At 36.9% G+C, this 72,089-nt stretch overlaps 2 protein-coding genes across 4 annotated transcripts; one reads left to right on the top strand and one right to left on the bottom strand.

Annotated features, from left to right (window-relative positions):
• The first annotated feature begins 22,906 nt into the window (after positions 1–22,906).
• Positions 22,907–51,516, top strand: LOC121421582 (soluble guanylate cyclase gcy-31-like). Of its 3 annotated transcripts, none has more exons than XM_041616332.1 (11): positions 22,907–23,001; positions 31,995–32,220; positions 37,853–37,972; positions 43,462–43,561; positions 44,371–44,500; positions 45,130–45,276; positions 46,448–46,594; positions 47,176–47,335; positions 48,027–48,232; positions 48,894–49,036; positions 49,816–51,516. In XM_041616332.1, the coding sequence occupies exons 1-11, from the start codon at positions 22,966–22,968 to the stop codon at positions 50,354–50,356; spliced, it is 1,956 nt and encodes a 651-aa protein (XP_041472266.1). In that variant the 5' UTR covers positions 22,907–22,965; the 3' UTR covers positions 50,357–51,516. The 3 variants fall into 3 exon arrangements, with proteins under 3 accessions (XP_041472266.1, XP_041472265.1, XP_041472267.1); XM_041616331.1 differs by having other exon boundaries at positions 49,813–51,516; XM_041616333.1 differs by lacking the exon at positions 37,853–37,972 and having other exon boundaries at positions 49,813–51,516.
• A 6,193-nt stretch (positions 51,517–57,709) lies between these two features.
• Positions 57,710–60,545, bottom strand: LOC121421535 (beta-1 adrenergic receptor-like). The gene has a single exon (XM_041616276.1). The coding sequence runs from the start codon at positions 58,900–58,902 to the stop codon at positions 57,958–57,960; it is 945 nt and encodes a 314-aa protein (XP_041472210.1). The 5' UTR covers positions 58,903–60,545; the 3' UTR covers positions 57,710–57,957.
• Positions 60,546–72,089: the final 11,544 nt, after the last annotated feature.

The raw sequence follows: 72,089 nt of genomic DNA, 5'->3' as shown, positions 1-72,089 counted from the left end.
TTTACTCGCTGTGCAACGTGCAACAAGAATATGATGGCGTGCAGCAGAAATTTGTTCACCTCATTTTCCCTATTTTGCCATGTTTGCCACATTCATTTATGTAAGTACAAATCGGAACTGGGTGACGCTCTGTTATCCGTTTCCCATACCGCATTTATCAACCTAGCTCGTGGTTGTAGGGGAAATATTGAAGCATGTTCGATAGAGGCACTGAAGGACTGTCCCCAAGCGTCTCGGAAGCCAATCCTACCGAGCCGCGAAGTGCATGAAACTGAAAAACCTCGCGCGTGTACCCTAATCAATGGTTCTGCTATTTCCCAAGGGGTCTGTAGACACGGTGGATGAAATGAGACTGAGGGCTCCTTCAACTTTCAAGATGAACTTTATATTTTTCATGTATTTGCTGATTCGTACGATGTGATGCTCCAAGAATGCGAGAATAAAATGTTTTTTAAAAGAAACTTTAGGATGTATAAATAACCAATGGTTCTTAAATAGTCACTAGCACCTGAGAGGGGCATTTTACATACCTTCCCACACACACATGACAGAATGTTAATAAAACTTTTTTTCTTGTCGGTAAGTTAAAAGTTTGTAATAGACCATTTTTTATCATCCGCTTTTTTGCCATGGTGAGGTGGTAAGGTGAAGTCAATATATGTAAGGGACACGCTCTAACCCCAATGCATACACTGAATAGGCCTTGTATTTGCAGTCAACAAGCCCAATGTAAATTACCCGACATACAAACTTAGTGGAGCAGAAAGGTTATGTATCTAACCGGCATGTAATGAGTTAATATTGCAAGGGTAAACACCCCTACCCAAGCCCCCTCGATGGCCCAGATGCCCCCGGAACTCACGTAGATCCGTCACCTCACAATGTTGCATGCATTTAACACGAGTCCCATGTGTACACCGATACGCCCGATTAGTTATTGCTTGAAATATTGACGTCACTTTGAATCTGTCTACCGCCCCCATGGGCACACTTAAGCCTCTCTGCTTATCAGACTATCCATTTAATATGGCATATACGATGCATGGTACAAGGAAATATAATATTTTACAAGCTGTTCCGAGTTTAATACTCGCTTTCTAATCACAAATGGCCGTATCGTATTCTGGTACGTGTCCAATTCGAGCATGTATTGTGTTGATGTAAGTCAGTGGTGTTCATGTGTTAACGTATGTCAACGTATGACTGCCGTACTATGGCGAAAAAGGATGCAAGTTACAAAAGTATCAATTGTTAATGAGCAATGTGCGTTCATCTTTTACACAGGCGCCAATGCAATTTAACAGCATATTTTCTTCAATATCTGTCCATACAACGATCATTTCTTCCCAAAAATTTGCTTGAACGTACAACATACAAAGAGTGTTTCAGAAACAACAATTACCATGATTACTCAAATTGGACTTGTTTCCTTTTGCCAAAGTTCGGCAGTATACCTGACTAACCTTCTATCATAAAGGTAAAATGCCAATTCGTCAAGTCATCTCATGATCTACCCTCATTTAGTCGAATGTAATTCCGTCTATCAACCCCTTTGTCAAATAACCATTTGGTGCAATAATCACTTTTTTTTCCAGTCACCAGTTCTTCATGACCATTTTGTTTCATATCCAGTGGGTCTAATAGCAATTTTCTTTTCATTCATTTCGCTCAATTAACACTTTGTCCAAGTAGACCAAATGGACTAAATGGATATTGGACCAACTGGTTATTAGATGAAATTTACTGATGTGACGAAAAAGGCGATTAGACCCTGCAGTGGATGGTTGATGAACTGATGGTAGACTAAATGATAGTAGACGAGTTGGTAATTGGACGAATTGGCATTAGACAAATTGAAAATAGAATTGAAACTCAGGGTCATTGAAAGAACATATTTATATTTCGCGCATGAACAAAGAAAACCTCAGCGTGGTCATGGTGGCGATATATTCAGTTATTTAAACATTTGAGCATTCATGGGGAGTTTTTCCGGTGCGTTTCTTTGACAAACTTTCTCTCAGCCAATCAGATATATGGATTTCAAGTAGCTTGCGACACCTGGCAGAACATTGTACTTCATGAAACACTTCCCTTTCCTTAAACTGTGGCAGCGTGTACGCTTTTTGTGAGAGTACTTCTTCAAGGTTTCAAGGCAAAAGAAACCCTTACAAATCATTGAAAAACAACGCTTTGTTCTGTTATTCGTTCACAGTGCTGCGAAACAACAACTGTTATAAGCTAGTGAAATCTTGGTATCTGGTTGGTCGAAAGCAAATTAGCCAGTGAGAATCACCGACAAAACTTACTTATCATGAAATGCTCCAGAGACGGAACATCCTTGCCCTGACAAACGGTGTTTGCCTAAATCATTACTTATTTAGAGGTATCAAGTGCAAAGAACTTCTGGCATTACTCGGATGGTCGTACGTCCATGCTTCCTTTAAATCGCTTCATTGGAGGACGTCAAGGTGACGATTGCGCTCCACCAACCTGTCAAGAAATGAATGAATAAATGGCAAGGATGATCATGTACCCTTTGCAATCAAACACAACCCTTAAAACTAAACAAAACTGAATTTCCAACAAATCAAAACCGTCCATTCGACTCACTGTAGAGTCAATTTAATTGATTTCAGGCGAAAGAAAACGTACTTATATGATTTGAAAAAAAAATACATAGTGTGCAGACCACATGAATTTGGTATATTCAGATGTGGTAATTTGGTCTGTATAGACATGAAAACGTCGAATGTCATTATTTCTAGCATTGTGTATTAAATATCACAAAGGTGGATTTGGGCTCGCCAAGCCAGCTCCCCCGGAGCCTCTTGTCGAGGCCCTGGCGGCTGCTTCTCGAGCGAAGCGAGGGATTTATGTTTTTTATACAAAAACGTATCTGCATCAGACATGCATTAGACCTGGGAAAATGATTTTAAAAAGCACCGCCATGTTTAACATCAGTATGACAGGCCATTAGGTTTGTTGACCAAGGGCTATGATCACTCTTATCCTAACAAGTGTAAATCGAAGTTGAAAAGTCACAGGGTTTTCTAGTACCGTTTGAAGAAAACGTTCTCTCAGAAGAAAGTCCATGATAGACACATTTCGTAACGATTAATCTTGTTACCATGATTGTAACATATATTTTTGACAAATGATTATATGTGGAATGTTGTAGCAAGAAGGGGGCAAATGTGTGTATCCGCCATGCTTGAATTTACTGCCTCTTTCATGTCATAGACCGTGTAGATCTTGCATCGAATTTACCCTATGTAGGACTTTTAAACTTTGCAACTGTAAACGATGCTCAAAATTTGGAATTGCTATAGGTGTTAATGAAAACGCTTAGCCTTTGTTATACATGTTATAAGAATCTATTAATTTCTTTAGCATCATGTTTGCAACTGGTTATGGATAATCATTACACCCAAATCTGGCACGGTTCGAACTTCTTTCCAACGTCATACAGAGAGGCTTTGAAGATGCTTATGTGAACTTACAACTAAGAACGGATTTTCTGTCGAGCCAATCTACTTGGTCTAACTCAACTTTGAGGCATGATAACATTATGTAGAAGGAATGAATTCTTAGCACTAACCCGTTTTAGCAAAATATATCAATTGGGCCGCATAATTCATGTAAATAGGTGTAAAAGCTGTCTTTACACTACACAACGGTTTTTGCTGTCGAAGTAATATGAAGCCCTTGACATTATGGATTTTGAAGGAACAACAAAGGGAGAACCGTCAAACGACCTTAAAGGTCAAGATTATACTACATCAATGTCACTCTATGTGTGTATATCCAATCATGGTTTGATAAGAAAGATGATGTCATGTCAAGTCTGTTCCTCAATGGTCTTTGTATGTTTAGTCTGCGGATACAATCCGCACACACACCCCGCACGTACACTCGCGCGCACATTATCTCATTCATTTTGAACCCCCCCCCCCTCTCTCTCTCTCTCTTTCTCTTTCCTAGGAAAAAAAAACGACCCGTTAGTCTCTGAAAGTACTCCATTTTTTCGTCTGAAAAAGCTCTTGAAACATTGTCACGATAACACAGTCTGTTATCTCGCACAATATGCCCCTGAAAGAAGGAGAAAAAAAATTTGCTCTTAGTGTGTTTGGTTCCATTGGCAACGACATTTTCCCTGCATGTGGTGCTTTCTGCCAGGATTTGATTTGGCCTATACAGGCTTTTTTCCAAAACCGTGTACAAAAAAGAAAAAATGACTATAGGATTGTGATTATTTCCATGGTCAGCCCCCCCCCCCCCCCGCCACTTTGAAAACCGTTCCACGGCCCCTGCTATACCTTCATTTATATGTTTTTTGTTCATTGAATGCAAATGTGCATTACTTGAAGTGTTATAATGATAATAAATAATAATAATAATAACGATGATAATATGGTTCATTTATATAGCGCAGCTTCTATAATTGCATATACTCTACTGCTCTTGATACTTGGTATCATATTATTACCCCGGCTGTAGCTGAGCCTCTAGATAGGCGCTAAAGCATTCAAGTAATAAATCCTACCGGGTACCCATTTACCTCACCTGGGTCGAGTGCAGCACAATGTGGGTAAATTTCTTGCTGAAGAAAAAACTCGTCATTGCTGGTATTCGAACCCATGTCCCGCTAATTGAAAGACGAGAGTCGTAACCGCTAGGCCACGAGCCTCCCGCCCCCATAATATATAACTGAAACAAATGCAAAAGGAAATGCAAATGGAACACACATTTTCCTGGCCAACTCATTGTTATTAGTAGTAGTATTATTATTATTGTTGTTGTTGTTGTTTAGAAAACGGCCATTCAGAAGATATACTTCATTAAAGCCTAACGCAGTTAGATTCAGTGAGCAATAATTTCAACAGAAAGTCTTTAAAAATCTCGATTACCTGTAAGCATATACTCTCACAGATATCGTAGATTTACGTGCATTAAGTAGTGCATTATGCTTGCTCGAGAAAATCAGGATCGTCACATTTGATGAAATAAATAAAGGTAACGCACGTTGTTACCGACCAAATGAATATCTCACATCATTTCAATTTCCATTACACAATTTTCTACCCTAATAATGATGATTATTATCCCATTTCGGTTGCCATGCAACGGGAGTGCCTAGCAACAAAAGCGCAACTGTAGCCATTTGGCGTAAATTCGAAATCCCACTACTTTGATTTAGACTCCTGAAAAAAAATACTCGGCATCATCATATTATCCCGGGTGGAAAATTGAACTTTATTTTCCATCATCTCGCATTTCTTATAAGCTTCACCGCGATGCATCAAAGATTTAAAGTGAACATATACGTTTTTGTGCAAGGAGGACATACATAAAGTTGGAATGCTTTAGTAAAATCTGATATGAACACGAAATAAAGAAAATTACATATTTTTCTTCACAGGCTTGTATTTTAAATGGACAAATCTGGACCTTACTGCGTTGAAATTAAATGTGTTACCTATGACAAAATAGCAATTTCCATCAAAATATTCATTTTGATTAGCGAAAACTTTTAGGCACATTTGGCTATGTTGTGCATAATAATAATATATAATATTCCGCATTTATATAGTACATAATACATCGGAACGATCTCTCTAAGCGCTTTACAGACATTATTACCCCCTGTCATCGGATCCTTGCATGCCCGCATACAATGTATGCACCTTCTCCACTCCCTGGGGAGCATTCCAACAAGAGTTCCAAGACTCAATTGCTAAGCATACTACATATATGCTTTCACATCCTACCGGGTACCCATTTAACACTCCGGTCGAGAGTGGCAAAGTGTGGGTTAACGCCTTGCCAAAGGACGCTATAGGCCTTGGTGGGATTCGAACACACGACCCTCTGATTACAAGGCGAGAGTCAGAACCGCTACACCACGATGCATGTAAATTTCTGATGTTCATGGCGTAAATGAAAACGATACACTCTAATAAAAATATTGGGTAAAAGTGCTCAACATGCTCAATGAGGGTAATTATGTGTGCAACCAACATTTGGCATTTCTTTCGGACATTTTTATTTATCCAGTGTGATTTAAATTTTGTCCATTCTTAAGTAAATTTGCTGCTTATTTTGTAACATTACTGGACAATACGCTCCCCGCATTGGGTAAAATACTGCCCCAAGTTGGTTGGACACATAATTACCCAATATTTGTTTACAGTGTAGGTTTAACCCTGCAATAATGTTAAAGGTCAAGTCCATCTAAGAAAAATCTTGATTTGAATCAATAGAGAAAAATCAGACGAGCACAATACTGAAAATTTCATCAAAATCGGATGTAAAACACTGTAAAATAAGAAAGTTATGACATTTCAAAGTTTCGCTTATTTTTAACAAAATAGTTATATGAATGAGCCAGTTACATCCAAATGAGAAAGTCGATGATGTTAATCACTCATTATTTCTTTTGTTTTTTTTTTATCGTTTGAATTGTACAATATTTCATTTTTTACAAATTGACGATTAGGACCTCCTTGCTTGAAGCACAAAATGTCATAATAATGGAATCCACGTGTTCAGGGAAGAATGAAACTTCATTTTACATGACAATGACGAGAAAATAAAAATATTTCATATAATAAAATACAAAAGAAATAGTGAGTGAGTGATGTCATCAGTTCCTCATTTGCATACCGTCCGAGATGTGCATATAACTGTTTTGTGAGATGAAGCGAAACTCTAAAATGCCATAACTTTCTTATTTTACATCCGATTTTGATGACATTTTCAGTGTTATGCTTGTTGATGTTTTCTCTTTTAATTGAAATCAAGTTTTTGTTGGGGTGGACTTGTCCTTTAATCCCACAGTGTATTTACAGTGTATTTACCGTGTTAACTAATTGACACTTTTAACGTTTAGCGTTAGTCAACTGTGTGGACACGTTGTTACCTCTCGCACTAAAGAGTGAAATTGTTTCCACACTGTCACGACTGTATAGGATGATTGAGCATTTCCACAGTCATGTCAGTGTGGAGACTTATCACATCTTCACGCAGTCAACTACGAGAAAACACTGTCATCACTCACACTGTGAAATTGTTCACAATGTTCAATCGTGTTCACACTGTCAGGTGTGAGCATTTTAAGTGTGTGTGTGTCTATCACAATTTCACATAATTTACTATGTGAACACACACTCTGCAGGCATGGCAGGTATCCACAGTGTGAAATTGACCTCACATCTGATGATTGTAACCGTGTGAATACAACTCCATCTTTATAAAGTCCCCTGTGTGAACAAACGATGAACACACTGTGTTATAATGCGTAATATGATTATGCTTATTATTATAATGTGGATTTATCATTGTAGTTTATATTCTTTCTTTCTTGCGTCACCTCCATCATTTTCTTGCCCATACATGACCTATGTTTATGAATTAAAATTGTTGAATAAATACGATTTGAATATTTTGAATACAACTATTTTAATGTACTAAATATTTAAAGATATTCACTCTGATTTCCGAAATAACATCTTATGACATGCAAAACCAGTTAAATTTTTATTTACCTTTTTTAAAAAAGAAATGTTGGCTGAATTTTTTTTTAAGGACCAAAAATTTGGAATGCTTTGTCAGAAGAAATGAAATTAAGTCCTCCATTAAATTTTTTAAAAAGAATTATAGGAAACTACTGTGACAAAATTACATGTAAATTATCAGGCTCACTTTGTATCTGTATATGTCTTTTGTTATGTCTGTTTAGGGTTTGTAAGGTTTTGTTAATCGCTTGATTTATTTTATATGTATCATCTTGTTATTCATTTGAAATATGCTCTCTTTTCATTTGTTTTTGTATATTACTTGGTTTTAATTGTTTGTACCATTGGTGGCAGCATTTCATAAGACTTCAATGTTCTTCCAGGCTGTCTCCACATTCTATTTTATTGTATTTATATTTTATACTTTTTAATTGTTTTTAATTTTGAATGAAATAAGTTGAAGTTTAATTGAATTGAATTATCCACACATCATTTGCTAGTTTTCACGTGCTTAACAAAGCCCTATTTCCATTTATCACTTCTATGACACAGGTCTTTAACATAAATTATCACTTTAAGTTAGTATATTGGTTAATTATTACTGCAGTTCGGTAGTAAACACGAAACGGACTACTTCCAGTGAGCGGACTTCACCCTTAAAAAATACTCCAAGGTCGTTTAATAGGATTTCCCGTCAAACGACACCAAGTTTTACCAAATTCGATTGACTTTACTGCATTCATGAATACTTCAAGAGTCCTTGGCCTTCCAATTCAAAGAAAGGGAATTTTGATTGGAAAGGTTCTAATCTAATCGAGTCGACCTTTCTAAAGTGACATGTCAACAAAGGCAGTCACTTCACAGTACAAGCAGTAAGGAATATTTATTGTTAAACATGTTAAAGGAGAATGGTGTTAATATCGGTAAAATTTAATGATATGAGAAAAACAGTAAAATACAGAGTAATGGAGGAAGTAAGATGTACAAAGTTACGAGGACGTAAAGATTGGGGCGACCGTCAAATTATGATGAAGAAATGTATTAACGTCTAATTGTTTTGTATGTAAATCTAGACTTGGTATTGACTGTAGTTGTACACCGACATCATTTGTTTGAATCATGTTTTAGATTAAGATTTTGGAAAAAAAATACAATTGAAAAAATTAATCAGTTTAAGAGACTGTGATCATCTTTCTGACTTTCTGGAGTTATTGTACAAAGATACACCGTACTGAAATGTTTCTCTTGAACTGTTGAACGGACCTACATGTTGAGATGATAGAATTCATGTAGGATGTATGCCTTATTGGACAACATCAAGAAATGGATAGTTCTTGGGTCTGGAAGACATCTTGGTTAAGAACGTGCTTATGATGACGAGGATATGAGGAACATTATGCAGTCTTTATGAGGGGTGGGGATCATAGGGTTAACCCCACACCTCTCCCCATGCACACAATATTTTCACCCTGAAGAAGTCATGATAGTGCAAGAGCAACAGGGTTGAACCTGAAAAAAAAATGAAGCCATTTAGCATGCTAGGAATGATGCTAGTGTGATGATTCGGGTTTTATACCTTCCTTTCACGACCGATCCCCGCCGTCTGGGCCAAGATAGCAGTCAGATTACCGGTGACCAGACAAACATATGGTAGACAGCATCGAACTCCAGGGCTGGGGCGGCTGGGTATATTGATATGGGGGGGGGGGCTAGACGACCGAAATGAGACATATTTTTTCCTGATCAATAGAGGGGGATATAAAGTTACGCGACGCAGACCTCTCATTTTTATTCTCCTCTTCGTGCGTTTTTCCCTGTTCTCTTTGTTTTTCTCCCCTCTTTCTTTTCTCTTCTTGAAGAATCACAGAGGCGCCCCCCCCCTTGCACCGCCCGTGTCGCAGACTGGAAATGACTGCTCATAAATAACATATTATGGTGGATCATATCGAGCACGTCTTAAGTTCCCGGTGCTGGTTTTGAGTTCTTTATCATTTCCTTCCCCCGTCATCCAGCCATGAATCTTGGTCTATTAATACGTCACCTGCCACGGCGAGCATGAAACATGCATATTTCAATTTGTGTCGTTAGGTCCCCTCCCCTTTCTCTATCTCCTTCTCTTTCTCCTCCTTCCGCTCCTGTTGCCCCCCCCCCCTCCCCCTTATAGCTTACTTTACACCGATCTTGCCGCATTTATGGTCCTGAATCACCAGAGGCTTATCGCCCCATCCCTTCATAAGAGGGAAGTGGGTCCGAAATTCATTTTTTATTGTAATCATGTAAAGATCGGTACAGTTTTATTCGCATTTGTAATAGGTCAATGGGTAATGAGTCTGTATTTTCAAGAGCTGCTTTCCTTCTTACCAAAAGCCTGTGTATGTCGAAAGAAAATCAAGATGAGGTGAGGAATATGATAAATGATTTGCTTAAGTATTCGTAAGGCGATACGCAACTGAAATATAAATGGAAGACTTACAGGAATATGAATACCTGAAAAGAATACTTATTCTGTTAAGGGGTCAAAATAGATAGTAATACAATTAAATTGGCAAACGTTATTGAAAAAAAAATATATAAATAAACATTGCCAAGTATTCCAGACAGACTAAGTCTGTTTACGAAGAAACACAGACGTATTAATGACTGTCTACTATGGCACGAGGGTGAAATAATATTTGTATACAGATAACTCACCACTGACCACATATCGTTAATTGCAAACATTGACTTGTTTAAAGGTATACCACGTTGCGATTTTATTTTTTGTTTTTTTTCATTTAAAAATATATGCACATTTGTTCATGCTTGTTCGTAGACGTGTAAACCAGGGATAACTTCCCAATCATCCCCTCCTGCTCCCCCTCTCTCTCTCTCTCTCTCTCTCACACACAAACACACACACACACCCGGGCCATCACTCCTCCACCCGCATGCGCGCGCACACAAATTCTTCCTCCCACCCGTTGCCTTCCACATTCACTCTTCTTCAGTATTTCGTTTTCGATTTTTGTTGCAATCACAATCTTTAAGAGGTAATTAGAATTTCCCATTCGACAGCTAAAAAAGAACAGGTTATATCGGAATGATATACCCTCCACAAAGACGATATGCTTTATCCAACAGAAATTTCTCTGCCCATGCTGCAGTAACAGATGAACTTGTTCGCAATGTATACCCCCCCCCCCCCCCTTCTCCCATAATCCTCTACAGCTCGATAAATGTTTCAACTTGTGTTGATCTAAGGGTGACAGGTAACAGCCAATGGTCGCATAAATTGCTCCGGGAGCTAAATTACCAGTGACCAAATGTCATTGTAGCGACACAATAATATTATCGTTTCCATTCCTCAAGCCGCCTATGTATGTTCTAAATGACACAGTTACTAGACTCCAAACATTGTAGTACAAATATATTAAGTGTCAATGATGGGTCACAGACGGGTGTACACAAACAAATTTATTTTCTTACACGTATAAACAAACGAACCTGATCAGAGGGGTATTTCCAAGCATAAAATAAGAGTGTCATTATGATTTGGGATCCTGGCCTGGTGCTCTATTGAACTCATATGATGCAGTCACACCCACGATATTGACCTCAGTCCGATCGATGGTGTGTCATTAGAAAAACGTAATAGCTTTGATCGGTCGGTCTGGGGTCGGTTTCTTGGTGTGACTGTGACCGTGAAGCCAGTCGTTCGCTTACGAAGTCTTACCGGTGAGGGCGGTCGTAATGAAAGACATGACCCTCCTTTGGTCACCTTGGACATAGTCTCAGACAAACGCAATGTGTATTCTGGGTTTCGTGCTTGCCCCACGTAGCAGTATTTGATACAGCTTAGTAAAAGTACGAGTGAAAATGTAAAATGACGCGTAACTTTTTTTCGCACAGTCATATTTTCGGACATTGTTTGTGTTAAGTATCAGTAATTTGAGTTCATTTGTCGCGATTTGTACATCTGTTTGGCAACTTTAAAATGTCCGAGCCGGCACCTCTGGATCCTCAAACAACTTAAGAGGTCAATATTCTCACCTCCCGGGACTGTATGGATGCATTTGTTACCTATCTTGTAACTGTTGAACATCACGATGTCCATTCTTCGTGCTCTGTCTCGTTTGTACATTTTAATCATATTAAGTAGAGTATTTGTTTAATATTATGACTGGATTAAAATTAGATGTTTTATGATTCTGAGTTTCTCGTTCGTATGTCTGTGCTTCAGTTGCCTATGAACATTCTTTTCGGATATTTTCCACCCCATGAGAGAAGGCAGTGTTACATTTAGCTACAGAGCAAATAATTTTACGCGTGTCCCCGCTATTGTTTTAGAGATCCGAGTAAGGTAATTATTGGTGACAAATTGCTAACGTCTCTTCTCCCCGGCAGTATCGCCGTGCCCTTTTGGATGAACACAGACGGAAAACAATTTGATTTGTTTAACATTTTAGCCATAACGCGTGACTTTAGCTGCAAACAATCGCTGTAAGTCGCATAAATCAAGCCCCATACTCAGTTGCCCATACTAGTCGCACCGGTGGGTGAAGGGTATCATGGGCGTGCTTTCATGGTGCAATGTTGAAGGTTTAAAGCTACTTATTGTGTATATCAGAATGGTTTGGCGGCTTTCCTGAGACGATTTCTTTTTTGACTCGTCAAACCGTTTACCGTTTATCAAGTCTTGGGACTATTTAAGTGGTGTGTTAGTTGGTCTAGCATGGATTATACTCGTAATTCCACAGTCGATAATTGTATTATTAACAACCTCAAAGGTTAGAGTACATTTATGTGACCGTATGTAGAGGAGGCCAAGGACGGGCAGTTCTCCTTCCTATAATTTTCAAATTCTCAATTAAATTCAAAATCGTTAAAATATATATTTTTTTATTCATATCGCGTTAAGATCATTCGAATTCATCTTTGACAAGCTCGGGCGCTTTTATTCCTCACTTGCATAATGTTCTAAACAATTTTGCCCATTTTGGGAAAAATATAACAATATCCTACACACGGCCACGTTGGCCGCTTATTTGGAAAATCACAGTTGCGTTTGTTAACCAAGGAATAGTACTCAAATATACTCAAACATCAGCTACAGAAACTTCAGAAAGTCATTTGATTTTCCAAAGCAGAAGCATCCCCCCCCCCCTCCCTCTATCTCCCCATTATGTTTTCATTAGACTTGTAATGGTGCATGATTACAAACCACAGTAACATGCAGAAAAATAGAAAAATCCTTCTGGACAGGTATAAACATGAGCCACAAGAAATACGCAAATCCGTAATTTCATTCCGTATTACCGCTACGAGAGGGACATCAGGGAATTCTTTTCTTGTCGAGTATTACCGTAGCAAGGAGTCCATAATTAAATTCATTTCAATAATGGGGGAAATGATAAGGGATTCATCGCGTGCGTCAGGCCGTAGTTTGTTTTGGAAATTAGTTTCTTTCGACAGAATTTATCGATTCATATTTCGGATAGAATAATAATTTGAATCCCCGCCACATTTTCTTTTATAAAATTAGTGGGCGAACGGACGGTCACTTCCTTAGCAAATTGATTTTTTTTTTACTTTCTTTTGGGGGGAATTTCATGAAAAATATGCGTTCCAGTGATCTAAAAGTTACCGACATCAATTAATTCAATTACCAATTGAATAATTCAATAATTATTGTGGAAGCATGTACATTACGAACTCTTGAAAAAAAAATTTGTTAAACATAATTGCCTCCATTATAATCGTTGTTGTTGTTTTAATTGTTATTGCCGTTGTTATTGTCATTAATGATAATAGAAGCCGCATGGCTATCATACCTCTTCTATCAAGTACATTAACAATACACTCTAGAAAAGGTTTTCCCAATATTTAGTAAAATGGAAACATGTTTGTTAGACACAAAGAGACCACATATTTAGTAAATTTACGCAATATTGCGTTGAAATTCACCCTTAAAACATGCTTTCTTTCTATTATGGGTTTAAAAAATACCCACTCAACTATGCATGTCCCCTACACCACCCACTATTTGGTAAATTTTTACTCAGTGTTCTTAGAGTGAACAAGCTTCCTACTTATTCAATTAAAATAACCACAATGGGGTTAGAAATGCACTACAGCTTCCCAACAAGGTTATTTATCCGTAGAGCTCAGAAAGATTTGTCATTATTAATTCATTTTATTTTGTCATATGTTATCTTACGCCTGCATGTTCTATCAATTTTCTCTTATTTCACATTATTTATTTTCGAAATAGTTGATACATAAATCTACAAATGTAATCGTATCTATGCCCTAATCTAATGGTAATTTACATTGCTGTCAGTATTATTTTTTCGACTTATAAGCTTGATTTTATCTTGATTCTACTTTATTGTAATTTATATTTTTATTGGGAAACAAACCTGCTGGGGCTTTTTCAATCTTTGTTTTGTATCCCTAGACACGATTTAAATTTGCATGTTTGACTTATGTAAATTAATGTAAATACAAAAATATACTTCCAGCACGCATTCTATATTCCGAATACTACGTGAAATTGTTTGTGACGAGTCACCCTTATAATATAATATAACATAATGTACACTGTTAGAAAATTTATCCTTAAAATAAAAGAAGTTCCTGCAGCAAAGTCTCACGAACTCCTGTAATCTTACCAGATTGTGTAATCTCACAGGAAATTGGTATTTGGTGTATGGAACCTTTCCCCCTTTTCAGCAGAACTGTTCTGTTAAATTGCAGAAAAATTCCTGTTTTATGAATTTACAGAATGATTCTGTTATTACTTTTTGCAAAATCTTCTTTCTTTTTCTGTAAAATTGAGTGTTTTTTTTTTAACATAATGTAACACCCCTTGGGGTATCCTAGTCAGCTGATATTGGTTGGAAACAAGAAGAACGAACATGACGAAGAATCGCAGGAGACGAGTCTTTTCATTCGGTCGGGTTCTAACTGACATGTTCACTTTGAAATTTGATTGTAATGTAATCAAGTCCTTCACTCTTGTTCCTAATAGGTTGCATGGGGACTGCGACAAGATAGGCAATGAAATTGGATTCATATAAATGAATGAAGCACACTTGCTCTCGCTAGTTTGTAATATTGTATTATTTGACCCCCCCCCATGAAAAAAATAAATAAATACATCTAGGCGTACGTATGATAACTATGCTCTTCCTTTTTTCATCAAAATCATTAGCATCATCATTATTCGTTTCGTTTTAAATTTACTGCTCTGTTGGTGGTTATATTTTTTAATATAAAATTAGACACATAACATGTAGAAAGAACATGTTTACTGAAATATTTTTTAAAGATTAAACAGTGTGATTTTTTTATTAAAAAGGGCCCACCAATTCGAATATCTTTTATTATCACCATGGTAACCATAGGAATACTTTTGTTATTGTAAAAAAAATAACATTTACTTTGAAACAAAGATTATAATCAATGGGTTCTCTTCAACAGACCGTAAAATGATTTCTTTCTTAATAGTCAATATTTCTTCTTGTAATCCCAGGCGCACCATTCAATTCATTTGGTGCTATGTCGGGTCTTTAAGTAGTAGTGAACTATGTACACACATGCATGCTCATTGCAACCCCAATTCTTATCTCAATTATCCAATTAGGAAAATTGGAGCATGCTAACTGTCTTATATCTCTGCGCGAGAAACCAATTTGTCATACTTATCTGTTATGTGGCATTACCCCCCCCCCCCTCTTCCCCTTTCCCTGAAAATCTCATTCTGTACCCTCATTATTTTGGTTCAAGATTGCCAGTAACTATTAAACCAATACCAGGGATCCCCCCCCCCCGAATTTCGATTTTTGTATAGCGGCCCATAGGAGAGGGTCGTCTGGCACCCCCCCCCCCTCATAAAATGAGGAACAAAAATGTAATAAAAGAATATAATTTTCAAACTGAATTTTAGGCAACTGTAGTAACGTTTTGAATGTATCTACTTAAAAAAAACTAGGTTTATATTTAAAACTGTTTTACTTGTTCTTTGTGTTAATGTGACCCCATTTTCCTATCAAGCAACGATAAATTGATCATGATTTACATCGGTTTATAGTTCAAGGCGGTTACCTTTTGTTGTAATTATCTTTGAACAGAATTAAACAGGTACTCCTAAATGATCACTTTCGATGGGATCTCAGGAAATTACATTTGACGCGCAGCATATTAGTATTGCACTTTCATGTAAACTGCTCCCTTCGAACTGTTAGCTATGCTTTACTTGATTACCTCTTTATGAAAATATTGAGGCATATGTCAACCCAATACCACTCTGAAACCTTTGCTAAGCACTTAATCCACTTACAAGCAAATATCATTTTACGGGTAGGCATCCACCCCTAATTACGGGTGGTAAGACTTTGAGCACTTACATCGAAAGCAATCAAATTTGATTATTTTCCTCCCAAGTTTGCTAAAGCGTCAAAGTTATGATGCTGGGTATGGTACAAACTATTTCACATCACTTGGATTGAAATGTTGCGCGTGCGCAGCTGCTTCGGGGTTTCAAGTTGAACATGCAGTACATGGAATCCGAACTATCCCTTCTGTTGCGATCAATTCGGGGATCCTTTTTGACAAATCATACTCATGTTAATTGTGACCAGAGTTTGCAGAGTTCAATGTACAGTTGTGACGCAAATAGGCCTTATATATATCTTATTGATTTGCATTTCATGAGTATTAAAAACAGGGGAGTTAGGCGTAACTCGATTTTCGCCTGATATCTCATCCGCTGCGTGCACGGCGAGACTGGAATTCGTTCTGGTGGGGCATCAGAGCGGGGCTATATAATTATATGTATTGGCGTGGCCAGAAGAGTTTCAGTGCATTGTAGAAGAGGGCATTGGTATTAACTTGAAACAAATTATGAATAAAAACGCAAGAACAATGGATCGTCTGACCTGAACAATGAAAGTTGCGCTAGGCCCAAAATCGCTGAATTATTGAACCCCTGACATTTCATATGTATATCTTTGAATAATTAAAAGAACGGGAATAGAAATATTGTGTCTCGTACTCTTTCATTAACTTTTTATGAACAAATATTGGCGATCTCTGAAAAAACATCAGGTAATGTTTTGGGATGAATGGTCACAATTTGGTTGAGTTTTTTTTTTCAATTGGCTATTTTTCATGCCTGCAAAGATATTCTAGCTTTTGTCGGGCATTCTTGGTACATCATCACATCCCAATGCCTCAAGTCATGACGTGAACCTCCTTTTGACTAGTTGACTCCTACCCCCAGGCCAGGCGTCGACATGGTTAATTTTCATGAGGGCGATGGCCCCTTCCACCGGTGGACCCATGCTACGTCATAAAACGAAGGCAAATCTATATGGATGATAAATATTACCCCACACCTGGTTGCCCCCATGTGCTCCTAACATAGGCTGTGCAATGTCATCATGTGATTTTGTTGTGTAAGAAGGGTGAAAGAAATAATAAATTGGAGTAAAAATAATAATAGGTATTTTCATAGCGCCATCTATAGAAACAATCTATTCCATGTATTCCGAGGCGCATTGTTATCATTATTGTTATCAGCTCTAGCTGCCGTTCAGCCCTCGTGCATTCAAGGAATTAATCCTGCCGGGTACCCATTCACCTCACCTGGGTCGAGTGCAGCAGATTGTGGATAAATAATATCTTGCTGAAGGAAAACACGCCATGGCTAGGATTCGAACCTACGACCCCCTATTAGAAAGGCGAGAGTCAAAACCGCTAAATTAAGACGCAAGATAGGTGAACGAATAAGCGTTGAAAGAAATCTTTTTTTTTGTTGTTGAAAAATTGCACATGTAACTTCACAATATTTTGTTAAGAATGCATGTCACTGGGTTCTCATCTACCCCCCCCCCCCCCCCCCCCCCCCCCCTCTGAGCAAGAGATCATGATACGCCCTTGGTCGTGTTGCTTTAATAGATATAATGGGATATAATGCTAGATAAACGATATTATTATATGTAAAATGATTTTATTAAAATACAACATAAACATGGGATAAAGGCATAGATATGTGAAAAGTGTGAATGCAAAAAGGCGAAAATAATAGCTGCGAGGCCTGTTTATTGTCTACTATAGTATTTCAATGGCACTCTGGAAACAGACACATTCGATCGGAATTTGATTTTTCGTAATAACGAAATGCTTGCTTGTAGGTTGTCTGCCTGGGCGTAGAAATAACGACGGTGCATGTACGCCAATAACACATTTTGGCAGCAAATGTTTAATATATTTGCCTTCGCATTGGGTTAGGGGTACCCAGGTGACTCGGTTCATGAAAGCCAACATTGTATTTGACAAGCCTTTAGGGTATTGGGTCCCGTAGTTACAGCCAGACAATGATAATCGTAAATGGAAGATAATGACAAAAATGACAGAAAAGGAAAAAGTAAATATATATGTCCTAGAGGAAATAAAGGGGGAAAATGTATATTTGTCAGTGTTGTAGTCAAGGCTCAAACCTCCAAGGCCAAGGCCAAGGCTAAGGCTTTAATACTCAAGGCCAAGGCTTCAATAACCAAGGCTGAGGCCAAGGCATGGAAACCCAAGGCCAAGGCCAAGGCCTGAAAACCTCAAGGCCAAGGCCAAGGCCAAGGCATTTCAATTGTTCAATATATGGAAAAAAAAGTTAGACAACAATGCTTAGGCGGCATACATGACACACAGGACCAAATGTATAAAAGGTGTGAGCGAGCAAAATTTTTGACACTTGTACATTTAAAACGAAGATAATTTCATGATAGATCATGTAGATTTAGACATAAAAACATTTAATTATTGTTCTAGGCGATTCACATTGCAATAATTATTATTACCAAGGTGATCTGATCCTGGCATGCCCATTCTCAACATATGTCTTTCTCCTCTACCTGGTACAGGGGAGGCAGAATGTATTTTTTTTTGGGGGGGGGAGGTCAAAGCCAAAAATGCACTTACAATATAAGTCAAAATGAGAATTTTGGTGCAGTTCAGTAAAGCTTTTTTAAGTGATTTCTAATTGATAAGACAGATATTTTGATTTAGGCTTTAATTTCCCGCTATAGAAAGCATAGCGAGCAAGTGGTTTTGAAAAAAAAAAATCAATTTTGAAGTTGTAAAACTCGATTTTGGGTCAATTATGGTGCTAATCACTGTTAAAAGGGCATCCTTGCGAGATGTTGTAATAAGATGTAATAAGATGTAATAAGAAATGAAATTTGAATATTTCAAGCTGTTTTTGTAATCATGAAAAAGGTGTGCATCTTACTAAACAAATTAACGCGAGCACAAAACACAAGCTGAAATTTTACTGACCAGAAAAGGAAGCTGTTCTGGACTGCATTTAGTGACTCATAAATAGGATACATAACTCACCAATCAAATAATGCGAGCGCAAAGCGCGAGCTAAAAAATTTGTAATATTTCGACCTAAAAACTAGACATTCTAAGCATTTTTTTTTGGGTGTAAATTGAATGCGAACCTTACTTAACAATAATTTATGCAAGCACGATCCAAAATTTGTTGATTTTGAAACCTAAAATTTTGCTCTGTATGCCATGCTTGGCCCCTCAAAATTTTTGGCTCATCATGCCATTGATGCCATAACCCATTTGGAAATGACGAAATTGAAGTTTGTGTTCAAGTTTACCGAATCTTTTCAGAATATCATTAAGACTTAAAACATTCTTGTTGGTCAAAGAAAATAATACAAGGAAAACCTAATGGAATAGAAATCAACCTTGTTATCATTCTTTAGAGTAAGCTATTTTTAAAGTATGAATATTGTCAAATTGCAGTCAGATCTGTCAGAATTATTCCTGTCATAAAATCACTATAATCAGTGGCGTACCGTGGGTCACGGCATTGGGGGGCACCAGCAAAAACTTGGAACTGCCTAGTGAGCTCGCGAAGCGCGCCCAGTTGCCAGGTATACTGACCTAATAGAGATATTTTTATAAGGACAGTGCCAATAAACGGACATGTATCTCACTAGTCAAATAATGCGAGCGCGAAGCGCGAGCTTAAAATTTTTGATATTCAAACCTAAAAAGGGACATTACAATCAATCTTTTGTAATCATGATACGTACCTGTCTCGCTAAATAATGCGAGCGCGAAGCACGAACTGAAATTTTTGTAAATATTGACCCCAAACAGGAAGATTTTAAGGACTATATTTTAGGAATCTTTTATCTATTAAGATTATACACATATCACCATAGTCATTTAATGCGAGTGCCAATAAGCGCTTGCTGATTTTGTTAGAATTACATCTAAACATGCACATAAAGCACTTGTAATCATGATAAACATACCCATCTCACTAATCAAATCTTGCGAGCGCAAAGCGCGAGCTGAAAATTTAGACATGAAGAGGGGCATTTTAAGGCTTGTTTGTAGGAATTCAAGAAGACCTTACGTAGTTCACTAACCAAATGATGCGAGAGCGAACTGAAAATTTTTGATATTCAGATCAGAAAACAGAAAAAGGGACATTTTAAGGACTCATTCTAGGAATTGATGGAGAGCAGACATCTTTCACCAAACCACTACTGCGAACGTAAGCACGGATAGGAAATGTTTTATATTAAGACCTTAAAATGGGACAATCACTTAAAGTATTCATGAAAAAGAAGCATACTATTGTACATGTAAAAGAATAACTCGAAGCGCGAGGAAATATATTTGGTAGTTTGGTGTATATTGACTTGAAAAGGGGAGGTTTTAGTATAACAGGATTATATATCTCGGTAAACAGACAATGGAAGCACCAGGAACAATGAAGACATATATGCCCTGAGCCAATTATGTTTCATTTATATGAAAAAAATGTTTCTTATGTAATGTAACATGACATAATAATAATAACATTATAATGAACATTAATGTCTTCTTTCCCACTACGTTTCTCTTCCTTTCTCCCTGTTTTCCTCCTTTTTTTTAGTCAGCCGATTGCCCCCCCCCCCCTGTAGTTACGCCACTGACTATAATCCTAATCATAATTATCATCATTACTATTGATATTGTCATTATCCTTATTAGTCATGATTACATCATATTACCAATAAATAATATTAATTTTCATCACTGCTCTTTGTTACATACATGTAATTATGTGATGATAATTGCAATTGATGGCACTGCTAAGTACACTTACTGCTTCTGCTGCTGCTGACTGGTAGTATTTAGTGTCATTAGATGTACAGAACAATTGAAACATTTATAATTACTTTTATAAAACAAATGACAGTACAAAATACAAAATGCCTTGAAAAAGCCTTGAAAATGCCTTGAAAATGCCTTGAAATTTCAAGGCTCAAAATCCTCAAGGCCAAGGCCAAGGCCCTCTCAAGGCCAAGGCTTGAATGTTCAAGGCCAAGGCTTTGAAAAATAGGCCTTAAGGCGCCTTAAGGCCAAGGCCGAGCATCAAGGCACTACAACACTGATATTTGTATATCGATTTGCAGGATATTGAGGCCCGAGACCTGCGAATTGAAGGCTCTTTTGAAAAGAAAAATGAAATATGCAAAAAAATAAAACGAAGTCCCTTTTCAGATATTTACAAATGAAAAGTATTTTTTATTGTCTCTGCAGTGAACAATAATTGTATATGTATTGATTACCATCATGAAAATTGGGATGGTATTTTCGGTCACTTGTGCATTGTAACTTTTCTTGAACCCGAAATGATGATTCTCAGGTGCATTTTTTTTCAGTGCTTCACTAACTTTAAGATAGATCATAGACACGGTTCACAGTTTTTAAAGGTCAAGTCCACCTCAGAAAAATGTTGACTTGAATCAATAGAGAAAAATCAGAAAAGCACAATGCTGAAAATTTCATCAAAATCGGATGTAAAATAAGAAAGTTGTGACATTTCAAAGTTTTGCTTATTTTTAACAAAATAGTTATATGAACGAGCCAGTTACAGCCAAATGAGAGAGTCGATTATGTCACTTACTCACTATTTCTTTTGTTTTTTTATTGTTTGAATTACATGTAGGCCTATACAATATTTCCGTTTTTACGAATTTGACGATTAGGACCTAAGCACAAAATGTTAAAATAATGGAATTCCACGTGTTCAGGGAGAAATTAAACTTCATTTCACATGAAAATGACGAGAAAATAGAAATATTTCATATTTCATACAATGAAATACAAAAGAAATAGTGAGTGAGTGATGTCATCAGTTCCTCATTTGCATATCGACAGAGATATGCATATAACTGTTTTGTGAAATGAAGCGAAACTTTAAAATCTCATAACTTTCTTATTTTACATCCGATTTTGATGAAATTTTCAGTGTTATGCTTGCTGAATTTTTCTCTTTTTATTCAAATCAAGTTTTTGTTGGGGTGGACTTGTCCTTTAAGGACGATCAAAGTCGGGGTTTAACCGATGTCTTTAAAGTGGTTAGGTCTATTTTTAATGATATCGTTACGCGGGTAATTTATTGATTGAAAATTACTGTAAACATTCATTCATGGCATACAACCCAACATGGCCGTTGATTTGGTTTGACTCCTTCATTTTACTCGAATTCATCTATCATCAGAAACTGATATTGATAAACGTTTCACGTGACCGATTGGTTTTAGATTATGCCAAATGTTAATAATGCGGATAAGTATCCAGGGATCGATACGGAATTGCTCCACACAGACTTGGACAGAGCGAGTGTGAATGAATGATTAACAGCACGTTGGGGTTAGTTACGTTGGGCTGAATTATTTACTATGTTTTTCTGATTGATGGGCCTATACACTCTGGTGGTCATCAAGGCGACTGAGCATATGCAAAAGATAATCGGGGGCTTCCGAATCGACGAGGTCGATGGTCACTGTTTGTCTACAACATATTCATTTATTTATTTTTACTTATTTCTTTTTTTTTGGAGGGGGGGGCTTAGTATAATCTTAAAAACCTTGCTTTCGGTTTGCCCTGAAGAAGCATAAATGGCTTCTACGTATTTTTCAGTTTACATTGAACATCATCGTGGTCAGGCTAAGCGGAAAACCGTCTGATTTTGTAGACAAACGTATATGGGTCACTCGGCCCATGCTCGGCCTCATGGACACTACCCAAATACACACGCACCTTAAACACACACATACACCCCAACAACACTCTCACGCACATAGTTTATACACCGCCCATAGTTTTTTAATCAACATTTGTTTCACTATTTAACGCTTTGTTTCCAAAGTTTTTTTCCAATTGCATTTTTTTCATGAAATCATGCACTTTCAGAACGATATTAGAAAAAAGTATAGATAGGACATTATTGATAATCATGGCATGTCTGATTTAGGAAATTTCATCTCGCCGAAGCTCCATATTTGTATCTACATTCTTATGTTATCTCTCCCTCTCTCTTCTTTGTACAGGGCGTGGTCTCAAGGCGGTACTACCTGGCCTTGAGGGCCAAATACTCAGCGACGCATTTGAGATGAAGAGACCAAATTTGCCTTTAACATGGGAATCGGTAAGTACTTCAATCAATTTAAAGGAGAATGAAACCTTTGGACCAAGATAGCTTGTGTGAAAACAGAAAAATCAAAGAAACCGATCAACGAAAGTTTGAGAAAAATCGGACAAGCAATGAGAAAGTATAAACGCATATGACAGTTACTATAAACGGAATACAACTAACTACTTTCCCCCTATTTAAAAACCAACGAATTGGCTGCAGTGGCAAGGCAGTGCGGCTTTAAAAACATAAAGCAAAATGGATGAAAAGGTAACAAAACCACAGAACGTCTTTCTCCAAAACCCACAAATCAATAATTTTATACAAGCTACGTTTTATTGTATCCCTCTCACAATGCCACAAAGAATAAGAACAAAGAAAGTTTGAGAAAAATCGGACAAATAATGAGAAAGTTATGAGCATTTGAATATTGCATTCTCTAATGCTATGGAGATCCTCACATTGGCAATGCGAAAAAGATGTGTGATGTGCACTCTTGAACAACTCTCCCCATTACTTTAGTATATATTTCACTTAAATTGCCTCTTTTATTACATCAATCAGTAGAACATGTATTCTTTCTATAGGAGGGCACGTAATACAGATTTTTAAAGAATACATCATGGATAAAGAGTTTGTATCACCATACGAAAAAGCAAAAAGACACATTTTCAGGGTATTTCATAGTCCATCAAAGGGAAAGTTGTTCATGTGTGACATCACACATCCTTGTCACGTTGCCAATAGAAGGATCTCCATAGCATTAGAGATTGCAATATTCAAATGCTCATAACTTTCTCATTATTTGTCCGATTTTTCTCAAACTTTCTTTGTTCTTATTCTTTGATTTTTCTGTTTCGACACAAGCCTACTTGTTCCAAAGGTTTCATTCCCCTTTAAGTTTTCACAGTTAGCTTCATTGATATTTAGTTATAGGCCTATTCATTATGTAAAGGGGAAAATCACCCTGACATCAAAAATTATTCTTAAAATAGAAAAAACAATATTGGCGAATGCTTGAGAAAAATCCATCAATGAATAAAAAAAAAGTTATTAGAATTTTAATTATTTGATTTCTGACGTCATATACGAGCAGCTTTTCTACATATCGTATGTTTTAATAAAGATAATAATGAAATGTCATTTTCTCAGAAAATTGAAAATATATTTTATAATGGTACCTTCAGTATATTTTCATGCCCGTTTATATAAAAAAGGGGGGGGGTCATCATAAACCATTAAAACATGAACTTTTTGATTTATATTACGTAACACATGGGCAAGCTGCTCATATCTGACGTCACAAATTAGAAGAAAGAAAATGACATTCTTATCGTTGACGGTTTTTCTCAAACCTCCGTCAATATTTTTCAGTATTTTTCTGCTATTTTTACAACAAAGTTTTCACCATGGTGAGCTTTCCCTTTAATGGACAGCTATAGGTTGTTTGCATTCCTCACTGCTTCGGGAATAAATTTTACCTTTTCTGCTTTTGTAGGTCCATTATGATACCAATCAATAAGTTACAATTACGATTTTTTTTGTCTTGGGGTGGTAGTGCGTCCATTCATGTTCTTAACCCAGGCGTTTTGTGGGCATGGATTTCTGCCCTGTGGATGGGTGGGTGGATGCTGAAGGGGTATGCATTGTGAGAGGGATACAGTAAAACGTAGCTTGTATAAAATTATTGATTTGTGGGTTTTGGAGAAAGACGTTCTGTTGTTTTGTTATCTCTTTATCTTTTTTTGATATCTTGCTTTATTTTTTAAAGCCGCACTGCCATGACTGCCTTGCCATTGCAGGCAATTCGTTGGTTTTAAATAGGGGAAAAATTGAATTGTATTCCGTTAGTAACAGTCGTATACGTTTATAAGCAGAATGCAGTTTTTCCCTATTGTTAGTGGTGGTTTGTCTTTTTTTTTCAAGTTTATACAACTAATGCACCCGAATGCTTTTCACCGATGGTAAAGAGGTAAGCGTCAAGAATTATAGGCCTTTCTCTCACGCCGCTGTATAATAATTGCCGCTCCATCGTCGCTTGTTGTTTTTTGGAATATTATCCAATTTCATGTAGGCCGGTCACGGAAATATCTCAACACCTCCTTATAACGAGAAAATAAATCTACTCCCAAATGTAAATAGTGTCGAAATGCGCATTTTCTTCTCTTTTTAAACGCAGTGATTTACGATACTCCGGTACGTGTATCAATTTGGGTGCCCCTCTGGGAATGTCGACGAAAAATTTGGATTTCATCGTAAAATGAGTCCCGACGAATAGTTGAGACATCTGTGTGTTTTGTAACACAAGTAATAATGAGGCGATGATAGATTTCCGTGCTTGTATTTTTCAAGCAGTGATGTCCATCCTTTATGAAATATATATTTTTATGATAAATATGCTCATTATCAATTAAGTTCACCCTTTCAAATGAAAATATGATAACGCTTAACGCCCCCCTCCCCCTCTTGACTGTTAAGCCAAGTTTTAGCCATAGCTATCAGGTAGTAATTAAGAGGTCACATTTAATTAATGTCACTCAAGCATGTCAAGAGAAAGTGTAAATTCCATCCGTCAGTTCTTTAAAAATTTCAAAATCCTTCATTTGATTGTTTAATTGCATGGGGAAAGAATAGGGCCTATATCCATAAGTGTGATGTTTGAGAAAATGACAGACGAGCATATTTCATGAAGACACAAATAATCCGTCTTCAATCCCAAACAATGAATATGAACATGAACGATTTGGAACCTTTGACTTGTACTTAGCGCTTCTAAAATTTAATTGGGTATCTGGATTTGTCATAACACGCGGAATAGTCACAAAATATCGCCTATTGTGTTTATATTCCTTTGCACTGTTTATGTTTTAGGGGCGGCCACCTGCCCTTAAGGGTATCTTGAATAAAGGTCGAGATATGTGTTTCACCATGTTCACTTCATATTGTGGATCAGACATATTTTGAAGTTGAAAATGTAAATTATGATTATTGATAATGCAGCCATAGAGAAGTTGCCGAGCATCCCGAGGGAAGTCACGTTCACTTTTCACGCTATTGGATGCTAGTTAACGAGGGTAGGCTATATCTTTAAATAACGTATCGAATTAAGTAATTCCATTAACTTTTTAGGTGTCACATTGAATAATCTTTGGAGTTTTAAGTACCATATGATAAATGTATTACATCAGAAAAGTAGGAATACTGGTTTACTTTACAAACTTAAGCATAGTTTGCTTCATAAAAATCTAATGACTCTATATCATTCCATAATTTCCCCTTATTTAAAATATTGCAATATTGTCTGGTCTACCAATGTAACCTCATATGAATTGGACTCAATATTCAAAGTTCAAAAGAAATGTTTAAGAATAATTACTAATTCCCATTACCTAGCACCATCCGCACCTTTATTTAAGAAATTTTCTCTACTAATATATATGATATTAATAAGCAAGAACTCGCAATATACAAGAAGAGGTTGTTACCCACTCCTTTTTCATATCTTTTTCAATACAATAATCATGTTCATAATCATAATACCCGTTCTTCAAATAAGTTACATTTATGGACTATCAAGTCTAGTCACGAAGCTAAATCATTGAGTTAATAGGTCCAAAACAATGGAATGAGATTCCCCAAATAATAACTAAATAACTAATTCACAATTTATATCTTCCTTTAGAAAACAGTACAAAAAAATTTGTAGTAAATTATTATTAATTTTCGCAGTTGATATCAATGCATTACTTGTACCGTATCTACCCCCCCCCCCTTCGATTCGTGTCTTTTTGTATTTTTGAGTTTTTTCTCCTTTTTCCTACGTTGTGTTTATAATGATATGACATTCTGGGTTTTTTTCTTTCTATTTTTGTGTTTTACTATGTTTTGGCGATCCAGCCTTACAGGTTTCTTTTAACCTTCATGGAAAGCCACGCAATTTATTTTATTATCTAATCACATTATTTGATGTTTCTTTGTATTTTTATCCTATTTGCGAAGTAAAGATTGAATTGAATTGAATTGAGGTAGTTGTAAAAAAGCTACCATGACTTAGGTTTTGTTTCAGATGGTCAGGATTCTCAATAGCCTTAGCATGATAACATGCGAGAAAGCCCCCCACCTCCAAAAATGTGACGATATTAAGAATCCCTTATTCGTGTAGCAAGAAATTACTGGTTTACCAAACATGCTAAAGCTCTCAAAAATAAGTTCAGCAATGTCATGGACATGTGGAAGTATGTGAAAAAAATTAGATTTATACCAAAAATGTATCGCCCGGAACGTCTTTAGACGTATTTGGACAAGGGATTTCGGGAGTTGCGTATGCCGTAATAGAAACCCCAATTTTTTTCATTTATACAGCCGTTTTAACATTTTTTGTATCAGCTACATAGAGTGGGTTTGAACAATAACAATGTATAAAACGACTGTTTCGACTCGCCGTACGGCCGCCGTAGAGCAAATGTGACCGAGGTATAACACATAATTTTAATGGTTATACTTATTGTAAGGCTGACACTTTCATCTCCCCTTTTGTTGTATTTTCCCTTTTCTTTCTAATCACATCTGTCGGTGTTTCTCTCAGCAGACAACAGGTGGATGTACTTGATATACTGCAAAAATTCCGGTATTGATTTAACACCAGCCCTGAATCTATATATGTCCACACCAGAGAATTTTTAAACAACATCGGTTCCGGTATTAGTCTATATAACTCCAGATAGGTATTTATGCAACACCAATAAGTATTAAAACAGCATCGGTTTAATTCCAAACTGGTGTTGTTTTAATACTTCTCTGGTGTGGACATAAATAGATTCCGGACTGGTGTTAAATTAACACCGGAGTTTTTGCAGTGTATAAGTTGTCTATAAATTCAGTGTTCTTGAGTCGTCCTCGCCCTTGGGTCCCCCTTTCCCCTTTCCATCCCTTTTTTCCTCGCCTCTGTGCCTTAGTTTTCACATTTTCATTCCGTATACCTGGGGAAAATGACGACGCTTCAAAGATTTTCTCGCGGAATGTATAGGCCTCATACTCATCACAAATGCCGGGTCTCGTAATTTCAATCTAGTTAATCCGAATGATCCCGTATTTTTGTCCCATGTAATCATCTCCCGTTAGAGCTTGTTATCCAATATTGGAAGTGAAGATGGGGGGATTAAGTTGTCATCCGTGATATATTGGCTCGATACGGTGCACGTACCATTCTTTTGAAATTTCCTCGTCCCATTTAATATAAACAAAAACGAGGAAAATTGATATCTGTTTTAAGAGAGGAATATAAATGAAGATAACCGAAATGTGCTTCCATTAGACAATTAACCTTTTTAGGTAGCGACGCAGATTCATTACGTTGTCATTACGATACAAAAAAACCCACATCCCTTAACGATACCTGCATTCGTCTGTATGCGTCAGTTTTCCACGGTGACGAAGCGGAACAAATTCATGACTCCTTATTTTCTTTTTTTTTCATTTCTACTCCTCATCAGTTGTTATCATAATTAGCTTTCCTTTTGTTTTAGTATAGCTAAGTGGAGCATCATCTTAGGTATATTTAGAACGATTGCATTTGTTTTCATTACTCTACGCTTCTATGACATGCGAATAGATTCCTCTCCGTTTTACATACCTCCAAAAAAACATTTCTCTTAAATCATGGGGAGTGGTAGTTTTCAGTTTATGTCTCTAGAATGGTCAATATATTTCTATAATATAGTTAATAGTGGAGTTATGGATACTGTTGGTTGGTTTGATGGTATAAGGTATGTAAAAGTGGACAAAATAAAAAAATGAATATGGATTAACCCTACCATACCCACACCGGCAACCGAGGACTTACACACACGTATTTTGCATTACGAACGATGACAACACGCAAATCGAGGACATCCTCGCTTTGGTGTTAAGTAACTTTTCGTAGGATCCTCAGTTTTAGGTTTAGAGACCAGATTAGCGATCCGAATCTCTTAATGCACTGACATGCCCATTATCATGATTATGTTAGAAATACTGACAAGGAACCAATCACAAGTGTTCTTTCATATTTGCTATTCATCGCTAAGATTTGTGTAACGGAGCCCTGAAGTAATAAACGAGGGAAGAGAGAATTGAGCGCAGTGATTGAAATGCGATAATGCAAACTGAATCTCCCCGAAGCAGAGGGAGTAATCCTATGAAGTATTGAGTGTCAATCTTATTCAGCATTGCAAAAAAAAACCACCATAGAATGACCTACTTTTATTTATTTTTTCTTCTTCAAGTGTTTGAGTTGTGTTACCGTGGATGGCGCTCATGCGCTCATGAAAAATATTACATGTTATGCATTTGGTTAGGTCGTCTGATTTAATTTTCCATAATATTCTTCCAACGAATTCATTTATTTTTCGTTATAGCATCATACAACAATGACCAATGCATCTCTTGCCAACCGCTTTTAAATGTGAACAGTTTTATTTTTCCATATTTCTTGTAACGCCGCTAAAGAAATCGACCATCTTGTAATAACGTAATTATATCAATGTGAATTGCCCTATTAAAAAGGGACGTTTTGGGAGACTTTACCATACCTTTTTCTTTATCCGATTTTCGTTTCGCTTACTTTTTCATCGTAGTTGATAATGATCTTCTTTATTTTGTATAGCTCTGTAGAGTTAGCAAATACCTTTTGAAAGAAATTGTGGCATGGTTTTGTGAACTATACTTTTCTCCCTGACACAGAATCAGTATATGTATTTTTGTTACATCGATAAACTCACAATTTCGTTAAATACAGTTGGTGTAACGTTTATTACCAAGAAATCTAAATCGATTGGTATCATGAAAATTAGAATACTTCGTTCCATGGATCATTTTTTTGAAGAAAAGGCTGAGCGATTATTTGCCAGTATATCGTGGTATCCACATGATCCAGGAGAAATGAGAAGCGTGGAACGCGCCCTCTTCAGGCTGGGAAATCCATATTTCCCAGAAAACTTTATTTTTCCCATTTCACCTCTGGCATTCTATCATTAGTCATGCGCAGTCACACCAACAAAACCGACTTCAAACAGACCGATGGTATATCATTGGTAATAACATAAAAGCTTTGATCGGTCTGATGTCGGTTTCGTTCGTGTGGCTGAACCGAAACCGACTCCAAACCGACCCATGTATGCCATTTGAAAGAACGTAATAGCTTTGATCGGTCTGGAATCGGCTTCGCAGGTGTAACTATGGCATGAATCGGGGTTTGGGGGATAATGTTTATCTAGATGTGAAGTTCATTTTTTTGTTTGGAATTAGGAAAGGGTCATATTCATCACAGGGGGATTGAGACAGTGGCATTGCGTGATCTGATTCGGAATGGGCGAGCCGGTGCACTGCACCATGTGAACAATGAGAAAGAAAAAAAAGAAGATGTATGTTGTAAAATACTCTTGCAAGGATCATGAATTGAAGGGGCTGCATGCTTCAGCCCCTACTCGTTTCAATAAACGAGCAAATATGTATTTTAAGAAGTCACCTGATTGGGTGTTGCTATATTTGTTATTTCACATGGTCAGCCCCCACCCGAACCACAACTTAAAATAAATTCTGCTGCCCAGACCTGTCAAAAAATATCAAATTTAATTCGAACTTTGATTCGACCTCTTGTTTCGGGGCGAAAATAATTACGAATAACTACGGATATATTTTCAGCCCCCTACCCCCCCCCCCGCCTAAACAAATTGGAACTGTGCCTTCTTCTTTGACGAGGGGATTGGACTGCTGTCCCCTTAACCCCTTTCCTCGTATTCCTCCTCCGAATTGCGCCAATGGAGCCACGCAGGTACCATTTAGCCAAGCGTGTGTTAAATTTTCAGATAGAAATAGAATATGATGAACCCATCTGAACTCATCTGCAGCGACGGATCGATTTTACGCCTTCTTTTGCACGTATGCCCCGGCAAGGAATCCCCGTTGTTTTGCTATAAATTGAAATTGAAAGATTATGACGGACGGCTCGAATTTATGCGCTGGGGGTATTTCCGAAAATGCGATGGGTCGATGTGTTTGGCACCTTTATGTTTATGGAGGCTGGGGTGCATTGTGACTGAAAAGGGATGGGTGACGAAGGTCGTGAAGATCTCCCTATGACAAATGGTGCCTGGAAATGTGATCCCCGTTTCCCCCAAATATAGGCATTTTAGACTTGTTTGATCCCGTAACTTTGCCATTATTTTGCAACTACCGTGGCAACAGGGCTCAGCAGCCAATCAAAATCAAGGTTTCCATGGTACATGTAGTTGCCGTAATGGCAAAGTTACAACAGTTTCAACTCGTCATGAATCAGGCCCCTGGTATATTTTGCATTGTGCTGAATCAAAAGAGTAAACATTTTAAGGGTTGAATTTCAAATTGGTATTATTATATATTTTTATCGTTTTTTTGTTTGTTTTGATTTTGTTGGGTGCTTTCTTTTTAATTTCGGTATTTCACCCCCAATTTAGGTTATATATTTTGTACCACCCCTGTCCCACCCCCCCCGTGTGTAGCTGTTACTTTTGTGATTTAGTTCATCAAATGCTTTGGGAACAAAACGAAATGTCAGTGGTAAAGAATTTATGTAGATCTTGCATTGGGCAAAAAGCCATGAAGATTTGTTCAAGTAAACCAATTTCGGCATCTGATTAACATTTTTATGCTAGTTTTATGTTTTGATATCTGTGTGCCATTTTTTAAAATGTTTTTATTTATTTATTTATTAAAACATCTTTATACAGGATAACATGTTCAGATAAAATACACTGTTTGTAAATATTGTCATAGACTTTTGTCTCAGAGCGCTCAGTGTCGGCATATGGTACTAGCAGTTTACGATGGCCGTCTACACAAAATAATCAATGATAAAAAAATATTAATGTGATGGCGAATTAATAACTGGATTAAAAAATCTAATACTTTCATTTGCTCCTCAACTCCTATCCTCTCTATCCTTCTCTCCCTTTATTCTCTCTCTCTCTCCCTCTCCATGACAACTCCTCCAGATAACCCACCATGAAAATTGTGTATTCGAGTTGGCCTCGACCAGCCTCATCGCCCGGGATTCGGTGACCATGGGATGTCCCCTTGCGTACCAATCTCGTCAAAGCTCGAGTGAGGACGATGCCCCTTCTTGTCCAGTTGATAGAGCGCCCCCTCCCGACAAAGAGGGTACACAGCACTCGCTGCGAAGTGGGATAATTGAAGATGATGGCGACAGCAGCGAGGGAGGTAATTATAAACTAACAAAACTTGCTTCCTCTTTTGATTATTTTCGTTAATGGCTTTAATAACAGACAATACAAACATAACAATGATAAATAATTTATTAGATCATTTGCTCATAATTGCTATATTGCAATACCACCCCTAGACCCTCCGATTTTTTTTAACAATCTATATAAGTTGGTTAAAATATGAAGCTTCCACCTGTGTGATTGTAGATTTCAAAAAGGAACCTATTAAACTTGGATACAATTTTGTTTTAACCAACAGCTGTTTGATTCATATCTTAACCAACTTGTAGGTTGGTTAAAAAATATATGGGAGTAATCATTAAACAATTCATTTCAAAACAATAACATATCGCTTGGCAGAAAAATGTCATGATGTTATGAGGTTCACGACTTCTGTTAATCCATCATAATGCAGAAATTCCAATCCCAGCGCTGAAAAGATTACATACTATTTTACAAGCATTATAGTCTTCAAATATTTTAGTTCAAAGATAAATCCTATCATACCCATTTCCCCCTTGCTCAATACTGATTGATTCAGCATTTTTTTTTTACACATTTACGCCTTAAAGAAGTTATAATTTTCTTTTGTTTACCATATTTTGATCTTCTCATATTTAGGTTGTAAAGCAATCACTACGCACTAACACAAGTCCATATAATATAAACTTTTTTTACCATGACACCCACATGAATTCGCAAAAATATAATAGATGGTATTACTATTTCACTAATTATATAGTATCTACACTCATTTACATCTATTATATTTTATCAATATTTGTATGTTTCGTATTTTACAACAAAGCCTATAAATGCTATTTGATATGAACAGAGAGCATGTTGGGACATAATGTTTTTTTGTTTTTTTTACTCACATGGGCTGTCACCATTACATTTTAGTGATCACTAATCACGATATAGATTCATTGTTTCAAAGTATATAGGCACATCCTCCATTTCATTATCGATATGACTGAGGCAAACGATTCATTTAGTTTAATGTTTCATAAACTTGTTTGCTCGATGATATGAATGGTGTTAGTTTAATACAAAGGGGTGTACATTATTATTTTGTTAGGAATTACCGTTGCTACTATTGTTTTTGTTATCACCTTGGCTGTTGTGTGGTACATTTGTTTAATAAGGCTTCAGTCATATTCATAATTTTACATGTTTGTCTTATTTCTGATTTGAACATTGTAACTATAATGTGGATAACCCGTATAATGTATTATTTCACAAACACGATGTATTATTATGTTTTAGAAATAAACAGTGTATCATTAGCCTACTTCAATCCGTCGTTTTAATATTAAATCATGTTTATATATCTTATACAAAATATTTCGCTCACATGGGCTAATAAGGAACCCTCGCATAAAGTGTTAATGATAATCGTCCCTCTCTATTTCACCATACACACAGAGCAACCATTACGCGCAAAAAGCCATTTTCCCCTAAATATGCTTAATTTTCATACTAACGTAGCTTTTTTAACAATCGATGTGTACTTCTTATAACACCCCCCCCCCCCTCCCTCCTTGGTACGCCATGCCCACATTGATTTCATGGATCTCAAGTAGTACTACAATAGTCCTTTCTATGTTTAGATTTTACAAATTCCCAACAACATTCAACACCCATTATGTACCAGGACTAACTAGAATATGTGTAATACTAACATTCTGATGTCAGTAGCTCCTCAATTATTGTTTATTATTTCACTGGTTTTCGTTACTTTTTAACGTCATAGACTAACACATTTTTCTCATCACCCTTGTTCTTTTTGTTATATTTTTTTTCTCTCATTCTATCACGAATACTTCGCAGAGGAACCGAATTTTAACACCACCACAAACGGCCTTTATCACTATCTCCAAACACCGTATATACCAGGCATGTCTCAAAGAATTATTACCGCACCCCAAGTGTTGTTTTTCTTCACATCAATTTGTGTTTTGAATCTAAATTCTTGAGAAAAAAAATCTATTTCGTGGCATCTTCGTGTTCACGGTCTCAAATCGATAAGCCTTAAAAATGTGCTTTTATGACAAAATGTCATTTTGCCCCCATTTTTACATTTCATTCAATGTTTACTAACATTCATCTTGTAGAATACCATCCCACCCTTTTGCCTATCAAAACTAACACTCATGATTATGTAAATTGATTGACCATTCATTTAGAATAGCTTAACATCGTCAATAATCGTGGAGCAACAAGATTGTGTATTAATATCATAATGTATACTCGAGTATAGCCACCTCCATTCACGCTAAATACTCCTTGGCATTGTTGCAGCCCCCTCCCCTCTCCCCTTCCCCGACCATCACCCGTGCTATTTCATTTTGTGGCACAACCCAGACCAATTCTATACTGCAAATAAAAATAGCCCCCACCCAGCCCCACAAAATCAATGAATGTCCAATCTTCGACACCCATTTTCTCTTTCTCTGTGTTCGTGACCTTCCTCTGGCTCGGCCTTTTTATCACTCCCCCTCCCACCCCCAACCTCCATCTCTCCCTCCCCCCTTCTCTTTCTCTCTCTCTCTCGATCTCGATCTGAATTTTCACCATTTTCTTGATCTCTCTCACATATTTAGAATCCATCTTATGACTTGCTAAAACAAATGTAATTGTACAGATGCCCATCCCCCAATCTCAAATATGCCCTTCAATTAGTTTTGTTCCAGGTTCATTTTTGTTCATAAAAAGTTTCAAGGACAATGCAGATCCTTCATCGCTGAAAGGATGGTGCATGAACTACTCTCTTTGTGTAAAGGAGTGAAAGGATGCTTAATAAAGTGCGAATTCATATTGTTTTTAGTGGGAAAAGAGTAAATATTACATGTATAGCCTTATCCAGCGTAACAAATTTTACGGTCTCGAAATGTCCAGATAATGTGATTGTCCCCGGATCGTCCCAAGGAATTTGGACATGGATTACACTAATATTCACGCAGCTGATTTATTTGACGGCGTTGTTCATTTTACAACAGACACTGGGACAGTCGTACGTCATAATATTTTATCTACGGGCATGCCCAGTGTAGAAAGGGGAGATGTCAAGAAAATCGATCGGTACCGCCGCGTTACGAGAGTTAGAAAAACGTCCGGGCAACGCCAGCGAAGTATTGGCGGATCTGCGCGGCGCGACCTAGCTGCGCCATCTCACCGCATACACAGCTCCTGCAGCGGGTCGGACGAGCAGCAAATTCCCTCCTTTACATTTAGAAAGAAGTGTCGTCATCATTTGATCATAAATGTTTGACATGTTTGAGCCATTGATCTAGAGCAATTTTCTTACGAACATCACGCCAAATATTTTTCTCTGCATCAGATGAGTAACTAGGATGTTTTCTGTTTCGATGCAAAGGTGTAGTCACATAAAAAAAAACGTCTCCAATTTTGTTTGTAATCTGGAACGTTATAGCTTTGGTTATAACCGTGAGTTACATCGGTGGGATTGTTGCATTAAGATTCAAGAACAGAACTGAATTATTCAAAAACGACGAAAAACGGCAATATGTATATATAAATATATATGATTTTTTTCAGATGAACAGATGATTAATAAGTCGAAGTATTATTGTCATTGATTGAATATTCATTTCGGCCGGAATTTATGCCAATATTTATGTTCTGGTTTTTCAATTTTCTGTAAAAAAAAAAAAAAAAATCTTCGGAGGCTTCCGTCGTCACTTTGGCGAGCATTTCACTATACATTGTCCTGTTCTTGGATCCTTCGTAAGTCCTACATACTCATAATTAAACCAACTTCAATACGACCGATGTATTATTCGAAATTGATCGTTCTGGAGTTGGATTCGTTTATGTGATTGTATCCCGGGCGAGTACATGCTATTAATATAAACTGATACCAGCCAAAAGTCCGAAATCAGGACAAATCTTTGATCACCTCTAATTTAATTTGAATATTTAGACAGATAACATGCATCAATCCGTCCATTGTCTTAAAAATTGTTTACAAAATTATTTATAATATTCAAATATCATTCTAAATGTTAATCTTTTAAAGTGTAAATAGAAAAAATATATATGTATAATTAATTATTTTATCATCATTTTATTCTTGTCATCGTCATCTTCATATATTAATTTGTTACTTGTAGTAGTACTATTATTGTTATTGGCATTATTTCATTTATGATTGCTATTAATGTTATTAAGGTTTTATTATGATTATTATTATCATCAATATTAATGTTAACCATACAGCGATTTCTTCAGTATTGGAATGTTACAAATGATTAAAAATGTCCTTAAAGCAAGGTCGATATACGATATATTCTATAAAAAAATCAACAATTAAACAGAGTTGCATAAAGCACTATCACATGATCCCTTTGAACATTGTACTCGTCGAAGCTAATTTTTAGTCATTTACCCTTACTTGGGCTATTGAAAATGTATATAATATATCTCTAGCAAACACAGCAATAAGCCTACAGAATTAGCCAGAAATCTAAGGTCAACATTTCGACACGTAGGATGACATTCGACATTATATTCGTGTGCTTATGTATAGTAACTGATTATTTTGTTTTAATTTCCTCCATTGTCCTTAACCCCAATGTGTGAAAAAGAAATTGATGTATTTTTTGTTTTATACACCATGGGCTTGATGGGATGTCGCACTTTTTTCGAATCTTACAAAAAAGGAAATGTGTTTTAGCTAAATAAATATCAAGTGCTAGCAGTGGATGGGTTTTGGTGACAGATACGATGGACCTGGGGCCCGCCTTACAAAGAGTTGTGATTGATCCGATCAATCTCAACTATTAAGGGCCAGCAACATCTATTATGCATGTTCAAAATATTTTCTTGATGTGATGTCACTATTTTCTTGACAATTCAGTATGCTTATTTTTGTTTTTAAAGGACATTTTGTAAATATCCTGTAGAAAAAATTATGACGTTGATGGATTTTCATAAAGTTACGATTGATTGGATCAATCGTACCTCTTTGTAAGACGGGGCCCTGTTCTCATAGATATGATGTGGTATTTTAAGGGCCATTTTAGGACTTCGTGGCAATAAACATGAATTGATGCCTGTGCATGTTACATTTCTTATGAATTTTACCCACCCTTATTCAACTTTTATTTCACAGAATGTCACGTTAGACCAATTTTATTCAATTTAAAGAGATGTGTAATGTGCACCGTTTTACTTGGGTAAATCCATGTTACGATTTAGCGTCAATGGCCGGGTTACAGAATGGTAAAACATTAGGCATAACACTATTAGAATTGCCAAAAGGCGTTAAATCAAATTTTGATGAAAAATAAGTAGTTCGTATAGTTTAAATAGTATACGACAATTTAAATCAAATTAACATTTTGATATGTGCATCTTCAAGTATGAGTTCCAAAGGATATACCTTAATGCAAAACAAGGCCAACATTCACCGTAGTAAAGAGGTAGACATAACACCCTTGCGATAGGCTGTAGTTCTATCCAAATCATCTTGCACCTTGGAATATTTTGCCTGTGTCTTTTTCCATGAAACAATTTAGTTGAAAAAAAAGAAAAAAATCAGTTATCATGGCGAATATACTAAAGAAAAAATATTTTCGATCTGTAAACTTTACTCTAATTAGAAGCTCACCGGAAAAGACAAAAGGAAGTGAAGAAAAGCTACGTACCAGCACACCCCTGGTTGATAAAACCACCCGGTGACACCCGTATGCAAATCAATAAATCGACAATAAAGTACTCAGGTATACATATTATACCCTCTACTATTCTTTTTTTTCTGATATAGCTATCACCGCACGGATTCCACTACTGGCTGCGATTATCTGATTCACTGGCTGACGCTTTTTCAGTTTCTTTCGCTTTTTTTTTATTACAAACTTTAAAGCAAATGAATCAAGTAGGTTTTGAGCGTAGTAAGGGTTGACTTTAGTAAATAATCATTACTGGATGTAGTCATTAGAAACTTATTGTGGTTGTTTGGCATGTTATTAAAAATTATTTGAAGACAGGCAATCAAGTCTGTGTTCTCTTCGTAACATGCTAGAGTATAACATCTTCTTGGTTATGTTTTACTTAACGGACAAAGTATTAGTAAAAAAATATATATAGATAAAGCGAGATGAGAATACTCTTAGAAAATGAAAGTAAAATAGCAGTAATTATGAGCTTGGAGTTGTATTAAGCCTGTAACAAAAACAACACTTTTATTTTCTTTTGCATGAAATATTTTGATTTTGTAGTTTGCTCGTTCTTAGAATCTGTCACTCCTGCACATTTTTAGAAGCAAATTTTATCACACGTTTGAGTGCACATATTTATTCAAATATGAACAATTTCATCACTAGCTGTCTACCCATCCGGTGGAAATATTCATTTTTACTTTTACATTGACCTTATCAATTCAATGGGACTGTTTCTATGCAAAGTCAAACCAATGGAATATGAAATTACAAAATAAGCATTGTAACTTTCATACCATTCTTGACGCGACACACAGTTTTACATTTACACTCATTGTTTTTTTTCTTATTATTCTTTATTATCATTATTATTATTGATTTCATCTATTTAATTATCATTATAATAAATATCAATTTTATTGTTATCATAATTAGTTATATTGCGTTTCTTCGAAGCGTTTACAATTGTAGTAACTGTATGGAACTATATATTATTCAAACTACTAACCACGAAAGGGAAAATGAGTTTAATGTATATCCATGTCGGTTGTCTTCGATAACATTTAGGTTATTCAATTTAGTATGTACATTACATTTGTTCATAGGGGCAATGATCTACATATTTCAGCCTTGATTGTATAACATGTTTATAAATTTGGAAGTCGGGATTATCGATAGCAAAACAATACAGTGACCCCCTATAGGCAATGAAAATGTTCGTCTACATACAAAAATGCGGACTGAATTATTCAAACATTCGTATGCGTTCAAAATGATGCAGTTTAATCTAGGATTTTACATTATTCACAATACTTTTTCCCGTCATTTAGTTGTATATAATTGTGTGTGGTATTTAATTTTAGTTTCGATGAAAATACGGGAACTTAAAGGGGTGCTACGGGCTATATATATTATATATAATACACATATAAAGAAAAAACAGACAAACAAAACAATGAAAATTTGATCATAATCGGACAAGGAATAACAAAGTTATTTGCATCATTCCGGTGCAACAGTTCTCGGCGTGTCTTCCTGAATATTCAATGAGGAAATTGATGATGTCATATCCCCACTTGTTCTTTTGTAGTTTATGTTATGAAATTGGGTGTATTCAAATTTGTACTACCAAGGACTGAAAAAAATAGATTGACAACTGATTTAGTGCATTAGATATTCATTGCTGCAACGTATTTCATTATAACGGAGACACATTATTCAAACCTGTATGAAAAAATGAAACAATTGTGATTTCATATAATAACATAAGACAAAGGAAAGTGGGGATGTGACATTAGCAGCCCACCTAATGAATATTCATGATGACGTGCATATAGCTATTTTCACAAAATATTGCTAAATTTCACATTCAATAACCTTGTTCTTTGTTATCCAAATTTGTTAGAATTTTCAGCATTTGGCTTTGTGAATTTCAATTTTATTTATTTAGATATACATATTTTCAGACTGGAGTACCCCTTTAACTGTTTAATTCAAATAGGAAATAGGTAAATCTGAAGTTGTGAGTAGAATCTGATATTTTGGTTTAGAAAATAGGATTCAGATTGACTGTTCTATCAGAAAATGTAGATTGACTAGTTTTGTTTTTTACAAGACGTTGTATTGAAATTTAATCTGGGTATTGTACTTTTGTACAAATATCTTGGAGATTGCTTTAACATCTAAATCGGCGTTTGATCTGTGCGACATCCCAAGTTTTATTTAATCACCATATTTTATATTCATTCATTTTGATGCGGTATTAATATTCTGTTGGATATTATTTCATTGTTGTCAATTCCTTTTTTACCTTATATGTTTTTATTTTATATGTTTATTCATTTGTGTTGTTGGTATAATTCCGTTATTTCGTTGTGCCTACGTTTATATTTCTAATTTACATGAAATATATTCATCCAATATCTTCATATTCATCTTTTGCATGTTATTCATGATCACAGAAACTAAATGGTTTTCTCAGCGCTTCTTTCTCATCATTCAATTGATATATAATCAAAACATTTTCATAGATTGGTGTATGTCTTACACATCTTTTCCATTACCTCTTCTTAGCTTTTGCAAGAGGGTACTTTTTTTCTTCAAATCATTAGATACTGTATGCACAGCTGCACCTAACACGCTCTGTAGAAACATCTTTGCTATAACGTAAAATGATAATCTATTTGCACATATCTGAGTTTAAGATGCACTCTATAGGATTATTCATAAATGTCTTTGGGTTGGTGATACTTGGTGCAGACGGAGACATTTTTTATTGATATTATTTCATCTTCATCAAGTATCGATAATATTCGGTGTTCGGTAACCATAATAACGACATCAGTGACTGATACATTTCACTTTCAGTCAGGCCATTGTGTTGTTTATACCCACCCTCTCATTTTTGTTCTGTTTAACCAACGTATCGTGGTTGATAACAAACCTGCTAAATGTTGGTTAACCAAACAAAAATGCTCGTTTCATCGGCAGGTGTGTTTTACCAAAAATAAACAGTTGATGTAATCATATCCCTCCTATTGGTTGCAATTTTCTGAAACTGTCCAAATATTACCTTCTGCATCAAGTTTCACCACTTCTTATTTAGATTCAATAATCTGCAATGATAGAGTACCGATGTTTGCGATAACATTTTCAGGCTATTAAACGGTTAACATGCTCATGGTTTTGAAAGCTGTCGATGACTTTTGAAGCGTTTGGAAAAGCTAGTTGTATCAAACTTCGGTACTCTATTCTTGCAATTCAAAAATCATGTTTAAAAATGTCACACATAGAATTATGGCTCTGAATGAGCATTTTAGATTTCATCCTAATGATGTAAAATGTTGTAGGCAAATTGTTCGGAAGAGTATTTATGCAATTAATTTAAAGAACTGCACTTGCAAAACAAATAGATGATTATGTAACATACAACGCCTTAAATCACAATGGATCTCTTTTATACACTTGTTCTTACTTTTAATAAAAACATTGATATATCTGTATAATGATTGCCGAACATCATATTGAATTGATATCTAAAGGATTCCAATTTTGCTTTGAAGTTGATGAAATATCATTAGTATCTTCCTCTTACAGATTTGACTCAACGTTCCACTGTTTCACTGTCTTCAATTAGTTTACACGGTTTGACCAAGTTGAAAAGACAAGGATCGCGGCAGGGTGAGATAGATCACCGGAGCTTTCAGTTTCTTTTCATTTCCTGGCTGAAATATTATTCTCCTCGCTTGTGGTTTCCGGTGATTTGTTCTGTCTGCAAAGCCTTTAAAACTCGGTGGTTGGTATCTGCGTGTGTGTAGAAATTATTTGATCAATTACGTCATCGTGGTTGCATTATGGATCCCGATTCGTGCACATCCTACATTGCATAGACGAGAGAGGGCCGTCGGTTGTGCAGTGCATTGTCTCTTTAAATGTTTGATCTTGCCAGAGTGCTGTGTTTCGGGAAAGTAATCCAAGTTTCCATTACTTCGTAAACCCTGTTGTTATTTCCTTACTGAAGAATCACCCCAGCCCCTTCTTATCCAGGTAAAAACAGGTTATCTAACAATTATGTTGATTTTATATCATATTGGGAGTGCAGTGCTGTTTTATGGTTTACTAACTCTTCAATAAATCAATATCCTAAAATCAAATCCGAATATCCGAATAATATATTTCTATTTTGTATATAAAGAAAGGATAGGACGCAACATGAATAAAATTTTATCAAATCTATTTTGTTTTTAATCATACAGTTCACCTTTGAAGTGAAGCAGTTGTATTTAAATTTATTAGCATTTCTTCATGTGTGAAATATTCTTATAAGCCCAGACAATGAGCACTACTTTGGAGCTCATGGATGTTTACCGTTCGTAATAGAATAAAAATATATTTCATGATCCATATTTCCTTCAGGCAACGTTTCTCGTTTACTTTTCGTTCTTTTTCTCTCTTAGGGAAGATAATGTATATTTTCCGAGGAGAACCTTAAATGATGACGTTTTAAATCCTCCATTAACATATTAAGTCACGTATTACGTCATGTTTTGCTGACGCACATGATGATTTTTCCTCCTCCGTCTCGGACCAGTCAAGATGGTATTCTCCGTACCAAGGCTTTTAATTCGTCGCAACGGATGTATACATACCTTAATCGGCATGATGTAGTAAGAAATAGCTCTCAAGGTGAGAGATGTTCCAGAGTGCGGAAACATAATCAGGCGTTGTCTGGTCGTCCTTTGCGATGCATCTCATCTGCGTGACCGTAAGAAAGGAAGTATGCGATTTAGGTACAGGATGCGCTGATGCTGTCGCAACTGTGACTTTCTTGCTTTTGCACATGTCAGCACTTACCACATTCTCTGTATTTCGATGAACAATGCCGGTACCTAAAAATGGTAGGCGTCGTTGACCACTAGGTCATATCCCGTCACAGTTGTTGTCACTGTGACTTTCTGGCTTGTGCACATGATGTCAGCACTAACCGCACCCTCTGCATTTCCATGATCAATGCCGGTACCTAAAGATGGTAGTCAGTGTTGACCACTTCGTCATATCCATTACACGTCGTGAAGAAGGGGTTCACTGGATGTCACTCCAACAAAGCTTCCCGGATGATCTGACCGATGATGTCAAGTAAAGACGTATACCCAACTGTCTTATTGCTCTTTTGTACGATGTAAGGTTGTATTTGTTACATTGGTCATTTGATTGTCCAACTCTTTCTCTGCAAATGAAATGGCATAAGTCTCTGAGGACATGGGGGATGGGAACGTCTATCCGTAAAACTGTTGTGCGTGGCATGATGTTTGAAGTCAAACCTTACATCAGTAATACCCTTGACTATTGCCGAACTGAGCCATGGTGGATCTAAGAGAGAACGGACGACGGAAGCATAAAAATATTAACAGCGCAAGGCAAAAGGCAGTACGGAAAATGTAGACAATGTGCAGTTAGGTGACAGAGTATATATTATTTAGCTTGTATTTCTGTCTAGAGAATCTTGTTGATGACTTAACTATCACTTTTTCGAATCCTGATAACTATTGCAGAGATTTTAGAAGAAGTATACCACCCGAGGCAAATCAGGTTGAAAGGTCAGATGTTGTGTGTTCCTGAATGGCGTGCTTACATCTTCCTGGCAACACCGATGTAAGTACTACGGGTTCCTAGACCATGTTGACGGTCAAACGGCTCATATGCCAATGTTTGTACTTATTTCCCGGAGAATCAATTCATGAAAGTTTTATTGGATCTCCAATCGTACCACAATGCTCAAAAGCAAATCTGCTATACATTTAATCTAATATCGAAAGTATGTTTAAATTATTTGGATATCTAGATTGTAATAATCTTATACTGCATATGCATTTATAGGTCATTGCAAATAAATGTTGATTATTGTTCGCATTCATGAGGGGTGACGAGGCGACGTTGACCATGGGGCTTCAGGAACATCTTTTGGGAATGCTGATCATCACCCTTTAGTACTATTTATAAGCCCAGTAGTCGTTTGAAGAATGGAATATATTACTGCATATTTCACTTAATTGATTATCCAAACTGCCAAGTACACAAACTATTATCTGATAGGAAAAACTAATGGGTAATGGGTCTTTGTTGCGGGAAGAAAGTACAATTCATCGCTGTTCCAAAAATCAAATAAAAATTTATTTCTAACCAATCAGATGCTCGCATTTCGGGTCTGACGCTGATTAGAGATGCACTGAAACTCTTTCTGGAAGGGGTTTCTGATATTCATAATGGCATTGGGTGGGTATTTGAATAATGATTTGAAACTTGCACTTGTTGATTTGCAATAATGCCGTCATCACGGTCATGCGTAACGGTTTGTCACTGAAGGCCCACCATCTAACCAGGGGAATTGCATGATTTACCCTTGGACTGTTGATCACGTTCACCAATGACCACACGTATCTCTTCATTCTTTTCTCCATAAGGCTACCCGACCTTCAAGTTATGTTCCAGACAGGGTTATACATCAACGACCTCAGCATGCACGATTCGAGCCGAGATCTGGTGCTAGCAGGTACCCAGCAGTCCGCAGAACTCAAACTTGCCTTAGACCAGGTACTCAGCACCTCCTGAAATTCATAAAGAATTTCGAAAAAATAGCCTTCAATCATGGGAGCATTTCATGAAGAGACTTGTCTGTCTTTTTCATTGACTAATTTGCTCTAAGTTTGTTAGACGGAATGATTTGCAGTAGCTCATAACATCTGTCGTTGAAAATTGCCGAAAAATCCCTTCTTGAAAGACACCCAAAGGTCTATTATTGAACGTATATACATGGATGTACATCATCCCAGTCATTATGGTCAAGTTTATCAATCGATCGGACGACTAATCCACCAACAGTTTTTAAATATATTTTATTCATTTCGCAAAGTTTAGCTGTAGGAAAATTGTATTACACTAAGGTATTGTAACGCGTGTACTTTAAAAGTGAGACGCTATTCGGAGAAAGAATGAACATCCACAACATCCTTTCCTCTCGCTCTGTTTCTGAGTTCATGTTATTTACGTGTACATGGTGACTGAAATGATCTACACTTAGCCTGTGTTGCCAGAAAGTTCCAACGAGCTCTCCTTGTCTAATTCTACATAATTCTTTGCCAACCATATCATGCTAGTGCCAGTGGCTTTTCTCATTCTCTCTCTCTCTTTTTCTTTACGGTACTTTACCTGGATATCTTCAGGAGCAACGGAAAAGCGCGGAGCTTGAACAAAGCATGATGAAACTCGACCAGGAGATGAAAAGAACCGATTCGCTGCTCTACCAGATGATACCAAGACAAGTAGCAGAGAAGCTCAGGAGAGGGGAACCAGCGACAAGTACCTGCGAGGTAAGACAAAGATATCTCTGGCGAAGCATTCAACAGGAATGATCTCATGAGAGTGCGGTCACACCGGCGAAACTGACTTCATGGCTCCGTCTTACGAAGAGTTGCAATTGATCCGATCAACCACAACGATGGAAAGCCAGCGACATCTAACCTGCATGCTTTGTTCAAAATATGTTTTAGATAAATATGCTGAATATTCTTACATTCATTGTTTTCTTTAAAAAGAATTATCGTAATTCTCTTTGTTTACAAAGGACATTGTACACAGTTCTTGTAGAAAAAAATATGACATTGATGTATTTTCATACAGTTGAGGTTGAATGTATCAATCGTACGTCTTTGTAAGACGGGCACAAGGTCGATCAAATCTATTATCTTGTTTCTAATGGCATGCCATTGTTCTGTTTGGAGTCGTTTTTGTTGGTGTGGCTTCAGCATAATCCGGAAGCAATCGTTGCTGTGCCAGTCAGGAATTAAGTTTTAAGAAACAAAAAATGTTACCAACTGATCATGGGCGGAAATCTGTCCCAAAAGGTAAGGGGGACCAGGGGCTGGGAAATTTGACAACAAAAAAAAGTCATCACCCAAAGTGTAAGATCAGTTTAACCCCAAAAAAAATTGACAAGGGGAAAAAAAGGTTTTCACCCCGAAATGTAAGGTCATTTAGTCCAAAATACATGTATTGTTTTGAATGTGAGTGATGAATTTTTCTACGTCATGAAAGATCAAAAATAGTAGGGGGACATTTTATATTTTGTCCCCCCCCCCCCTACTATTTTTTGGTAGGGGGAACGCGTCCCGGCCCCCTGGGATTTCCGCCATGCTTCTGATCTCATTCAATCGCTCCAAATTCGGCCATGAAAAGAAGTGGAAAATGGACTGACATTTGGGGGTGTTGTCATTGTCGGTTATTAAAATCTTCGAAACTCACTTTTTTTACAATTGTGGAGTAATAATTTGCTCAACATTGCTGAGACTTTGTATCTTATCATTCAAACACCAGGTGTGCTTTAGCGAGGAATTTGTCTACTTGTCCATCACTCTACCCGTCCGGCGGTGTTACTTTGAGGGTAGAACTGAATTTCTTTCAATGATGTTATTGTCGAGATTGGGGCCAAGAAGATATAAAATCATACTCTTCCTTTCTATCTCCCCCCCCCCCCCCTTACAGGTATTTACTGCTGTAACTATTCTCTTCAGTGACGTAGTGGGCTTCACGACCATCTGTTCGCGGATCCCACCGATGGCAGTCGTCTCTATGCTGAACGGCATGTACACAAAGTTTGACAACCTCAGCGAACTCTACGAAGTCTACAAGGTGATGCCCGTAAAGGAATCACAATGTAGCGTAATGTACTGAATTTCATGGAGCAATTTGTTGGAGAGGGACCTTTTAAGACCTAATATAGAGAACATAGGATAAGGGGAATACGTAAATCACATTGATAGATGTTAGATGTTTGATATAGATTAATAGAGCATTTGTCAATTATACAAATATTTTCCATGAACTTAAAACCACCTTCTGTTTTTATGTTCAGTTGCTTTACTCATTATTTAGTGGTCAGTGATTTTTTTTCACGAGAAAAACTTTGCCAACCCCCATTTAACATGTGACCTTAACTATTCAAACAATGTCATTAATCATGAAAAATCATTGAATATATTCAACTTTGTGGAAAAGAACCTCTGCCAATCACAAGATCTGCAGTTAGAAGAGTTCTTGATGAGAAACGTTGAAAGGGTACAGGTCCCTACCTCCCCCTTCCCCTCGTGGCACCGCCTTGCCGAGGAAAGGTGGAGAGTTTTGTCAATGCTTCACTTGTAGAACCGTTTTATAATCAGTGCAGTCGTGATCGTAATTACTATTTTTCTTACATTTCTTTCGTCATTGTTCAGGTGGAAACCATAGGAGATGCTTACATGGTGGTGTCCGGTGCCCCTACGACAACGAAGTACCATGCTGTACGAATTGCAGAGATGTCTCTGGGAATGAGGGAGAGTATGAACGATCTCAGAGACCCTTCGAGTAATGATGATATCGTCAAGATTCGAGTCGGTAAGAAGACCGTCCGTCCTGGGCCCCGTAACACAAATATTTATGTTAAACTCAGATTTAAAAGAAGAATTCTGATTCGTTCGTTGTCAGTCTGCTGAGCAAAATGCGCATGCAGCGATGGTCTTAATAGGCCATTTCATCTAGCGATTAATTGCTAACATTTGTGGTATGGTCTCCACTGACTGGAGGAGGGGTTTAAGTGGCAATTTAGGTCGGCAGTGTCTAGGAAGTTTTTAGAAATGAGAACCATGGCAAAGAGGAAAACTGGCAAATTATTCACAGGTTGTCAACACACACAACTAAAAATGTTCTGAAGGTGCTTGAAATATTTTGCAAAAGGACATTAGGATTTGATCATGATATTTTTCTATAACTGTATAATGGAATATTTTCTTATCTAAAAATTTCTATGAGAAACATGATCCATCGGTTCCAAATTGAAACTGTTTGACACAATGTCACTGTTCAAACTTCACTGAGTAAATGCCCTGATATGGGTTAATGATTGTTTACAGGTTCACGCTTGACGATTGTAGATACAAATGAAGTTTCGTTGGTTGGTCAATGCCGTAATAGAGTTTTCATGGTTTTCGTCAGAATTAGATTAGAATGACTCGATAAGTTCCTTTATGCTCAGTCGAAAAAGTAAAGTATGATTACAAAACTTTGAATGATCATTCTTGCCTTGTAGGTATCCATACAGGCATGGTCGTGGCAGGTGTGGTTGGACTAAAGATGCCTCGATACTGTCTCTTTGGCGATACTGTCAACACAGCCTCTAGGATGGAATCTACTGGGGAAGCACTGAAGATTCATATGAGTGAGACTACGAAAGCGGACCTAGATCAGTGGCCAGGGTACTATGATATAGAGGAAAGGGGTTCGACGGTTGTGAAGGTGGGTCAAAGTTCCAGGATTTTTTTTTACCGGAAGTGGTTGTGGGTTACAAGAGGGCAGAAAAGGGACCGGTATCTCACAATGATGCTCCAGTCGCACCAAGGAAAATACCGACAGATGGTATGTCATTGGAAACAATATAATATCGTTTGATTTGCTTGGGTCGGTTTTCCGATGTGAGTGTAGTAGCATTAGTATGTTCGGCTCTTATACCAAGATTTGAGACAGGAATCAACAAACTTTTCTCTAGCGGTGACTCTTTGTACTGGTATGGGGTGTAGACAAAAAATGGCAAAAGTGTATTTGAACTTGAAAATGAGTTTGGTGGGAGTTTGCAATAATAAGGACTATGTACTGTACATAACTAGCATCGTCATCATCATCATCACCATTGTCATCAAGGCATAATCGTCATCATTATTGTCATTAACATCATTATCTTCATCTTCATCATCACCATCATTATCATGATCATCACCATCATCCTGGTCGTCATCATTATCGTCATCATGATCATCGCCATCATCATCATCACCACTACCATCATTGTCATCACCTCCATCATTATTATCACCATCATCATCATCATCATTTTTATGGCCACTATTCAATATTCAACCACCTGTCTAATTGATTTCATTTGCATTAACTGATATTTCAGGGCAAAGGAGCGATGAAGACCTACTGGTTGCATGGTAAAACCACGGATGCCAATGTGAACTCACCAATGGGTCTAGCCAAAGAGGAGAAAGGAACGTCTCGGTCAAGACAGTCCTCCATAGACTCGTCACCGGTATTGCGAAGGTATTAGGATTTATCTTTCATTGGGGAGCTTTTGCACTGCTTCACAGATTGTCTATGTTCTTGTCTAACGTCCTTCGTGACAATGAACAACCAAGAAGTCTGGGTCGAGCAATTGGTTAATCAAAACGGCAGTTTCGTCGTGGGCTTTGGGCAAAGACACTTTAGCATTTTTGTTAGCTCCAAAACCTTGGACGGAACTGCTGTTCCGGGTTAAACTCCCCAGCTGTTCATTGTCATTTGACGGGCATTTTCAATACATTTACTGTGTTCTTGAATATGTCGTGCGTCGTGGGCGCGGAAACTCTGTATCCATGCTATTGTCATAACATGTAGTTAGTGTCAGCAACATTCCTTAGATTATCCATCGTGTGATCTTTGGGAATGACAAAGATTTTACCCCCCCCCCCCCCCCCCGCATCCACGTTAAATGTCTTATCATGATATTTTTTATGTATCAATGTTCATATCGTCATATCGGCACCTGCCAGCCAAAATACAATCCAAAAGTCGTTAATACTCAACCATCAAGCAGTGTTCAAATTGATTAAAACATAACTCATGCTTTCCAATGGGGACATTTCAATCTTGGATAGCCCCATACTTGTATATGAGGCCTGTGTGATGATTTTGTACCAAAGACGGCTGGATCTGCCTCTGATTTCCAAGAATTAGAATGCGTTATCAAATTCGAAGTATTGCAGAAGCTGAGTATTGGCACATGTTTAGTGATATATAACTTTGTGTAATCCCCATCCATTTCTATCCTTTTCTTTTAGTAGAAGTATAGCTGGTTCACGTATGGCAATGGATGGTGAGCCGAGGAGTGCATCGGCCACCTCGAGGACCTACTCTCCCGTCATCACCGCCGAAGTCATGGACCGTGCCTTAACACCGCAGGCACTACGAGCCAGCCTTGCACCGAACGAAAGCTCCGACAGGCTCAGTCTTTCTTCAACCGAAACCATCAAGCCCTCCAGCGGCGGCGACTGCCTCAGCATAGTCCGGCGTGACAGCAAAGCTAGCATCTTCATGGGGTACGTCCCGGTGACGCCCTCTATCGGTGACTCAGTTGCAGAGGCTGCTCCGAAGACTGTATGCACCTGTCAACGGAAGTTGTCGCTCATCAATAAAGAGGTTCAAACTGAGGATGTGGGGACTATTGCTAATGATTTTGTCAAAGGAACTGAGATGAACTCTTATGGGTTAGACGAGAAGAGACCGCAGGGTAACGGAGCAGAGACTGATCGATTTGTTGGGGGAATGGATGGGACTAAAGGACAGGCCAACGTTGCCCACAGTTCTGCATGTTGTATTCTCTAGCACTGTCAAATATCACTAATGTTGAGCGCGCACAAATTGGAGCTTCGCTCAAAGCTTCTCTGCCTGTTAAAGTGCTCAAATTTCCCTTGCTCTTAAGCATGTTAAGTGGGTCTGATGTAGGAGTGTGCCAGTGTCATTGCAGCTACAGTGGCAGTTGGTCCCCGTTTAAACAAATTTGTTTCGATGGTGTTTGCAAACAAAACAAGGTACTGCTGGGATTGATTTAAATGTTCACCAGAAGCGGAAGGATTACTAACAGGGATAAATTTTTGCTTACTTGTACTGCGTTGTCTTGTCAAAATTGGATTTAAATTTCCGTGGCCTTTTCTTACAAAACTTTCCGACAGATTCAAGTCAAATTCAGAGCGTGATTGATCTCAATTTTTCTATTTCTTAACTACGCATTTTGGACCAATAGCACTTTGAGTTTGATTTGAATCTGTCAGAACTCTTTGAAAGACGGGCGCTGATACCACCCCGTCAGCACTGTATTGTGTCCTAAACATGCTAAATTAAGAGCACATCATGTAGACAATAACCAGTGCAACTGGTCATCTATGATACATCTAAAAATATGACTTTTTAAAACAGGATAGCATCAAAATTATCAATCCCTTTCAACATGCACGATAGCTGTTTCTTATCTCTCATACTCTTCAATGATATATCGCAAAAATAAATGTGTCTTCATGGGTTTTTTTTCTAGAACCATGTACAAAAACGTGAAAATTATCAACTAATTGTAATTTTCTGATGGTCCTTCCCCCCTCACACTTCCACCACCAACACACACATACACACACACTTTCAAAACCGTTCCGCGGTCCCTGTCCTTAAACTGTTAGACATGCATCTTACAGTAAAAGTCTGAACAAAAAATATTATAGAGGTTATTAACAGAGTTAGGGAAATCTTATTTCGACCAGTGTCAAGTCAAGGTTCAGAAAGTTGTTCTGAAAGTTACTTTAGAAAATCTTTTAGATTGCACTGACCAAGTAATCGAACCAAATATGGCATAAAAATCCATCATCCAAAGTTTAGAAAATGACTTATCTGATTTTATTCACTAGAGGAACAAGATAGCGTTTCACCTTACATTTAAATCAAAAGAATGATATGTAGTGCTGGAAGCGTACGCAGTGGCTTGGTTACAGGAGTGTTTTTTTTCCGGGGGGGCTTGTCTATTTTTTTTTACGATCGGACGTGAAATTGGTGGTGAAGACCTTTTTTTTGCTTGTCAACATTTCATTCAGCTTGAACCCCTACCCCCTTATAAAAGTCCTGCGTATGTTACTGTATCGCACAAATGTCTCTTTAGCCACACGTTTTCTGTAAAAACTACCAAGTCTAGTTTATAAAGATACACCTATCTCCTTCAGACCGGGAAGGACGCTATTTAAAGTTACCAGTGCCTATATAACTTCGTAAAGATATACGGCAATGAACTGTACGAGTTACAACATCGATACGAATTGTATTTTCCCGCCCTTTTTCGTTCAAACTCTAAACTCGACGTAATATCATTTTTTCTTCCGAAACAATAATCTGATTTTTACAATATCAGATCGATGGGCGAGTCAGCATGTATGTTTGGTGAATTTGCTTTGATTTTCGAAGTTTTCATGTCGTAAAATACAGTAATATACAAGGCATTTGGCTTATTAAAGGCTTGATTCAAAGGACGGTCTGAAATATTCGTAGACGTAATCCACCAAAATTCAAAGATTTCGCATGCACGAAGAATCAGCAAATTTTAATAGAAGTGTCATATTTATTTACTCTGGTAAACGTATGATTTAGGATAAATGCCATCCTACTAAACATGTTAAGTTTAAAAACTCAAGTGCTCTGTTATTTGATTGTAAATATTCATTTTTTGTTGTGCGCGTGCGTTTTGTGTGCTACTTTATTGCATTTAAAGTGGGTGTCGTGAACTTTTATTTGCAACCATTAGTCAGGGTTATTGGTTCAATACCCTTACAGAAACAAAGGGCTTTTTTACATGCAATTCGTGTGCATTGCAAAAAAATGATAACTGCCAAATTCGCAGAGTAACGAGCAGCTCGAATTATTGATGTGGCCATTAGCAAACGCAAACATTTTAAATCAATATTTAAAGTTACGATCTGCTATATTCATTTTACGCATTGTACAAATATTTGACTGTGTGTGAACTTTTAAAAGACGTTTCAAAATATTTTATAGTTTTATATACTGAGGAGTAAGATATTTATAGATTGTTGGTAGTAATTTAACTTTTTATTATAGTATGGAAACTTCATAGGAACGTCATAAAAGATACCGAAAGGGGAAGGGAAATTCTTCATTTTATTATAATTATATTCTTTTCATTATTGTTTCACGATTTTAATTTTATTGACTTAAGGGAGGAAATAACATTCTTGGTATTTTCGTTTTATTCTAATTCATTTGGGTAACACCACAAAATTGTAAATTTACTGAAGTTTTAAGAAAAAATACAGGCCCAATAATGAATTTGGGCAACAAGTATACCTCGGAATGGTTTCCATCCATAACACCATGCGTTTTACTTTTTTTTCTTGGTTTTCGAGGGAGGGTTGTTTGCGTTTTTGTTTTTGTTTTTCCATTGGCCGGGGTCTTGAATAGAGTAGATATTCAATAACAGAAGTCATGATAGTGAAAGAGCAAGGATTACAAGGTGGGTCGTTTTTGCTCTTCTGAAATAGAAAACATATGATCTTGTGCGCATACATTCGTAATTCCGCAGCTTCGTTTTTTCGAAGGTTCGGATATTCCGAAGGTTCGTTATTCCGAAGGTTCGTATTTCCGAAGGTTCGTAATTCCAAAGGTTCGTTAATCCGAAAACGAAATGAGGTTCGTAATTCCGAAGGTTTGTTAGTCCGAAAACTAAATGACTAACTAACCTTATTTCGTTTTCGGACTAACGAACCTTTGGAAGAACGAACCTTATTTCGTTTTCGGATTAACGAACCTTCGGAACATCGAATCTTATTTCGTTTTCGGATCATCGAACCTTCGGAATAACACCACAAATGTTCGGATTAGCGAACCCTTTTACGTTTTCGGATTAACGAACGTCGAGGTATGGGCAATTTGCGTGTTTCGGAATTACGAAGTGTAACCGATCTAGTGTACACTTTTGACAGACTGAGTCTGGTAAATATGTTAATGAATAAAAATAGAGAATGATGATAATAGACAGTTATTGTTCTCCTCAGCCTCTTGCAAGGTGTTATACATGATTTTAAAGGTTAGCTCTCATCTTGCCATTTCGAGGTAAAACTATGTGACATTTTAACAGAGTTGCTGGCAACTATTTCTTGTTCAAGATTTTACTTTCTTTTGAGCATAATGAAAGTCATAACAGGAGAGATATTATGCATAATTATACATTAAAAATACAACCTTGAATGTAATTGAAGGTTTGGTGGACATTTTCGTTTTAGGAAATGACACATGTTAACTGAATAACCAGGGAAGCATTTCATGAAGCAAATAAGTCCCTGCTGATTTCCACTAGAAATTTCACCAAGAGCCAATCAGAAACAAGGATTTCAATAGCTTAATATCACTAGCAATCAATGTCAAGATGTTTCATGAAATGGTAACCTGATAGATATCTCTGAAAAATGGTTCTGCAAATTTGGGTTGAAACAATTTGTTTCCTGTATAAATGTAATAGAAAACGAGTCCGCTGTAATCTTCAATGTGCCGTAGACTTGTTAGTACATGATAAATGAAGGAATAACAAGGATGAACAAAATGAAGGGGGATTTGAAAATTGCATTTTAATCATAAATTCATGTTCCGAATTTATTTAAAGGTTAGTGAATTTTTGCACCGCTACGCATAACGATTTCAAGAACACAGCAAATTATTGAAAGGAGCCCCCTGGCTGGTCTTTGTCGAACATTGGTGAACGGGAAGAGTAGTTTCGTCCAAGTTTTGGAGCTGACAAAAAATGCAAATATGTCTTTGCCCAGAGTCCAGGACGAAACTGCTGTTTTCATTAACCAATTTTCGACCAAGATTTCTTGGTTGTTCATTGAAGGGTGTTTGACAATACATTTTCTATGTTCTTTAATCTGCAATCATTTTAAGGAAGGATAAAGAGGTTGCATTATTATGTTCAATAAGTTCATTAAAAAATTCAGATTCAGATTCTTCTACTTTCTAGGAGATTGAAATATTTCATCTGTCGGAACTTGACAGCGCAGGCGATGTTATACTTTGTCAAAAAAAAATCATATATCTTTATAACGTGTGAATAATACGACCAACCTTCATTATGCAGAACATACGATGTACATAATATACAGTGTAAATAAACTATATCTATATATTACAACAATCGTTATTTTTAAGAGGTGTGTTATTAAAAAATATCTTTGTACAGAAACTAATCTCTCGCGAGATACTTAGCACAAATATGTATATGGAGGTTTATGATGTTGAATATTTTATAATGTCATGTACTATATAATTATATACATTCATACTTACGTACAACTATACGTATCACAGTCCGTCAATCTGTGTAAATTATACCATTTGTTAATTTATATCCATGTGTCCAAGTGTACTATAATCATTTTCATGATATTTTAACGCCATTTTATTTCCTTGATACTTTTAGTAGATTTGGCTCCAAGTTTTTCACTTCAGAAACGGTTTCTGAATAAAAAAAAATATCCATGTTCAACAAATGACATTGAAACATATGACATTGACTGAATTAATGAGAACTTATATTAATGTCAGTCATTTTCCGTGACGTGATTTTATCTTTACTTTTAAAGGTTATTTTTGCGGAAAAGATATCAAGAAAATAGGAAATATCAAATATATTATCGAAACAAGAACTCACAATAGTAAAAAAAGAAAATCATGTTTTTTCGCTCCTAATTCATAAATCCGAGATATCTGCTATTATAGTTAATGTATTTGTCTTAAAATCTTTATACATGTAATTATTCATTCATAAAAAAAATACTTAGCAAAGTAATGACGAATTATGCTTCGGTAATTGAAACCCACGTTTAGTCGACGGTTTCATTCTGCCAAGTTTCCATATTCAGTCACATTAATGAGACCGACTCTAAACCGACCGATGATATAGCATTGGAAATAACGTAATAGATTTGATCGGTCTGGAGTCGGTTTCTTAAGTGTGACTGTGGCATCTATTGTTTAGAGAGAGATGTATGTTTTGTTGTTGAGATCATAATTATCTTGCCTTTGTTACATTTTTGTGCCTCATGAGTGTAATAAATTTCTGAGAGAGTCGATTGGCATAAACTAGAAATACCAGTTTGAGTTAGTGTCTTTTTTTCTCCCTCTCTGCTTTTTTACCTGTTTGCATCCATGTTCTGTTCTGTACAAATGACGGCTGCTTGGATGTGTGAGTGGAGTGGAGTGTGTGTGCACGCCGTGCAAGTTGGCCTAAATAGACTTTATGCATTGACATCATCTCTTCGATATCTTAGAGCTGCGTCGGAGATCTCCAGCTGGTGCATCTCTGACACCTCCATTTACGCGTATTCCTATATCCTCTAAAGGAGGGCGCTATGAGATTATGCCGTCATATGCATAAGGTCTATTGAATAATTTCCGGACTCGTGTCAATGTGCTGTTGGCCGGGAGCCTGTCGCGAAATAGTCGACCCATTTTATCCATGAACATTATGGTTTACTTCACCCGTGTCACTCACACAGGAATCCATCCAACCATGCATTTATTTTTTTGGTGAGCACGTCGTTGTAAGGCATAAAACACTTACACTGACCAAATTTTCCGAATGAATGATCAATTTCATATGATAAAAATAATTAAACAACACGTTAAATGCTAAATGACGAACTTCTACCTCTTACAGTATGTTTATCAATGGCAGCGATATACATTTACATAATATTTTGTAAACATTGGTTTCGAATAATACCTCTTATTCATTAAATCAAATAATTTTTTCTGACGGGGTATTTTTTTTCTATTTATCCTGTTCAGTTGCGTTTATCTGGGAGCTGTTATTCCCTATCTGATTCCAGCAGACGCACTCTTTGCTGCAAGTTGAAAATTAATTGCAAACGAGTGACACGATTGGAAGAATTATAAAAGCAAACAGACGTGACATTGGTATTTGCCTTTTTATTATCATTATTATGTGGCTGTATACAGCATCGGACGTTGGATAAGGCAAGTAGCAGAACATTTTTACTACAAACTGAAATGACCTAAGAGAAAAGGTCCTTATATATGCACTTTTCAATCAAACGAATGAAACTCATATTCTTAATAGTGGTGATAATGGTTATGATGATGATGACGACGACGGTGAAGATTGTTAAGATGAATATGATTATGATTGATATGATACATGTAATGATGATGACGATGACGATAATAATCAAGAATAAAAATAATGATAAAAAAAAGTTAATCAGAGTTGCACAAATATTATTGGCAACACGATCATGACGATAGATATGGGTAGTAGTAGGAGTAGTAGTAGTAGTAGTAGTAGTAGTAGTAGTAGTAGTAGTAGTAGTAGTAGTAGTAGTAGTAGTAGTAGTAGGAGTAGTAGTAGTAGTAGTAGTAGTAGTAGTAGTAGTAGTAGTAGTAGTAGTAGTAGTAGTAGTAGTAGTAGTAGTAGTAGGAGTAGTAGTAGTAGTAGTAGTAGTAGGAGTAGTAGTAGTAGTAGTAGTAGTAGGAGTAGTAGTAGTAGTAGTAGTAGTAGAAGTAGTAGTAGAAGTAGTAGTAGTAGTAGTACATGTAGTAGTAGTAGTAGTAGTAGTAGTAGTAGTAGTAGTAGTAGTAGTAGAAGTAGTAGTAGAAGTAGTAGTAGTAGAAGTAGTAGTAGAAGTAGTAGTAGTAGTAGTAGTAGTAGTAGTAGTAGTAGTAGTAGTAGTAGTAGTAGTAGTAGTAGAAGTAGTAGTAGAAGTAGTAGTAGTAGAAGTAGTAGTAGAAGTAGAAGTAGTAGTAGTAGTAGTAGTAGTAGTAGTAGTAGTAGTAGTAGTAGTAGTAGTAGTAGTAGTAGAAGTAGTAGTAGAAGTAGTAGTACTAGTAGTAGTAGAATAGTAGTAGTAGTAGTAGTAGTAGTAAGTAGTAGTAGAAGTAGTAGTAGTAGTAGTAGTAGTAGTAGTAGTAGTAGTAGTAGAAGTAGTAGTAGTAGTAGTACATGTAGTAGTAGTAGTAGTAGTAGTAGTAGTAGTAGTAGTAGTAGTAGTAGTAGTAGTAGTAGTAGTAGTAGTAGTAGTAGTAGTAGTAGCAGCAGCAGATGTAGGAGTAGTACTGCAGTACTAGTATTAGTTATCGTCGTCGTAAAAGTATTACTACTTCTACTTCTGCTTCCACTGCTGCTACTAAAACTACTATATAATTCTACTTTTCGACACCATCAGGACCATCATCTTTAACAATAGACCTAAACGTATCGTCCTCGTCAGCATTATCGCCATAAAGCATGTAGAGGGTGAAATGCAAATTTACACTTAACATTAAACGTACACATATCATGCATATTGACCAACAGAAACAATTATGGCAAGAAAGCCTGGAAATAGTATATAATTGTTTGCAAATCAACAAATCACAAAACATTAGTCGATCACTGACGAATTTTTGTCTCTGCCCAGCAACTTTTTCATGGTCAAACGTAGATTTCTTTGAAGGCAGAAACGTGTCATTGCATTCAAAAAATGATTGCTAAATGCTACATAGAGTACAGCAAAATGGACCGACTCCGGTACTGGTTCGTCATAATACGTCACAATGGCTACAACAACAACGTAAGGAGTCCATACGACATAGTAGGCTCCAAACATTACAGTGTTGGTAATAGCCGACTTAAGTTTCCCGCCAATTTTTGGTGCTGAGTCCTTCCGCTTTTCGCAGGCTAAAGGTAAGTTTGAAATACGCCTGTGTTGCTTGTAGGCTGTTATTAAGACTTTGATGTTGAGATAGCCTGTAACACTACCTAAAAGGAAAACGTTCGCTATGTAAAACAACATGGAGGGGTTTCCAACGTAAAGCGATCCTCCCGGATCAAAATCACAACTATCGGTGAAAACCTCGTGAAATGACCTTGCAATCGACAGCACCAAACCATATCCAATCGCCATCGCAATCAATCTTTTAATACGCGTCCTCGATATCATAGACCAGTATCGCATGGGTTTCGTGATAGCGATATAGCGATCAATGCTGATGACCGCAAGAAGAACGTTCGATTGCGATACGAATGTCGTACATGACGCGGCGACGACGGAGCATGCTACACGATGATTCAAAACAAGGGGGCGGTCGAATTCAAAGATGATGCGAGTACCAAAACACATAACTCCTCCAAGAATATCGATCACCGCTAAAGAGAGCAAACACAGACGAGTATTTTCTCCGAATTTATTCGGCGTTCGTGGTAAGACGATTAAGATAAAGATATTGAAGCAGGCGGAGAGGACGATACCAAGAAAACAAGCAGTAATCGCTAATATCCGATAGCTGGCCGATAAATCGATCGCGAGAGAACCATTGAGTGACGTCATGCCGTGGGCTCCAAATGTGCATACAAACCAGAAGATATATGACTCTGTCGTGTCTTTTTTTTTTGTTGAAAAGTTAAGCTTGTGTTAAAATTCAACTAACAATCCAGCTTTCTTACAAAATATTAGTTAATGATGAGGAGAAGTATTTAGAAACATTTCATCGCAGTTTTTAACATCGATTAACATGATAAAAACTTGATGCTATTGAGGCACAACTAAAAAGACTTAAATAAATAGCCCTCGGTAAACTTAATCAACTACAAGTCTTTCCAAATGTATGACACTGTGCTGAAAATTTTACAGCCAGAATTATTCTTTAACGATAGCCGCTACTACCTCACAATATAATGATGGGTGGTAGAAGTTGCATCATTTATACCGATAATTTCTGAATTCAATAGCTATGTAGGACGTAATCATATCAAACTGCTCAAAGCGTAAAACAGCGATAACATGAAAAATCGAGAAACATTCCACTTTTGTGATTACATTACAATGACCACGGTGATAGTCGTGTTATATCACGATTGGTTGCGTGGTTAAGATATGAAGTAGCAAATAATGGTAATTTCATACAAGCCCTCTTAATTCTTAAAATTCTGCCCGTGGAATGGTCATCAAGATGGATTATTTGACGTGATTAAACGAAAAGAAATAGTAATCTTGCCTGTTCTAAGATTCGAAGAAAAATACACAAAGAAATAGTTCACAAGAGACTTCAAGCTATGAAGGCTCCTATTTGCTCCGATCTAATTAGCGTGACAATTCAAGAAGCATTCACCATTCGCCTCGGGAATTATATATATCTGAATTTCCTCGCAATGTAAAAGTGGCTTTCCATAGCCGAGCAGTCCGGGCCAGCAACTTCCAAGATATGAAGATGACGAGTCAAAATTGAACAGCATATATACGAGAAGCAATCCTTTCCAACACTTGTGAAAATTAGCAAAATGATCACCTCATTCTGCACCAATCATTAATAGGTTTTATAAGAGCTGTTCACATGTTCTCCTCGTGTTGTAGGAGGTATCAATTGTCCTCCGATTAAACTAGAGGCTGATCTGTCAAATCCATGAAGTATATTTGATATTGCATTGAATTCGGAAGTCTTCTCATGCAGTGTAGAACTGTGCGCAAATAATCGTCCTATTGATATCCCATATTCCATTTTTAGTTGCAGCAATTCATCGGTTCAATTGTTCAACTAATGACGTCCGTTAGGTAGAATCGCATAACAAGTTATTTACACCGGGCCTTTACAGGGCTGTATAACGCTGATAACATAGATTTATCACTGGCGAAATCCAAAAGTTACACGATTTTCAGCTGGTGTCTAAAATTTATTTTCAATGAAATTTTCCAAAAGAAACATCGACATTTACTATGCCCACGATGAAACAAAAACGGACGACGTATTCACCCTCTATTTGATTCCCAGAGTTTCTGAACTTGTAGTATGCACCAGCATTTGATTTCGATCATGACTTTTTTTCCCGACTTCCCTGTTGGGCATGTTGGATGACGTAAAAGAATACAGCGATACCTGGACGAGGATTGGCCATTTGCAGCTATACACTGATGCAAACTAATATCAGGTATTTTGTGATCAGTGTCATTATCAGGGTATGAGTATTGAAAACCAAAACCGCTACGATAATCACCGCAGTCTGCTGCGGTTGAAATGCCAAACGTTGCCTCTCTAGTCAGACAATAGATTCAATTGGTTGGGCATATCACGGCAAAAAAATATATGTAAAGCGTGATCAATCATTTAGAACAAATTATCATATTGACGCGCTCATCGTTTCATGTCCACAATTTCAACCTACCGTGAACGCAATGGGTTGATCATGTTGATAGTTTTGATTGTGTTTCTGTGGAAAGATGCACATTAACCAGTAGAATGATGAATATTGTAAATCGCATATACTCCACACATCATAGTCATCTGATTAACAATATTTCAATCGGGATTTATATTATGAAAAAGGGAATGGCCTTTGAAAACACGAAAAGGGAGACGATGCGATGTGAATTCAATCACGTGACCAATGTTCCGATTCTCGTGATGAATATGACAAATATCAAATATCAATTTTCATAATTGCGACCGAAGCCATGCAAATGTCATATCATGAAGGCCTTTTGTTATTCACCGGGCATGAAAGAAGTTTTTTTCTGATCTCATTACCGTGACGTCTCGCACCCATCTCATGTCCTAGAAGGGTGATCCACAAGGTTACTCAGTCCTAAGCATGTATGACCGTATATGATCATACGAACTTGACTAACAATTCATTGGCATGATTGGCAGGACATGTGATTGAAGTATCGCATGTGATGAACGTAACATTCGTCCATTAACGATCGATGATTAAGACTGCTTGTCATTTTAACATGGGGCATTTCCACAACCATGACAACGTCACATGAAAGTGTGAGTTTTCCTACTACTTCACTCTGCCATAATGCTCTTATACGTCAATAAAGTAAAGATCGTGTGATTCCGTGCTCAACACTATTATCGAGGAAGTTACGATTCTGTAGTAGACGTTTGGTTTCAATGACCATGTTCCTCTGAATCATAGACTATCAAAGCTCGTTTAAACATCAACAGAACAGACAGGTCAACACATACTTGCTTTTGGACGTCTCACTGTCCACAGATCATTTGCCGCGCTCGACCCAGGGGCTGCAGTTAAGCGTTCGGCGTACAACGTTCAGCGTTCCAGATGCGGTATTCCATGGTCATAATTGCGCGGTGGTAGCGTTTAATCTTCAAAGAGTGGGACAAATATGAAAGATAGCGGTCATTGCCACTAGGAAAACCTCAGTAATATTTTTATCGGTTTTGACTCTCATGACTGATTTTCCAGGGGATGGGGGTTCTTCCATTTCGTTCAATATGCGACACTAAAAAAGTTGGTTCTCAAAGACTGTTTAATCACAGAGCTGCGCTCATTGCGATAGCTGTATATCGCACATGCTGTCTCACAGTCATGTAAACCTGTAGTAAAGTATGGTATAGGACATAGCTTCATGGTACAAATGTGGTTCCTTAAGTCAAAATCTAGCCTCGGAGAACATCAAATTTCTGAGTGTTCAGAGAACCACCACTGACGCTAAATCAGCGGTAATTATCCGCATACTAAACTCCTTGTGTGAAGGCCGCGGCACAAAAGCAAGAAAAATGGATTCGTATCATCGTCGTTTGGTTATCACGTTTCGCTGAATGCGGCAGCTTTCCAATTACGTTACACAATTAAGACAAATGCAGGCCTGTTTGAATATATGTATCCATTCGTTATTTAACTAAAATCGTGACTACGAGTTCGTGATCACGTTCTCACCTGGCAGCGCAAATGTCAAAGATCCGTTGAGCAAGCGTATTCTCCGATCAGTATTACTGAAACACTATCCGTCCGTTTAGTTAAGAAATTAATTTCACTGTGAAATAATTGATATCGACAGAATTTATTTGCACAATAGGTCCGTGATTTGCACTACGTAACGCCACACTCATTGATGTAGGTCGACCAAACACTGACTGATATATTCCAAATGGTTGCAAGTAAAGTAATCTTCAATAAATATTGTAATATCCCCCTTTGTGGAATGGTGGCAAGTGATGGGCTGGCTAAAAGAGTGTCCTATTTTCCCATGTCGTTGTGAGGTTATTAAAGGTCAGGTCCACCCTAGAAAATTGTTGATTTGAATCGATATAGAAAAATCGAACAAACATACCGCGGTAAATTTCATCGAAATCGGATGTAAAATAAGATAGTTATGACATTTAATTTTTAAGTTTCGCTTATTTTTCACAAAACAGTTAAATGCACAACCCAGCGATGTGCAAATGAGAGAGTCGATGATGTCCATCACTCATTATTTCTTTTTTTATTGTTTGAATAATACAATATGTCAATTTTACAAATTTGACGATAAGGACCAACTTAACTTAACCATAAACTGTTAAAATAATGGTGATTCCACATGCTCAGGGAGAAATAAAACTTTGTTTCACTTGACAAGGAGGAGAAAATTAGAATATTTCATATTTCATATAATAAAAAACAAAAGAAATAGTGAGTGGGTGACGTCATCAGTCTGCCAATTTGCATACCGACCAGGATGTGCATATAACTGTTTTGTGAAATTAAGCGAAACTTTAAGATGTCATCCGATTTTGATGAAATGTTCAGTGTTTTCTTGTTGAATTTTCCCCCTTTTTTTCAAATCAACTTTTTGTTGGAGTGGACTTGTCCTTTAATAAAATAGAACTTTCTTTGTTGTGCTCGGACGACAGCAATGAGAATAAAACTTTTGAGGCGGTCAAATCCACGGGGAAATTACCAAACAGGGGTATTTCAGGTGATTTACTTGTTCGGAAAGTGTTCATGATCATCACAAATTCCTAGGATATAACATGTATAAACTGGCTATTCAATCGGAGGTCATCGCCTCTGGGATTGGAGCATCCTCGGGCTGCTACTGATTTGAGAGAGGTGCGCCATCGGAGCTTGTGCTTGCTTACAGGTCAAATTCAAGTTCCGTTGAAAAGACCACCTCGCGTTTTTTATACAGAGCGTGCGAATTGCGCAAGGATGATTTATCTTCAAGCGCGTACGTGTGTAACATGGGGGAGCTTTAAAATGCCATGGACAAGCGGCGATGTCGACTATTAACGTTAAAATGTCAACATGGCTAGATTCGTTATCTCGCCAAGTCGACACTTTAAAGTTGTATGTCGACATGAAATTGCAGCATACATGGCAGAGCGAGAAAACATTATCTCACCAAGGTATGATGAAAAAAATGTTACTATGTCGACGATGCGAGATAAATTATCCCGCTTAGTCGACATGATAACGATATTATGTCAACATGGCGAGATTTGTTATCTCGCCAAGTCGGCACATGAAAAAATTTTGTATGTCAGCATAGCGAGATACGTTTTCTCGCCCTGTTGACATACAATGTTTTTCTGTATGTCGACTTGACGAGATAAATTATCATGCCATCTCGACGAGTCGGTGGCACTTTGATGTTTCCGTGTACAGACAAATTGCAACCATCTCTCACCATATCCCATGGGTGGGTGTCCTAACCATTTCGATATCCATGATGAAAGTTAACCTGTCTCTAACCAGACGAGCGCTAATCAAATAGAATGGACGTCTATGAATTATTTGTCATTATGACGATGATGACTGTGAGCTACGGATTATCAAAGGCTTATATCCGATTATTGACGATATAATAGGTCACTTATTTGAATGATGTACGAACTGGTTCCATACAACTCTCCGCTTTGAGATGTTTTCCTGAAAAGGTTTACCGCTCCAATTTTCACCTGTTTCCTGATTATAGTTTTCATCGATGTGTTACCTTTTCTTTGTCATTTATTGATCCTTCAGTATCTCGAATAATAAATCGATGATCCATCAATGCGATTTACACGGTGTACTCTATTCGGTAAATTGCCGGTTTGCCTACTGCCAATTCGTCCAATCACCTCATGGTCTAACTTCTTTCAGTCTAATGCCATTCCTTCCATCGAACTTTCGTCTAGCAACCATTTGGTCTAATTACAATTTGGTTATCACTTCGTCTAATCACCAGTTCGTCTATGAACATTATTTTCGTCTCATTACCAGTTGGTGTATAAAATATCCATTTTATGTTCATTCATTTCGCCCTAATAATTAGACAAATTGGTGCATGGACTAAAGAGGGTGCATTGGACCAAATGACTATTATACGAAATGGTGAGAGGACAAAATGGCAATTAGACCATGCGGATAGTGGACGAACTAATAATAGACCAAATTACCCTAGACGAGTTGGTAATTGGACGATTTGGCATTAGCCAAACTTAAAATAAACCCTCTATTAAACTTGAACTATCTTCTTTTTTTTTATTAGGCATATTCAGGTTGAAACTGAAAGTGTGAACCTGTTGATTAAGATCAAGCAAACTTGATTACTTTCAATTTGTAGTGGAATAACAAATATTAACGTGGCAAACTTTACCAAACTGTGTGAAAACTCATCGTTTAAGGGCGTAATCATGGTAATGTCCCCCCTCCCTTATAAAGAAGGGGGGCGGTATATAAATAATTCAACCTCTGCCCTTTTTTTACACCTATTATCTCTCAACTGTCATTTATTTTTATAGTTTTACCCCCTGACATATCGTTCTGCCCCCTTTTTTACCCCTGCAATCCTCCATTATATTCACATGACACTTTATTTTAATCAGGGCATAATTATGAGGAGGCGCCATTACTCAGTCGGTAGAGCGTGAGTTTCGGATGCCGGTGACCCGGGTGCGATTACCACTTGGTACGCTAGTGCCCTTTGGTAAGGCATTAATCCTCATTACCAGGTCCCTCGTAGAGGACATTAAACCGTTGGTTCTATGGTTGCTTGCTTACAAGCATTCATGTTTTCTGAGCACTCAGAGAACAAAATCACCATCAATTAATTATGGGCTTTGAAAGACGGGACCCCCAAAAAGAGCTCATTGCTTTGAACGTTCGCACTTCCAACTTCATTCCTGTTTCTTTTGGATTGCATTACACCCGCAGCCACTTGTCTTTAAATAACGTTATTAATTAATCTCTTGTATGTGTCTGTCTATACATTAAAAGAAAAATATATAATGTTCATATTGTACTTTCGAGTTCCAAATTGGGCGATGTTTGTTTCATTCTCATCATTATTCATGTTCAGTACATCAGGTTTCAATTGCCAATAAAGGTTTTAAAATTAGGTCCTCTTTACGAGAGATGATAAAGACTGAATTGATGAACTATGACATAACTAACAATAGCTATGGAGATTATATCATTGCAAGATCAATAAAACCATTGATCTGTTCACAGTGTGTATTGACAGTGTAAACACTACGATGCGCGGTTTAACATATTTTAATAATACCGTGTTTTAGAAGAGCCGATATGACACAACACCCTCAGCCACACACACCTACCCTGATGAACACTCCCCATAAATCTACTAAGAATTTAATGTTCGTTTCATTTTACCAGTTTATAGATTCTCCACATGTCACCCCTACCCCCTCACACACACACACACGCAAACTTTTTTTTTCATATTGTTTTATTCTGATTCCATGAACAAAAATATAACATTTCAATTTAACATTTCAAAACACATATAATAATATTTTACATTTCATATTTTGACTTTTTTCACTAACTTAATACAAGTATAAATCATATATAACTTAAAGGAGAAACAATGAAATCAGTTATAAAAAAAAGTTGAAACACCACTCCTCCCCCCCCCCCCCCCGCCCCAAACAAAAAGTCTTCCCTTGCTCATTTCTGGAGGGCGATTTATACATGGAATACAAAGAAAGAACAAACAAAGGAGACCCAAATCCAAAACAAACCAATAAACAAATAGATATACTGACACTAGGATCCCCTTTAAAAAAATACATATAATATGCCTAACACTTTTCCTTTCATGTATCAAATATTCAACAATGATTTAAAACTATATGAAATTACTTTGCTTGCACTCATCAAAAACAAAGCAAATCAAAAAAAAAATAGACGAGTAAAAAAAAAAGAAAAAAACATCCCAAAGAATCACTCCCCAAAGAAATCTACACACACACACACACCCACACACACACGAGCACTTCAATGTTCGTTTCATTTTAGCAGTTCTACCAGTTCTACCATGTCACCTCTAGCCCCCCCCCCCCCTTCTCTCTCTCTCTCTCTCTCTCCCTCTCTCCCTCTCTATCTATATATCTATCTATCTACCTGTCTATCTATCTATCTATATATCTTCTGTGTGATTTAATCGTCATTATGCTGTCACGGCATGCATTACTTAAAGGACAGACAAGACAACCCCATCAAAAAGTTGATTTGAATAAAAAGCAAAAAAAATCTAACAAGCATAACACTGAAAAATATTAAACTTTCCCCATTTCTTTGACAACATTTCAATAAAAAAGATGAAAAATACGGCCGTCATGACCGAGCCAGGGACACAACATTAAATTTTTGCTCTATTTCGTGTAAGATATAGGGTTTAGTGTTATGCTTGCAATATGGTTTCATTTTAGGTTTAGTGTTAGTTTTAGGGTAGGGTACAGTGATAAATCCAGGGTTGAATTAGTTGGCGATTCCCTCATAGTGTGAGGAATTCACAGCGGATCAATTGTCGCCGGAGCATATGTCATTGAAACCTAGAACCCCCCCCCCCCCACACACACACACACCTTTCATTAAAAAAATGAATTTGTTTTTCATTTCTGCTGATTTATCATGCCATATGTAAACAGCCCTTTTGATTACAGTCACTAAGCATAGTCTCTCCCCGCTAATTTGAAATAAACGCACGTAATAATTTCAGAATAATGACATATACAGTGGCTGTGATCAGTACAATAACACTATATTCAATTGAAATCATTTACCACCACCTGTTCAAAAGGGTACCTCGCGCTCCATTACAGACCTCCTAGTCTAAGCGCAAAGTCCCTTTTAAATGCGTGGTCATATTTTCTTAAGATTTTGACATTAATCCTTCTGAGTGTAAGCGGTAAAATTATGAAAATACATCACAGGTACAAAGCCATGTAGATGTGTAGTCTATTAAGTGATATAACCCCTTTTCTCGTTTCGTTTTCACCAACTGAATAGTTGAACATTGGGAGTATTATGAAGGTGTCTGAGTGGGAAGACTAGCCACACTCTGCTTGTTAAAATACTACCCTATCACTGACAGCACGCGACTGGGTTTTCCTCGTCTATTGTTAGCGAGGGGAAGACAATAGGCTGGCACGCGCCGCGGATTGCGCATAGTTTCTTCGCCTGAGGGATGGGAGAGAGAGGTGTAGCTAGCTTTGCGCTATGAACTCTATTCGTGTTATCTTCGCGGTGAGTTGTAACCACTGAACTCCATGGGTGTAGATGGGAGGCGGTTTTCTTTTCTGAAAGCCCCCCCCCCAACACTTACCTAACGCACACACATCTAGGTATCCCTATCCCCCCCCCCCCTCTTTCCCTCTCTCTCACCCTCTCTCCCTCTTTCTCTCTCTCTCCCTACCTCTGCATCAGTTTTGTAATGAACCAGAGGGCTTAGAAATGGTGTATGGGGCAACAATTCTAATAAGCCTCTTGGGAGCGAAGCAAGCGAGCCAAAATTTCGAACAATTTACACAAAAATATTTTTCAGATAGATTTTGAAAATATATCGAATATAAGTTGATATTTCATCCCCTTCCCTATCCCTTTTTCTATAAATTTCTTGGGTCGTGAAAATTTGTGGGGTCCATGTGCCCCCACCCGTCCCATCTGTACACAAGTTCTCTGCCTGTTTCTATCTCACATATTCTATCTCTTTATCTCGCTCATTCGTTACTAACTTTAGACGTAAAATATTCTGGCTTGTCTGGGGCCCGTCGCAGAAATATTTGGATCAAACGCATTTCCAAAAATCATACAGGACATGATTTTGTTTTTTATTAGCGTTTTTTCATCATTTTTGTGAAAAAAATTCCATGACTTCATGAATATGCAATGAGCAAGCTGATGATGTCATATCCTCCTTATTATCCATATGACGTTTATCATTTTTCTTCATAGAATGAAAAACAAAATCGGATCGGATGTTGTGTTTTTTTTTGCATCTGATGTCGTTGTAAGGGAGACGTATCATACACAAATGTATGAAAATGTTGAATTATTATAATTTCATATAATGATATTTAGAGCAAAGTGAATTGACATCATTAGTCCACCTAATGAATATTCATGGCGGCGTGCATGTTTTTTCTCACAAAATATAGGTCAACTTTGAAATTCAGCAACTCAGTTATTTGGCATCAGATTTTGGTGAACATTTAACCGTTTTGCTTGAGCAGTTTACTTTATTTATATCATATAGTCATTTTCAACCAGAGGCACAACTTTAATGTCATTTACAATACAAATATCCGAAAAAGGTATTCTTTCCAAAGAAATAATCGGAATGTAATCATTTTAAAAATTGTTTTCTATCAATAAGTAAGAAGCGGATTGTTTATCGCAATATTCTTATTATCCTCACTTAAAGCAAATTATAAACCAGCACTACCTCAAGTCCTATGAAAATAAAAATTTATCTATACAAATATGTTAGTTTAGTCTCTTTATGATATATAGTTATGTCAGAAGGGAGAGACGTGCGTTTTACAAGACTCAGTTGTTAATGAGAAACCACACATAATCGTGGTGTATTGTAGTAAAGGTCGTGTTTGGCTGATGTCTTTGTGATACTAAACATGCTCAAGGTAACATTTGTTCTACGGCGGCCGTACGGCGAGTCGAAAACAGCCGTTTCAACATTTTTTGTCCAACTACATATAGGTGGTTTGAATCAAAATTGATAAAACGGCTGTTTTCGACTCGCCGTACGGCCGCCGTAGAACAAATGTGACCATGGTATAAAGGTATCACTATATTCTAAATCAGAGAAGATTGAAGTAGAGTTTATGCGAGACAAAAAAATCTTCAGCAGGGAAGCCGCAGAATTTTAATCTTTCGAGAAAGATGGAACAAAATCTGAAAATAAAGCTCGACCACATATCGACAGGTTTCCCACTGGGTGTGGTCGTGGGAGAAGAAAGGGTGGAATGTGAAATGAGGCTCCGTGGTTGCAAATGAAAGAGCGCCAGCATGAGACTGAAATTAGTCAATTAATTTCCACAAAGTGATATGAGGGAGGCGAGCGAATGGGTCCGTAGCAAGATGAATTTCATTTGTTTATAGAATTAAACCTGCAGTTGAAATTTAAATTTTGTCTGATTTTTTCACACATTTATGCTTTTTAATCATTGTCATGATTTTGGAACTTAACTGAACTCTTCATTTGCATAGACATGACAACAGGCGCCAGACCAAAAGAGCGTGCATCGAACATTATTTTGCATGTTCCAAGGGTTTGCTTACTTTCGGATGATTCTACAACGGATGAAAAAACACCATTATTGGTTGCAGATTCCTGTAATACTGTAGCTATAGGATGGACCATGTGAGGAATGTCCTCTTTTAAATCCTCTTCCTCTGTCCCCCTCCTTTCACATTATATATTTGTTTATTTGTAGCTCTCCTCCTCCTCCATCTCCTTCTTCTTCTTCTTTTTCTGTTTCTTCTCATCCTTTTCCTATTCTACTTGTCTTTAAATTGAACCAAAATTAAACAATTAGTCATATGATATATTTTGTTTTGTCTTGTTTTGTCATGTATTGTAAATATTGGAACTTGTTTCATGTATTATTTCAATAGCTATTTCCTATGTATTTTATTCCTACTATAATTTATTTGCTGTATTTGTATCACTGTAATCTATTTGTCATGGATCCCCCTGCTTTTCAAGCCTCTGGCTTTTCTAGGGTGTTTGATCCTCACATTTTACAATGTGTATATCTACTGATGTGATTTTTACCTAATAAATAAATTGAATTGAAATTGAATTGAAATACTTCTCTTTCTTCCCCTCCCTTCTTCTTCGCCACAGTCTTCGTAATTATTATTTGAAATAATTATACTTCTAATTGTGTTCATCATGTTCATGTAACTGCCCCAAAAATGAATATAGGCCTACCAATGATCCGCATTTTGATGAGACGGGTTGTTGAGGTTGGCAATATATGCCCAATGGGAGCAAATCGACTGCAAATATAATTATGATTCGGTAATGAAAGATCTATACGCATGGTGGTGATGAAGAGGAGGAAACTCAAGATCACCCGTTAAACTATTAAATGAGACTAATAATACGATGTGTTTGAATTCGATGAACTATTCAATGAGCACGGAAAGAAATGTGTTAATGCTTTTCCTCATTTATTCAGAAAATAATGTGTTTTTTCTCATACATAGTATGAATAAATTACTTGTACAAACTGAAGTATACATCAACATAGCATAGGAAAGATAATGACTTACAGCTATGGATAAACACTGTAATATCCACTAAATACTAACGTGAGACAAATAATTCTATTTATATTTTTTTCGTATAATGTAAACTATTTGCATATGATTTATATACACAAAAGAAAATAAGACGTTTTTTCAAAGTTCCGAACCTATAACAATTCATTGAATATCAACAAAAGTGTAGAAAGGAGCTTATGGCAATGTGTGAAGTCATGCAAACTAATTGGACAAATAGCGCCATCTTTCGACAAGACAAACACAGGTACTTTTCGTAAAGTTGTGCCGTTCGAGGACGAGCAACTTGACTCGATAATTGTCCTGCGATTAATGCACAGAATCTGTCTGATCGGGGGCCCGTAACACAAAGCTTAGCAAAGATCGTAGAACACTTTTCTACGATTGAATCCATATACTACACTGTACAGTCGATCGTGAAAACCAAGCGTATGATTAATCACTAACCTTTGTGTTACGGAACCCTGGACATGTTAATAACTAAACTGTTCGTAAAATATATGCATGACTTTATAATTGACTTAAATATGAAGAGCCAATGTATGGACTAAGATTCTTTCCTAACATAGTTAAATTTGCTAGCGAACTGAGTGAGCCAAAAAAATGATATAGTCCAATTTATATATTAAAAAAAGAATATTTAAATGTTGTGTATATTTATTCTTCATTTAATAGATGGGTAAAGTGTAGCAAAGTGTCGATTAACGTCTTGCCAAGTAACACTAGTGTGTGCCATGAGTGGTTTCGAACACATGACCCTGTAAATGAGACTCGAAGCAAAAACCATTTCACCGTGACGGACTTGAAATACCAATCTGCCCCTCTCCTCTCGGAAATATCATTACCATAGATATTATTGAAATACTCATTTATATCTAAGCATCCGGAAATGACATTTGCTTATAAAACAAATAAAGAAAGGATTCATCAAGATCATTTACATGCGTCAATTCGACTGATGCGATTGAAATAAACACTTAGCATTTTATAATTCCAGTAGCAACTACAGCTGTGCGTGATTTTAAGAACAAATTTGTTGTTCATTTTTACTGATGATGAATTCTGTATTCATGCAGATTAACGTAAATTATCTATTTAAAGTGTTCTCATCGTTCTGCCTCTTTCCTTTCTCTCCTGTAAAGTAGTAAAAAGTGAAAAGGGAACATGTTTCCGACATTCAGAGTCAAAAATATAATTTTA

The sequence above is a fragment of the Lytechinus variegatus genome, chromosome 9 (assembly GCF_018143015.1).
Source record: "Lytechinus variegatus isolate NC3 chromosome 9, Lvar_3.0, whole genome shotgun sequence".
Lineage (NCBI taxonomy): Eukaryota > Metazoa > Echinodermata > Echinoidea > Temnopleuroida > Toxopneustidae > Lytechinus > Lytechinus variegatus.
The sequence above is the reverse complement of the archived record's forward strand: the minus strand, read 5'-3'. Positions and strand labels throughout refer to the sequence as shown.

What these genes read in the sequence shown, in the direction of transcription:
- LOC121421582 (XM_041616331.1), top strand. Translation starts at nt 22,966, where the DNA reads ATGAAGAGACCAAATTTGCCTTTAACATGGGAATCG. An exon ending in ATCGACAATAAAGTACTCAG is followed by an intron (nt 37,973 to 43,461) that starts GTATACATATTA and finishes TAACTATTGCAG; the next exon opens with AGATTTTAGAAGAAGTATAC. An exon ending in TCAAACTTGCCTTAGACCAG is followed by an intron (nt 44,501 to 45,129) that starts GTACTCAGCACC and finishes GGATATCTTCAG; the next exon opens with GAGCAACGGAAAAGCGCGGA.
- LOC121421535 (XM_041616276.1), bottom strand. Translation starts at nt 58,902, where the DNA reads ATGACGTCACTCAATGGTTCTCTCGCGATCGATTTATCGGCCAGCTAT.